At 44.9% G+C, this 71,414-nt stretch overlaps 3 protein-coding genes and 1 long non-coding RNA gene across 8 annotated transcripts; 3 read left to right on the forward strand and 1 right to left on the reverse strand.

The window, feature by feature from the left end:
• Positions 1–15,846: 15,846 nt before the first annotated feature.
• LOC117854412 (uncharacterized) lies at positions 15,847–19,388 on the forward strand. 2 transcript variants are annotated; one of them, XM_034736598.1, is made up of 5 exons: positions 15,847–16,280; positions 16,406–16,497; positions 16,927–17,045; positions 18,887–18,961; positions 19,073–19,388. In XM_034736598.1, exons 1-5 carry the CDS (start codon positions 16,085–16,087, stop codon positions 19,128–19,130), a joined length of 540 nt encoding a protein of 179 aa, XP_034592489.1. In that variant the 5' UTR covers positions 15,847–16,084; the 3' UTR covers positions 19,131–19,388. The 2 variants fall into 2 exon arrangements, with proteins under 2 accessions (XP_034592489.1, XP_034592488.1); XM_034736597.1 differs by having other exon boundaries at positions 15,849–16,280; positions 16,385–16,497.
• A 6,010-nt stretch (positions 19,389–25,398) lies between these two features.
• Positions 25,399–33,201, forward strand: LOC117856986 (uncharacterized). 3 transcript variants are annotated; one of them, XM_034739449.2, is made up of 20 exons: positions 25,399–25,769; positions 26,719–26,871; positions 27,413–27,591; positions 27,833–27,940; positions 28,286–28,456; positions 28,538–29,074; positions 29,153–29,227; positions 29,306–29,434; positions 29,513–29,587; positions 29,666–29,875; positions 30,053–30,205; positions 30,294–30,517; positions 30,636–30,753; positions 30,836–30,974; positions 31,054–31,255; positions 31,332–31,437; positions 31,513–31,653; positions 31,732–31,855; positions 31,960–32,076; positions 32,566–33,201. In XM_034739449.2, the coding sequence occupies exons 1-20, from the start codon at positions 25,544–25,546 to the stop codon at positions 32,928–32,930; spliced, it is 3,552 nt and encodes a 1,183-aa protein (XP_034595340.1). In that variant the 5' UTR covers positions 25,399–25,543; the 3' UTR covers positions 32,931–33,201. The 3 variants fall into 3 exon arrangements, 1 of the variants encoding a protein (XP_034595340.1); XR_011898410.1 differs by having other exon boundaries at positions 25,400–25,769; positions 26,725–26,871; positions 31,732–32,076; positions 32,566–32,704; XR_011898411.1 differs by lacking the exon at positions 25,399–25,769 and adding an exon at positions 26,018–26,187 and having other exon boundaries at positions 31,732–32,076; positions 32,566–32,704.
• A 144-nt stretch (positions 33,202–33,345) lies between these two features.
• On the forward strand, positions 33,346–35,331 carry LOC117856987 (pentatricopeptide repeat-containing protein At5g66500, mitochondrial). The gene has a single exon (XM_034739450.2). The coding sequence runs from the start codon at positions 33,558–33,560 to the stop codon at positions 34,923–34,925; it is 1,368 nt and encodes a 455-aa protein (XP_034595341.1). The 5' UTR covers positions 33,346–33,557; the 3' UTR covers positions 34,926–35,331.
• A 6,198-nt stretch (positions 35,332–41,529) lies between these two features.
• LOC117859002 (uncharacterized) lies at positions 41,530–43,072 on the reverse strand. Of its 2 annotated transcripts, none has more exons than XR_004641081.2 (4): positions 42,896–43,072; positions 42,155–42,272; positions 42,017–42,064; positions 41,530–41,910 (listed from the first exon to the last, which is right to left on the reverse strand). It is a non-coding gene; the product is annotated as an uncharacterized lncRNA (long non-coding RNA). The 2 variants fall into 2 exon arrangements; XR_004641080.2 differs by having other exon boundaries at positions 42,155–42,269; positions 42,896–43,062.
• Between the last annotated feature and the right edge of the window lie 28,342 nt (positions 43,073–71,414).

The following is a 71,414-nucleotide window of genomic DNA, read 5'->3' on the forward strand; positions in this document are numbered from 1 at the left end:
TTCATCCGGTCAGTTCAAAAATGTAGCAACGGACTTTCCCCCTTCATTCGGTCAGTTCAAAAACAGAGCCACAGAGCAAGAAGGCCTATTGCTTATGCTATCACCCGGTCTATTAGAAATCAGGAAAACAAACTTTTCCCTTAGAACAAATGTGTCTTAGAATATAGATAAACATGACAGGTTTTATTACAAACAACACACTCCAAGTACAAACGACACAAATGCATACATAGGCATAGATCCACTGTCGGTACAAGTACAACGACACACTCTAACAAAGGAATGAAGGATACTTAGGCATACATCCACTGTTGGTACAATGATACACTCTAGCGAATGAAGCACGACAACACATAGGCATAGAAGTGGTGCACCAATGACATACTACTACCATCACAGGCTCATGGCAACCCCACGATAGCACGAAATTCAGCAAAATGGCCATCTTGGCTGAGATACTCTTCTAAAGCACGATGCCTCGCCCTAGTATCCCACAGCCACGCAGGTGAAATGGTGATGGTATGCGCATGGAACACGAGGTCACGAATGCTCCATTGCATGTGACCAATCTAGCAAAAAGGGCAGACCCACATATCATGAAGACGAACACGGTTGAGCTCGGACTGCTAAAGCCAAGCCAACATAGACCATTTTAGCTCATGTGATTCATCTGGTTCGATGAGGACTGGTTGTGGAGGTGGCATTTCACCGGGCAGCAGTAGAGGTTGAGACCTGGGCTGCAGGTGAAAAGGTGGTGGTGCCATGAGGCTCAGCTGATCTTGAGGTGCCATTGCCAGCGGTTGAATCGGAGGTGCCATGCGAACAGGGTGCTATTGAGGTGTCGTTGCCAGCGGCTGAAGCGCAGGTGCTATCAGAGCTGGCTGCTAATGAGGTGTGATGGGGGTAGGCTGCTCCCGCTTCTCTGACTCCTCCAAGTTCCATGCACCATCTCTTCCATGTCCGGCCATTCTCCACTACATACACAAATGAGGAACAAAGGCACCATACGCTTACAATGCTGACCATATCAATACCATGCATATATAGTAAATGACATAGACAAGAAAATGAGCTCGCGTACCTTCAATCGAACAATGAAAGAGGTGAACCGATGAGTGTAGGCATTGCCTTGCAAGTACGTTGTGCACCCGCCTATTTATTGAGCACTACGGCAGGCACGCGAGCTCGGTGTGGCAGGCCAAAGTTGCAATGAAAAATGTGAGATGCTCAGAATACATTTAGGCCTAAGCCTGCCACAAATCTAGGTTGGAATCTTTAGTGTTGCACATCAGTTACATGTGTGCACGACGGGTGTCACGGGATGAGCCCAACGTGTGCATGTGTACATTTTAGTGGGTTGTTCGGCATACAACACAAGACATTCCTACGAGACAAGTATGATGCAGTTTTCTTTTGCTAGTAAGATGGGTTTAATTAAATAGCATTATTAGTGGTAACGATTTCATCCGGTCTATTCAAAAACTAAATAATGGAATTTTCCCTTGTCGAACCTAGCAGAACTGTTGTGAGACCAAGAAGGTCTATTGCTTGCGCTATCATCTGATCTATTCAAATGCCTAACAACAGACTTTCCCCCTTGTTGAATTTTACACAACTGTTGTAAGACCAAGGAGGCCTATTTATTCAGCTTTCATCCGGTCAGTTCAAAAGTAGCAACGGACGTTCCCTCTTCATCGGTAAAGATATCTTGGGCAATGACAATGTACCAATCACAAATGCAACAATTTGTGTTAGAACATAGATAAACATGACCATTCTTATTATCAACACCACATTCATAGGCTACAACATACATAGTCATATAGATCCACTATCGGTACAAGTTCAATGACACACTCTAACAAAGAAATCTAGCATACATAGGTATACATCCACTATGGGTACAATGATACACTCTAACGAATGAAGCACGACAACACATAGGCATACAAAGTGGTGCACCGACATACTAATACCATCATGGGCTCATGGCAACCCCGCGGCAGCACAAAATTCAGCAAAACGGCTATCCTGGTGTAGATACTCTTCTAAAGTACGATGCCTTACCCTAGTATCCCACAGCCATGCAGGTGAAATAGCAATGGTATGCGCATGGAACTAGAGGTCATGAATGGTCCTTTGCTTGTGACCTATGTGGCAAAAAGGTCAGACCCACATAGAACAATGCAAGATGGTGAAATGATGAGTCAAGGCGTCGCCTATTTATAGAGCACTACGGCGGGCACGCGAGCTCGAAGTGGCCGACTAAAGTTGCAATGAAAAATGTCAGATGCTCAGAATATATTCAGACCTAAGCTTGCCACGAATGTTGGTAGGAATCTTCAGTTTTGCACATGGATTACATGTGTGCATGATGGGTGTCACGGGATAAGCCCGATGTGTGCAGGTGTACATTTCGTTGGACTATCCAGCATACAACACAAGACATTCATGCGAAACAGTTAAATGAAAGAAAGACGTTGCCACCGTTCATCTGAAGAAAGAGAATAATTGTTGTCATGTTGCACAAATCGATAAGGTCAGATAGTCCTTATGTAGTCAAACGCACGGTGTAGGATGTCATGACTAGTCCAACTCATCTATTGTGCGTGGTTGAAAAGGTCTACCTAGGGTATGGATTCGCACTAGATGATTCTTGCATGCTAGCAGAGCCTGAAAAATATGAACTAGTCGATGCGACTAGGCCTAGGCGGAATATGGCGGACCAAATACTGCCAAAGGGTGGGAATCAAGACTAGTAATGGGCGTTCATGACCGCCACTGTAGGGACGTGTTGATTTAAGACTGGTAACAGACGTTCACGAATGGCCATTTCAGAACGACACACTCCATGTCGGCGTCAAGAATCATGGGTTGAGACTACCGGCTTAGTAAATTTGTTTTCTTTGCGCGTTAGACTCGAATGGTTGTACGGGAGGACACAAGGGTTTAGATTGGTTTGGGCAGGAATAGCCCTACGTCCAGTGTGAGTGGCTGCTCGTGTTACTCGTACCAAGTTTGCAGTAGGGGCTACAAACGGGCAAGAGAGGGAAGCTGGTTCCCAGGTCCCTGTGGGTGTTTTTTGGTGCTCAAAGTGTCTTGAGCGCTAGGGTTCTACAAGAGCTTTTGCGTGCGTTCGGTGTTGTTCTGTTGTTTTTAGGGCCTTCCCTCGGCCCCCCTGGTCCCCCTTTTATAGTGTAAGGAGGACATAGGGGTTACAAAATGAGCCAGGAGTAAGAAAAGTAAAAAGGTAAAAAGGTAAAACAAGAGAGCAGGAGGAGCTACTGGAGACGCTGTCTTCCTCTCTTGTCTCTGCGTCTTGTTGGTACTGCTACTGGGAAAGGGCGGTCGTCTTCCTTCTTGTCTCTGCGTCTTGTTGGTACTGCTACTGGGAAATGGCGGTTGCCGTTGGGTCCCATCGATGATTCGGTGGTCGAGCACTGTAGCTGAGCACATGAGTCGCATATGGCGGCTGACCACTGTAGCCGCGCAAGTTGGTGGTGATGACCGGTCACTATAGCCGTGTAAGTGGCAGGAGGCGGCCGACCACTGTAGTCATATGTTCTGAGAGGGCGGTGCGGTTGATGTGCACTTCTTGCCAGGCTGCACAGGAAACCAGGCGGTTTGCCCTCCTTCGTTAGACGGTATGGGCGATGAGTGCCCTATGACAGGTGTCACAAAGGGATAAGGCGGTGCAGTCGTAGTCCTGTGCTGTCGTGGCAGCAATGCGCAGACCATCATTCCGACAGGTCATGTCAAAGAATGCGGGCGCCTCTCCATGTGTTAGAACCGTATCCTGAAGCGTGCGCGTCCCACCGGTTATGTTTTGGCGAGATCCGGGGGACCCACAAGACCTGTGCCCCCGTTTGATGGCCTGCACATGCCTTCGGGCGAGGTGGAGTCTTGCTTCGAGGGATCGGGCGTGTCCAACCCCTTGCGCCCGGGGTCGGGCGAGGTGGAATCTTGCTTCGAGGGGTCGGGCGTGTCCGACCCCTTGCGCCCGGGGTCGAGCAAGGTGGAATCTTGCTTCGAGGGGTCGGGCACGTCCGACCCTTGCGCCTGGGGTTGGGCGAGGTGGAGCGAGGTACCTCCAGGGTGTGTTTGGTCAGTGGGGATTAAGGGTGCCAGGGTGGGCCCTAGCCCTTACGACCGTTGATTAGCGAGCGTAAGGAGGTCATTAATATTTCTTCCCGACACTCCGACCTATAAGAGGCAGTGTATCCACGATCGATCATTGTCATTTGCAATTATGGCATTACACACTACCATGTTCCCTGTGTTGCAAGTCGACTTCTCAGTGATGAGGACACCACAAGTACATCTACACCAGCAGCACCTCAGGCGCCTCCAGTTGCTCCTCCACCTCAGGCGCCTACAGTTGATCATCCAGTTGGGCCAATCACTCGGGCACGTGCGAGAGAATTAAACTTCATCATGATGTTAAGGAACGAAGGCCCATCGGGATAAGAAGATGGCCCAACAAGGCAGCCCAGGTGGGGCGCCTAGGGTTGGGCGCGCGTGACCCCTTCGGACTCCAGGGGCTGCGCCCCCTTTATTTAGTCCGAGTCCTTTTTGTTTACGACTTGAGTTTTGTTTTACATCTAGCTTTAGCTACTCTTGAACACGCGCAAATACGCGCTGTCCTTGTGTGATTCAGAACTCCACCTTCGAGTGATATTTAGATTGCTCACCTCTTTTTCTTGTTCGTTCTTCGATTGCGGGCAGGAATCGATCTTCGTGATCAGGCTGATCTCGCACCGGCGAGGTTGGTAACCATCGGGAGTTGGTTCAGCGATTGCATTGGCGCTTCGGGTTCGCTCGTCGTAGTCGGATCGTGAGGGTCTACTTCCACCATGTCGAATTTATCTCCACTCACCGAAAGATCGGGCACTCCGACTCTATCAAGTGGTATCAGCTTTCCAGGTTGATCGGTGAGTTTTACCGAGTCTTTGTTGAATTTGTGTGCCTACTCGTTCAATTGTTGCTGGTTACTTGTGTTTAATCTCTTGTTTCTCGTTTTCCCTCTAACCCTAGTTTTCGCCGCCGCCGCCGTTCCGCTGCTCGCCAACCCTACCACACCGCGCACACCGCCCCCCCTCGCGACAACCGCGCCGCGCCATCCCACCCCTCCGATCGCCCCTCCCCTGTCCACAAAAAAACAGGGTAGAAAGCAATCACAAAAAAAAAGGGAAGTGCAAAAAAAAAGGAAAGAAGAAAAAAAAACAGGGAGAAGGAAGGTGCTCCGGCTTACTCTAGAGAGAGAGAGAGAGAGAGAGAATCTTTTTTTTACCGGAATACCCCTGTACTTTCGGAAAAAGTGTGTGCCACAATTTGCTGTTTGAGATCCTCTGTGTTCATATTATCATTTTTGGGGCACCCTCTGTGAAAAAAAAACAAAAAAAACAAAAGAGGTGCGCCCTCTCCACCTTTGCCTCTGTTCTTTCGATTTCCCTTGTTACCAGCAACTCTTGTTACGTGTTTGGCACTATAATTCAACTTTGCATTATTGTTTGATTGTGCTAATCCGTCATTTGAGTGCAGCCTTCCCAGAACTCCACATAGTTCTACGACGAGCATATTTTGTTTCTCCAGGCAATCGCTCCTCCAATCTTTCGCGAGTTCCACCGGTTGGTTGCAGTTCGCCCCTGTGTGCGTGGTAAGAACGGATAAGAATTTGATAACAGCACTAGTGTGAGCGCCTTGTGAGCCGTTACACCCCTGTTTTCTCATCGTTTTTGTTCTTGTATTTGCGCTAACCATGGCAGATGATGTCGACGCGGGGGCTAACCAGCTGCAGGGCATACGGGCGCAAGTTGAAGGGCTTGTCACCGACATTCGGACGATTCATGAACGGCTGGACTCGACGATCTCCTCGACGACCGAGCGGTGTGATCAGCTCGACCTTGCACAGACGGCCGCTAAGGCCATACTCGACTCAGTTGTGGCAAGACTCGATGCATTGCACACAAAAGTCGCAGAGTTGCAGCAGGGTTATGGTGGTGACTCGGACCAGGACGATGGCGACCGCTGAGGCCGTGCCCGCCGCGTGCCACGCCGTCCCGGTGGTAATGATTCCTTTGCCAAAATTAAATTTAAAATTCCACCTTTTAATGGCAAATATGATCCTGCTGCATATCTTGATTGGGAATTAGAAGTTGAACAGAAATTTTCATGCCATGATATTCTTGCTAATTCTCAAGTTAAAGCTGCTATTAGTGAATTTACTGATTTTGCTTTAATTTGGTGGCGTGAATATAAACACAAACATCCCAATACCATTCCAACCACTTGGGAGCAATTAAAAACTGCTATGCGCCACAGATTTGTGCCTTCTTATTATGCTCGCGATTTGCTTAATAAAATGCAACGTTTTCAGCAAGGTTCCAAATCTGTTGAGGAATATTTCCAGGAATTACAAATAGGCATGATTCGTTGTGGGTTATTGGAGGAAAACGACGCTACTATGGCACGTTTTCGTGGTGGTTTGAACCGCGAAATTCAGGATATACTTGATTATAAGGACTACACAGATATGACAACATTATTTGAATATGCTTGCAAAGCTGAACATGAAGTGCAGGGACGCCGCTCGAAGACATATTCTAACTCTTTTGCAGGACGAAGCTCGACATCCAACTCCGCACCCGCTCTCCCTGTGCCACCCACGCCCACCACTACACCGCGCGAGCGAACGGCCAAACCTGCCAGCGCTGCCCCTTCCACAGGCGCCGCCCCTCCCATCGGCCATACACGGGATATTCAATGTCATCGTTGCAAAGGATTTGGCCATGTGATTCGGGACTATCCGAACAAGCACACTTTGCTTCTTCGTGACGATGGTGAGTACTCTTCCGCTAGTGATTCTGAAGATACTCAACATGCGATGCTTGCCACTGACCATGCAGCTATGGAGGTACATGTCAACCCGGGCGACGCTGATAGGTATGAAAGTCTTGTTGTGCAGCGTGTTCTTAGTACATAGGTCGCCCCGTCTGAGAAGAATCAGCGACACACTCTTTTCCATACCAAGGGCGTTGTGCAGGAGCGGTCGATTCGCATCATCATCGACAGCGGCAGCTGCAACAATTTGGCGAGTATCACGCTGGTTGAAAAGTTGTCTTTACCCACTCGTAAGCATCCACATCCATATCACATTCAATGGCTTAATGATGGTGGGAAAATTAGAATTACTCGATCAGTCCGTGTTCCTTTCTCCATGGGTGCTTATTCTGATTTTGTCGATTGTGATGTTATTCCCATGGAAGCATGCTCTCTGTTACTTGGGCGACCTTGGCAATATGATACTGATAGCTTGCATCATGGTCGTTCAAATCACTATTCTTTCATGTTTAAGGGTCAGAAAATAATTATACATCCAATGACACCTGAACAAATTCTTAAAGATGATCTTGCTAGAGCTGCTAAAACTGCTAAACAACTTGAACCATCGACATCTATTAATTCTGAAATCAAGTTGAATGCTCATGTTTTGCTTGCCACACGTGCTGATTTTGATGAGTTACGCGATGCTCCTTTGCCATGCTATGCCCTTATATGCTCTAGTGTGCTCGTTTCACTTGATGATGCACCATCTTTGGATATTCCCCCTGCGGTTGCTAACATTTTGTAGGAGTACGCTGATGTCTTTCCAAAAGATTTGCCACCAGGACTCCCACCACTTCGTGGTATTGAGCACCAGATCGACCTCATTCCCGGCGCACAGCTTCCGAACCGCGCACCGTACCGTACAAATCCGGATGAGACGAAGGAAATCCAGCGCCAGGTACAGGCGTTGCTTGACAAGGGTTATATTCGTGAGTCTCTTAGCCCTTGCTCCGTTCCCGTGTTACTTGTTCCAAAGAAAGATGGCTCATGGCGTATGTGTGTAGACTGTCGTGCTATTAATAACATTACCATTCGCTACCGATACCCTATACCACGCCTTGATGATATGCTAGATGAGCTTAGTGGTGCCATTGTTTTCACTAAGATTGATTTGCGTAGTGGCTACCATCAGATTCGCATGAAATTAGGTGATGAATGGAAAACGGCTTTTAAAACGAAATTTGGGTTATATGAATGGTTGGTTATGCCGTTTGGTTTGACAAATGCTCCCAGCACATTTATGCGTTTGATGAATGAAGTTCTGAGGCCCTTCATAGGATTGTTTGTAGTTGTCTATTTTGATGATATCCTCATTTACAGCAAGTCTATGGAAGAGCATTTCGAACATTTGCGTGCTGTTTTTGATGCATTGCGTGCGGCCCATTTATTTGCTAACCTCGAAAAATGCATGTTTTGCACACAACGTGTCTCGTTTCTTGGCTATGTTGTTACTCCACAGGGCATTGAGGTGGATAGCAGCAAGATTGATGCCATTCGGGAGTGGCCTACACCGACGACGGTCACACAAATTTGAAGCTTTCTTGGCCTTGCAGGTTTCTACCGCCGGTTTGTTCGTGATTTTAGCTCCATTGCAGCGCCTCTACATGAGCTTACAAAGAAGGATGTTCCCTTTGCTTGGAGTGATTCACAAGAGGTTGCGTTCAGCACCTTGAAAGATAAGTTAACCAATGCTCCTCTCTTGCAGTTGCCTGATTTTACTAAAGTGTTTGAGCTTGAATGCGATGCTAGCGGTATTGGGCTAGGTGCTGTTTTGTTACAAGAAGGAAAACCTGTTGCTTACTTTAGCGAGAAATTAAGTGGTGCTAGCTTGAATTATTCTACTTATGATAAGGAGCTTTATGCTTTAGTGCGCACTTTGCATACTTGGCAGCACTACCTTTGGCATCGCGAGTTTATAATTCATTCTGATCATGAGGCTTTAAAACATATTCGTACCCAAACAAACCTGAACCGTCGTCATGCTAAATGGGTAGAATTCATTGAGTCTTTCCCTTACATTATTAAACACAAGAGCGGGAAGGAAAACATCATTGCTGATGCTTTGTCTTGTCGCTATACCATGCTGTCACACTTAGATTTTAAAATCTTTGGCTTGCAAACTGTGAAGGATCAATATGTGGATGATGCTGATTTTAAAGATGCTTTCGCCCACTGTATTCATGGCAAACCATGGGGCAAATTTCACATACAGGACGGGTTCCTGTTTCACGCTAACAAGCTGTGTGTTCCAGCTAGCTCGGTTCGTCGTTTGTTGTTACAGGAAGCGCATGGAGGCGGTCTCATGGGGCACTTTGGCGTCTACAAGACGCATGAAGTGCTGGCTGCCCACTTCTTTTGGCCCCGGATGCGCGCTGATGTTGAGCGTCTTGTTGCACGCTGCACTACTTGCCAGAAAGCTAAGTCACGATTGAACAACCATGGTTTGTACATGCCTTTGCCTGTTCCTACTTCCCCTTGGCTTGATATTTCTATGGACTTTGTTTTGGGATTGCCTAGAACTAAGAAGGGGAGGGACAGTATTTTTGTGGTTGTTGATCGTTTCTCCAAAATGGCTCATTTTATACCTTGTCATAAGACTGATGATGCTAGCAATGTTGCTGAATTGTTCTTTCGCGAGATTATTCGTTTGCATGGTATTCCAAATACAATAGTCTCTGATCGTGATGCTAAGTTTCTCAGTCATTTTTGGAGATCACTGTGGAATAAAATGGGAACTAAATTGCTGTTTAGCACCACTTGTCACCCTCAGACTGATGGACAAACTGAGGTGGTTAATCGAACCTTGTCCACTATGCTTAGGGCTATTTTAGATAAACACTTGAAACGTTGGGAGGATTGCTTGCCTCATGTTGAGTTTGCTTATAATCATGCAACGCATTCTTCTACAAAGATGTGTCCTTTTCAAGTTGTTTATGGTTATATTCCTCGGGCGCCTATTGATTTGTTTGCACTTGATGCCGAGGACGCACCACACATAGATGCCGCTGCACATGTTGATCAAATGATTAGCTTGCATGAGCAAACTCAACAAAACATTGCTGCTGCTAATGCTAAATATCAGGTTGCGGGTAGTAAAGGGAGAAAACATGTTACTTTTGCACCGGGTGATCTGGTTTGGTTGCATTTGAGAAAGGATCGTTTTCCTACTTTACGTCGTTCTAAATTGATGCCACGTGCTGCTGGTCCTTTTAAAGTGCTAACCAAGATTAATGATAATGCTTATATCCTTGACCTGCCTGCGGAGTTTGGTGTTTCCACGAGTTTTAATGTTGCAGATTTGAAACCTTATGTGGGCGAAGATGAGGAGTTGCCGTCGAGGACGACTTCAGTTCAAGAAGGGGAGGATGATGAGGACACCACAAGTACATCTACACCAGCAGCACCTCAGGCGCCTCCAGTTGCTCCTCCACCTCAGGCGCCTACAGTTGATCATCCAGTTGGGCCAATCACTCGGGCCCGTGCGAGAGAATTAAACTTCATCATGGTGTTAAGGAACGAAGGCCCATCGGGATAAGAAGATGGCCCAACAAGGCATCCCAGGTGGGGCGCCTAGGGTTGGGCGCACGTGACCCCTTCGGACTCCAGGGGCTGCGCCCCCTTTATTTAGTCCGAGTCCTTTTTGTTTACGACTTGAGTTTTGTTTTACATCTAGCTTTAGCTACTCTTGAACACGCGCAAATACGCGTTGTCCTTGTGTGATTCAGAACTCCACCTTCGAGTGATATTTAGATTGCTCACCTCTTTTTCTTGTTCGTTCTTCGATTGCGGGCAGGAATCGATCTTCGTGATCAGGCTGATCTCGCACCGGCGAGGTTGGTAACCATCGGGAGTTGGTTCAGCGATTGCATTGGCGCTTCGGGTTCGCTCGTTGTAGTTGGATCGTGAGGGTCTACTTCCACCAAGTCGAATTTATCTCCACTCAGCGAAAGATCGGGCACTCCGACTCTATCACTCAGTCTCAAGCATGGAAGCAAAAGTAGAAGGAACTATTGAGTAGTACAAGGAATCCAATACATTCATGATCAGAGGCCGTCAATGGAGGATACATTGCTACCCTATGGGTATTCATGATCCGTGGTACCCACTAGCAGGACCAAAAGCAATTTCCATCATTCTCATTCTGATGAACAGCACGCAAAAGATAGGTGTCTTGTTGCTATGAATACACATGCTCACATATATGCTCCAATGGTCAACCTTGTGAATGCTTGCACGTAGGTACGAGTCTTGTTCCGTGCGATAGCAGGAGACGCAACAGATTATGATGATATGTTTTGAGTTCAAGATTAAAGGAACTTGAATTCAGGAATAGGAATCTAGAACATGGCTTTAACTGCCTCATGGGGCATCATGAGATTTAGCGTGTGTGGGACCATTCCGGTTGCGTAAACATATCCTACACTATTACAGTACTGGAGGACAACTGCATTGAAGTTCCACCTCCATCAGTAGGTCGAAGCATATGTACAACAATTGCAGCCCAAGCCCCTGTGGACGTCGTCTTCGACATAGGCAGCCGGGTGATTCGAGCAAGATGGGTCGATGTGGCGGCACTATCTCGTGTGATGGAGGCATTGCTCAATGGCAGCAAAGTGCTAGCTTCTCGCTGCTGAACAAATACGCCTGCGAAGGAACACTCCCAGAGGAAGTTGATTTATGGGACACCCGTGTCAACGTCTAGCCCGTGTTACTCTCACTTGCTGACATGTACTACGTCAAATGGTTGAAGCTGCACTGTGCGTCAAAGATGTGGGACATAGCGTGTGAGAAAATTGTGACCATATTTCTACAATGGGCATTTGAGACTAACTACACCCAATTGCAGGAGAAGTGCATGTCTCTCATAGCGCTAATCTCGTCGGACGTGTGTTACCACCATCCCGAAGTTATCAAGAGGATCCGCGTGCTTGCTTTAAAGAACGTCGAGTAGAGATTAGGAGGCCACCGCCAGGGTCCGCTATAGTTTTAATGTATTATTTAAGTGTATTTTATCATGTAAACAGTTGAAACAGTACATTAATTTGTTGCACTAGTCGGATCATCTTGCAGACATGAATCTACCAAGGAGGATAATCCGTGGAGTGCTCATCAATGCCATGATGCCACGGACTGTCACAGACTCCCTTTTGGAACCGCTCGTCTGTGTAAGGTCACTAACGCTTGGGTCCGAGTCCCAAGCGGTCCAACTTGCCAGTGACCCAGGTCTCATGGCAGTTTCCAAAGAGTTTCGTCTCCCGGTACCGAGCACAAAGGTAGGATCTAAAATTTTGAATTCCTCACTCCTCCTCCGGGTCCTCCCCCGTTATATATAAATAAAATAAGGGATCCTAGCCTCCCACATCCCACCTGGTAATTTCAAAATCAGTCCGCTCTCCTCTTCCCACCGAATAGCCCTAGTAGATCTGCGGCCGCGGCAGCAAGCACGACCTCGGTAGCGCCATCAAGCTGGATAGGTGGCAGGCTACCTCGGCTATGAGCGGCGGGCTTCCTCGGCAACGAGCTTGAAGCTACGAGATGGTTCAAGGCCGTCACTCCATCAGCTTCCCCGAGGCTGCCACCGGCGGCTGCCATGCTCGACTACGTGCGAAGAAGATCGAGGAAGCGGCGCATGCCCGGGCTGCTCCATCGAGGCAGCATTCGGCACCTCCTTCTTTTCATGTTCGTCAGGTCAGTGGTCTCCTCCCTGTATTGCTAAATTCAATTATTAGATTGCTTGCCCATGCTCTTTGGCTTTCAATATTGTAGTTGCATGCTTTGGTGAATGTGGATCTGATGTACCTTATTGCGAGAGTTGGTGAAAAATTATTGCTCCACCAGATCCCCTTTATCTTTCACCTTTTCCAATTATTATTTTTGTGCCAAGTCAAATTATTTATGTGGTTTGTAGAACTTAATAGATAAAATTATTAGATTGCTTCCCCATACTCTTTGGCTTTCACTATTATAGTTAGATTGGGGAATGTGGATCTGTTGTACCCTATTGGTAGAGTTGGTGAAAAATTACTGCTCCAGCAGATCCCCTTTATCTTTCATCTTTTCGAATAATTATTTTTGTAGAACTTAATAGATGAAATGGTTTCAGTTTGTTGATCTCAACCATACCCACATGTTCTTATGCTTGGTTATTTGTCCTTTCTTAATTTGTACTTAAACAAATGCATCAACTAAAGTTTGACTATATCCTGTTTCAGCCAGCCAAAGGGTCAACATCTATAGTCGTTGAATAGGGTAACAAACTAAACACATGATGATTATTGATGTTCCTTATTTCCTTAGTTTAAATCAATTACAAGATCACAATCTAATTTTGGATATACTATTGTTAGATGGAAGTTCTCAAATCAATGCTACTTCTTGATAAAAAAAATCTGATGAGGCAGCGGAGTACTCAAGAAGCTCTATCAAATCCTTATGCAGTAGTGTTGATGGGAGCAAGTTGACGCCAACAAACCGGATGAGGTACAACTTCGAAAACGGTTTGTTGCTTACCAAGAAGAGTTAGCTACCTTGAAGAAGATAGAAGAATCAGAATCAACTCTCAAATTGTAGTCAGACGGGATTGAGAAATTTAAGAAAGTAACACAAGATAGTGAAGCACCCCTTTATCGACTGCTAACCTATACAAGAGGTTAAGATCAATGCTCTACTGTCTCTTAAGATTATGACCTAGATGCAGCTATGTTAATCTCTATTCTTTGTGAGACAGTTATCTTGTAATAGTTTGTGATATGTGATGAATAATATGGTAGTGGTTGTCTCGATGGGGAACAATAATTTGTTTTCTTGTGTACATAAATATGTGTGTTCTATTTATTATTTTGTCAACTGGATCGAATTGAAATGAAATCAATTAGCCCGATTGGTTAAATTTATGTTTACTTTAAATGGGCTTAACCCACACATAATTGGGTCAAAAGTCAATTTCATTCATAAATCGGGACTAAAAGGGCCGCAAATAATTTGCACAACTTTTGGGCTTGATCCAACAACAAATAGGCCTACCGGAATCAATTTTGGACTATTTGAATAACATTAGCCTATCAAAACAAATTTGGGCTCAACCCAATAACAAATGGACCTACCGGAATCAAATTTGGACTATCTGAACAACATTGGCACGTGGGAACAATTTTGGGCTCGACCCAATAACAAATGGACCAAATTTATTTTATGACGAAATAATTTTTCACAATTATCATGCCACATCGGATGCCACATTAGATTCTATCTATCGTGGCAAAATAGTAGGAACCAATTTATGATGTTTTTGTTTGACGATTCGTAGCCATCATAATCTTAGTGATGCAGCAAAATAAGGAACGTCATTAGTCGCGGTTTATGACGCTCGACTAATGACAAAGGATTTTCATCACTCCCGCATTATAAATCACGGTTTATGGCGAAAAAATACGTTTATGATACTTTTTTGTTCGGTTGGAAAATTTCTTTTAAGTGATTGGATTTGTCAGATAGCATGGATTAGCAATCCATTTTGTTGGCGATTGAAGGATTGGAGGGAGCATGTTGTCGGCTACTACTGTTGATTTGTGCTGCAAGGGAGGACCGGAGGACGAAGCCAAGAGGGGAGAACGGCGCAGGTGGAGCGATTGTGTAAACACCGTGAGATACAAAGCGATGGCATTGGCAAATAAGGGATAAAAAGAGTAAATTACATCCATCATACAATAACTTGTTAGATGGGTGCAAATTGGTCCAACAACTTGTAAAATACTCTATTTAGTACAATAACTTGATTGGTGGATGTAGGTTGATCCAACAATTTAATACAATAACTTAGCAAATTGGTGTACCTACAATCCAATGTTGCAAAAAAACGTATTAAAGAAAGTGGATGAACATGTGAATTTTTTTTCTTAACTTGTGTCAATAAGAGTTGTTTATCTTGACCAAATTATTGCTTCTCGGCTGTGTACATAACTTATTTTTTTCATTAGTTAAATTGAATAATATTTTAGAATTACACCATTGGCACTATTGAAAGACGACAATCCATAAAGGAGATCCTATGATCTTAGATTTTTTTCTGCGCTTCTGCTCATATATTCAACAACTGTATACAAACATGTTTGTATCCCCTTTTTTACCTCATTTTCCCTATCTAAACAAGTACATGAGATTTTAAAAAATATTTATGTCAAATACCTAAAAAGTATTGTTAGTATGTATTAGCATATTGGGTTTTTAGCTAAGCAATGCATATAATTGAAGATATAAAAACAATGAGGGTGAACTTATCAATATTGAATTTGTAATTAAATATTCCTAATCAAAATTAAATCAATGTATAAAAAATTAATATGAATACATATAATATTAATTTCGTAAAGAACCGAAGGTTCTAATTTTCGCCAAATACGTTGCCATGTGACGCGAATACCTAATGCTAAATAATTTATTCCGGTATGAATGTACTCTGACTAGGGATTAACAAATATGTTGCTCGTTATAATATTTGGACTGGGATGCACCAATTGTCAAGCTATTACACTAAATTAAGTATTTTACAAATTGTTGATCAATATAATTTGCACACAGTTGTTAAGTTATTATAGATTGAGAATTTTACAAATTGTTGAATCAATATGCACCCATCTAACAACAAGTTGTATGGTGGGTGTAGTTTATTTGGATAAAAATTATAATCGATGACCGATGTTTTAATTTTCAATGCTATGGTATGGAAGGGATGAGTATAATATAATTAATAATGGGAATTTTGAATAGACCGACGGACGAGAGCGCAGAGGCGGCACGGAAAACAGCCGGTCTCGTGATCACAACGATGTCACTATTTTATCTTTTGTTATGAAGTAACAATGACGCTGTCATTGTTTCGGATGATTTCTCAAGTCATCTCCTAGGAGGATACGTGAAGCCTTTGGCATACACAAACAATGGTGTTATACTTATCCATTTCCTGGCGTGTCGCTGTCGTCGATCCCCAAAAGTTTGCTCCTCCGCTGGCCGCGTAGCCAGGTGGGTGACCTCGCCAACTTGGCCCTGCGCATCCGCCAAGTTCCAGAAGCCACGCCAGTACCGCAGTACGTCACCGATCGAGGCACCGACAGCCTTGCAGCAGCAGATTTAAGGCAGCCCGAGACCGGTGAGAAGCTAGATCGATCGAGCATTCTGGTAGGTGGAAGAGGGATACACGAAGATGGCCGCGCCGGCGCCGCAGCAGGGGCAGGGGCAGAAGGTGATGGTCGCGGTGGACGAGAGCGAGTGCAGCCGCCACGCGCTCGAGTGGGCGCTCCGGAACCTAGCGCCCACGCTGGCGCCCCCGCTGCTGCTGCTCACCGTGCAGCCGCTCGCCCCACTCGGATACGTCTCCGCCGCCTCCTTCGGCGCCCCTCGTACGTACTGATTGCTTAACGATGCCAGCCTCAATTCCTGTCATTTCCTTGCTCACTTCCTCTCGATTTGGGTTGACTGGGATGATACGGTTGATGTGTGCCAGTGGGCACTGTTCCTCCTGTAGCTCCGGAGCTCATCAAGTCGATGCAGGAGCAGCAGAGGGAGCTCACGCAGGCGCTCCTCGACAAGGCCAAGGCCATCTGCGCGGAGCATGGGGTATGTAGCTGCAAATCTGGTCGTCGCACAGATGTGCGATGTTTGATCTGTTTTAGAATTTTCAGAGCAGAGCAGGTTATAGCTAGAATCAGGTGTTCCTTGGTTAGAGGGACTCAGGTTGCAACTTTATATCCCAAAAATTGCCCACTGGAAAGGTACATGCGACCGCATTCCAGTCCTCAGTGGAAACAAACAATTGTAGTTATGCCTTAGGAAAATATACTTAACCTGCACAATGGGGATAAACTTGAAAGAGTATTGGATGAGCAGACTGTAAATATTGACCTTATTCCACGGCAGCACAGTTGTGTTCCAGACATAACGAATGCTGTCATTTGTTTGCAAGAATCAGCAAAGTAATAGAACTTAATTGCTACAATTGTGTAGTTAGCATTACCATTACCAATGTACTCCTGTTTGAATTTGCAGGTTACTGTAGAGACGGTTGTTGAGGTAGGAGATCCCAAGGAGATGATATGTGAAGCAGCTGAGAAAAAAAATGTCGATCTGCTAGTCCTTGGAAGCCACAGTCGTGGGCCTATACAAAGGTATGGTTTAAGATCTTTCAATTTGTAGCTTTGTGTTTATTTTCTGATTGTCAACACAAAATAATCTTTAGTTATATTTATGTGTGACCTTACTTCTCCTTATATGAATAATATAATCAAAATAGTTGCATTGATACTATTCGCTGATGATACTTTTCTAGTAAGTTCATATGTATATGCCTTCAAATGCCAGAGCACAATGAATAATTCTTTTACTGAGTAACCTAAGATTAATCTTATTGCTGCATTGTTTGGATTTCAGAATAGTTTCTGTTTATATGCAAAACATTTTCAGTACTCAGTTCCCATTGAATAAAAAAATTGCATGTGAAAGATAATAATTAAAAGGATCCCGTTTAGATGAAGCAATAGTAACTAAACTGATTCTGGTGGCACATAATATATGGCGCTGACCTGGTTGGCCAATTGAGTTCTAAATCCGTATCCTCATTAGTTAACTGGTAGTTCTGTTCTTCCATTAAAGAAAGAACATATAAATTCCCATATTACATTTTTTTAACCAACATAGCTTACATGTTGTTGCGATGCTTTTCATGAAGTGCTTGTATGGATCAGATTACCTGTAATTGCCTTAGTAAAGAAATAACGATATTGTCTCACAGACATTTTTGTTTAGTTATCTGCCATCAATTTTCAGAATTTAGAGTCAGGCTTCCTGCAAGTACATAACATGACGTCCTTTTTCTTTTTCCCTTGAACACCTAGGTTCTGTAGAATGTTCGCAAAAAAAAGGTTCTGCAGAATTTGCATTGTTTTTTTTCTCAAGCAATTTGCATTGTTTCTGACCATTTTATTTAGTTATTTATCTTCCATCAATTTTCAGACTTTTAGTATCAAGCTTCCTGCAAGCACAACACATGACATACCTTTTTTCCCCTTGGAACACCTAGGTTCTGTAGAATTTGCATTGTCAAACTGATATTTACATGGTACCTTGGTTGAACAAACCACTGAAAAATGGTTGAACTGGTGCGGGCAATTTTGGATTTTTCTGATTTTAGGGGCTAGCTCAGGGTCCAAATGACTCATTTGCAAACGAGGGCCCAAATAACACATCCTTGGAGTCGAGTTTTGACAGATTTGATGTGTTGCTCTCATCAGAAAAGAGCAGACCATTAATCAATTTGCATTGTCATCTGAAAATTGCATATTCATCTAAAAAGAGGCAAGAGCCATATTCCAGCTCTGGCTTACTTACTAGACACCCTTTTCACCCCATTTTACGCCTTGCAAACAGTTCTTTAAACATTGCATGAGACAAGTATTTTTGTTAATGGGCACTACTTTGTTTTGACTACATATTGATATAGTACCCAAACTTTTCTCTGCCCAAACTTTTCTCTGCATTCTGCAATCATTCTTGCTTTAGATTTTTGGGCAGTTTGTTATGGTGACAGTTAAAATTAGCAAACCATTTCCTACCTCATGGTTAATTTCTACTCCCTCCGTCCCAAAAATATAGCTACGTTTAGTTTTTTCAAAAGTCAAATATTTTTAACTTTGACTAACATTATTTTTATGTTATTAGTATATATGATAAATCTACTAACATTATTTTTATGTTATTAGTCCATATGATTATTTCTCCATTCGCAGTTTAACTTTGAAAAAGTCTAAATGTAGCTATATTCTGGGACGGAGGGAGTAGCAAGTTCTCCTGAATAACGATCTCCCAAAAAGACTCCTAAACACAGTTATAACCTAAAAAGAATATTGTGTTTCTGTGTTTCATGGATCGGGTGGTATGTGGAATCCATCAACAATGATGCTGATTACTTGGCCATCATTGATCTGACAATTTTCTTGTATCGTCACTACAGGTTGTTTCTTGGGAGCGTTAGTAACTACTGTGTGCATCATTGCAAGTGTCCAGTGCTTGTTGTGAAGAACCAAGGGTGAGGATTCATGAATAAATCAACTTCCCATGTTGCCCTAATTATGTTAGGGTATTATCAACATATTATATACAATAACGGGCGATAATGATAATGCAAATATTACTTTAGGCAAACACAGATGGCAAATAAAGCGACTTGCTCCTGTACATTGAGTGTGGTGGATTGATGCATGTCTTGCTTCTGCACTAGCACATGCATTGCTGTCTCGCAAAATTGTAAATAAATAAGTATTCCTCCATTCTAAATTGCAGCTCATTTTGTTTTTTTCTAAATATATAGATTTTGCTTCTACTTAGATATAGATCATGTCTAGATACATAGTAAAATTTATAGATCATGTCTAGATACATAGCAAAATTATGTATCTAGAAAAGTTGAAACTGCCTATAATTTGAAATGGAGGGATTACTGAACTTTGTGCGCATTTATGGTTGATGCTCGCTCGTCTGTTAGATATCTTTGCCTTATTAGAACACACTGCTGATGCGGACGCTTGCATACTCATTATGTAAAATATATGTACACGATCTTATCTCTATGATCATCTACGTGAGACCATACATATCCGAGCGCGTCAGAGATTAGACTTGAGATTGGCCAAGTCAAGGTAGGGTGGTCCTAAAGTCATTTTTTCTTAAAGGGAGTAATTATTTTTCCGACTAAAAGAAAAAACAGATACTCCGATTGGGCTGGCCGCAACCTCAGATTTTGTGAGCCGATATCCTAAGCGCAATTTTGGAGACGTGAAATGGTTGAACAATCGTAACATGGTACTCCCTCCGTTTTAAATTGTAAATCATTATAATTGTAAATCATTATACCTCCATTTTAAATTGTAAATTATTATATCTTTTTTAAAGTTCATAAATATTATTATGGATCTAACATATGCATAGCAAAAACTAGTAAATCATTATATTATTATGGATCTAACCTACACTATATCTATGTGCATAGTAAAAACTATGCACATAGAAAAATCAAAACGACCTATAATTTGGAACAAATCAAAATGAAACGGAGGGAGTGTATGCTATATGTATGCTCTTTGCTATTGCTCAATATATCCCGATTGACACTAACCATTTGCGATAGACGACTCATCTTGTTTCGCTATGAATGAAGTTGCAGAGATCATCCAGAATCTTGCTCTACCAGTGTCAAACTCTACGAAGTAAAAGTAGAAAAAGAAAGAGATACCGTGGGGCGAGAGTCCATATGTATCCATTCTAGTTGCAATTAGAAAATTGACACGATCATTAGATCTAGTTCTACATTAGGACACCCAGAAAAGGAGATTAGGGGACTTAAGCTCTTGGTTTATACCTTCACTCGAGGAAGCCATTGTGCTCAAGATGAAGTTCACTGGCCTGCTTGAAGCAGGCGTGAGGAAGAAGCTCGGAGTGGACTAAGAATTGACGTAGAGTTGACTGGCGTCGTCTCTGCGAGGGCGTCGGCTCGAAGTGAAGAGGCGGCGGTCTTCTCGCCGCTTCAGCGTTCTTTACAGATCGGATTAATAGATGGATTTGAGGATCTTTTACAGTGCACAATACTATCAGGGGTAGTGTAGAGTCTAGAGTATTTTTTGGTATGGGTAAATTGTAATTAGCACAAAATATATTATTGGGATGTTTTTTTCCCACACACCGCACCATTTTCCCGCACGCCGCCTCCCGTTTTTTCCCACACGCCGTGCTGTAAAAGGGTTGCTGCCACCGCCGGCTGCACACCGCACGCCGCCTCCCGTCGCTCGGGCGCCGCCACCACTGCCTCCAGATTTTCCAAGCCGCTGCCGCCGCCGCTGGCCGCATGCCGCACACTGTCTCTCGTCCGCTGCCACCACCGCCTCCAGATTTTCCAGGCTGCCGCCACCGGCCGCATGTCGCACGCCACCTCCCGTCATTCAGGCGCCGCCTCCGGATTTTCCAGGCCGCCGCCGGCGGCTCCTCACCATTTTTCCGCACCACGCACGCACGCCGCCTCCCATTGCTTAGCCTATAACATCCCTAGTTTTGGTTTAGTCCTTAAAGAGTCCAATTGGAGTATTGAAGGATCAAGTAGCATCTAAGTTTCAAACTTATTATTGTTTGAGCACGATCACATTTAAACACTCAAAGAAGTGTCACATTAGAGGCTAAATTGATCAGATCAAGTCGAACCCAAAGACTAAGTGGTAGAAATACTCACCTAGATTTGTTTTTGTGGTAAAAATACCAAAAACCCAAAGGACCAGGTTGAAATCTAATCAAGCACTTGAATGGACCAAAATGCCCTTAAAAAGGCTTAAATTGGGGGCAATTCATAAATTCAGATTTTGTTAAATAACTCAAAGTTTTGCCAATACAAAATTTGTATAACTTTTCAAAACACACAACTTTGCTTATTTGAGCTTTTGCTATTTTGTAGTGGAACCCTTTCAAAAATCGAGTCAAGGATCAGCTCAATTTCAAACTTATTTGAGCTTTTGCTATTTTGCAATGGAACCCTTTCAAAAATCGAGTCAAGAATCAGCTCAATTTCAAACTCAATTCAAATTTCTCTAAGTCCTGAAAAACAATTGTTTCTCCCTACTTTGTCTATGGTTATCTTCAAATCCAAGATAGTTTTGAACCCAAACCCTTTCTAAGAGTTGGAGTCTAAAGTATGAACAATAACTTCTACATTTGGAATTTCTCAACTTTAGTTTGAACGTTTGGAGAAAATTCGGAAGGCGTTGATCACGTCGTGGTCCTCAACGAAGGGGACCGAGTTCTTCTTCTCGGAGAACCGACGGATATAGCCTTGCAACATCTCGTTCTTTTGCTGGCGGATCTGACCTAGGAGCCTTTTGCTTCCAAGCCTTTCCCAGGTGCTGATGTTGTTGCCGGTGAACAACAGATAGAGTTGTTCCCAGTCGTCGATGGCATCACGCAGGAGCCTTGCCAACCAGTTGCGGCAGTCTTTGGTGAGCATGATGGGTAGGTAATTAGCCATCATGTCGGTGTTACCCCTTGCCGCTTTGACAATAGTAGAGTATGTCTGGAGCCATTGGGCGGGATCAGACTTCCCGTCATATTTGTCGACGTCGGAAAGCTTGAAACCACGCGGCCATGTGAGTTGGCGAAGTCTCTTGGTGAGAGAGAGAGGAATCCATCGTATGACGGAGCCCTTCCCCAACCTTTACGGGAATGACCGACTGGTCTTTCTCCAGAGGTGTAGCCATCACATGCGGAGTCCGAGTAGTCGGATTCCTCATAGTCGCTCTCCAACTCAGGTTCGGGTGTCTTGCCACGGCGTCCGCCCTACTAGGGAGGTCCGTGCTCTCGGTCGTACTACTCCCTGTGCTGAATCTCCTCATCCTCTCAGTGGGAGACACGAATGTTGATTGTGTGCCTTACATCGCATCCTCGGTAGATCTGATCGCGGAGGTCTTTGTCTCGCCGTGAACCAGAGCGTTGCGTCTTGGAAGTTCCACCACGCTTCTGTCGAACCGGTGGAGATGGGTCCATACGGTTGATCAAGGTCGCAGCAGTCTAGACCATCGCTTGCACTCGAGCCCATCCTAGAGGGTTGGGAAGAAGTTTTGCGAGCTCTTCATTGGTAGTGACAAGGTTCTCCTTTGGAGTCATGTAAACCTTGTGACCACCGTACTCCATGGTGAACTCCTGCTCGAGGTTACGGGGGCGAAGGGTGCGTTGCTTGCTGCCTCGCGACCTTCTCCTCCTATCTCGGTGGGACTCAGCATGGTCTCCATCGCCGTTGGCATTCTCAGCAGCGTTGAGGATCTGTTGTCGCCTAACAGTGTTCTTCTGAATGCATTGTGCCTTGGCCTACTCCATTTCCCCTCCACAGTTCATTCATCATTAGAGACCGGTGCCACTGGAGCGACGACGTAAACGAAACCTGAGGGCGAGTTGTTTTCAGAGTCATTAGTAGATTCAACGAAAGTTTTCGTCTGGTCTTCATCTTCTGCCTCTGGCTCTAGACCCATCGCAAATTGTGTCCAAGAGCACCCCTCCGATAGCTGATCTGGGTCGGTGGTGCAATCCGTCTCCATGCCTTCCTCCAGGATTGGAAACAGGGAGTCGCTGGCTGGCGGATGCCTATTGATAATAGCCACGATCTGCGGCTCGTCCTTATCCGACTGGTCATTGACCGAGTCAAAGAAGTTCAATCTCGCCATAGCTTCCCGCATCGCCTCCTGGAAGGTGGTGGCGGCGCTCCTCAGTCCGTAACGGATACGGATCTGACGGGTCAAACCAGTTGGCGCCCCTCCGAGAGTAGACTCGCAGAGGGTTATGCACTCGGCCAGTTGAGATGCGATCCGATCCATAGCTTGGACAAGATTGTCAGTGGAGAGAGCCACGGAGGCTCCGTCCTTTCCTACTGTAGGGTACAGCAGATTGTCGACCGGAACTCATGGGTTCCTAGTTTGCTGCAGCCTACCGAGAAATACTCGGTTAGCCTGGGCCTGGTTACCAATCAGATTGGATCTGTTAACCAGATCCAAGTCACCCATGACCGGTACCGTAGCCCGATCGGAGGTTTTGATCTTCTCGACCGAGGGACTGGGGATGATGCAAGGCACCTCCCTGATGAGAAGTTGGTCTCCGAGAGGGACCGAGTGGTTGGTCGCACAATCGCTAGCGGCGGAGGCAGCATGATGTCCCTAGAAGGGAATTGCTACTCCCATCGCTGTGAAGATGATGCAGCTCTTGAGGATCTTGATAGTGTCCATCAAGCTTGCCAACTGACATGGCGAACCCCTACCTAGCGTGACAACTGTCGGGGGAATAGTCTGGCAGTCTACCATGAGGTAGACTAAGGTGGTAGATTGTATGGAGGGGATTGCCGCACCTAGAGCTAGATGGATGAACACAAGGACACAAGGGACTTTACCAGGTTCGGACCACCAGATTAGTGCAATACCCTACGTCCTGTGCTCGGGGTTGTATTCTTAGAGTGCAGCGTATCGAATATGGCTTGGGTTTTTTAGGAGGTCCCTTATATAGTTCGGGGGGCAGGATTACAAATCTGATTCGATTTAATCCTAGTTGGTTACAAGGAAATCTGCTACCTTTCAGTATTAAACATGTCTATTTATAACTATATCTCTTGATGCCGATCCGTCATCTTGATCCGTATGCTTATCCCGAGTCCCCCTCGCATGAGCCGCGATACCCCCTTTGGAGAGTGGCTAGGCCATCCGAGTAGTACCCGGGGTTATATCCCCCACAAACATTATCAATCCCCTTTGACTCATACAAATATGTGGAAGGTTTATGTTGAACCCCTCGACACATCATATAAATATGTGGAAGGTTTACGTAGAACATGGTTGGTATAAATAGTCGTAACAAAATAATATATTGTGGAAACATCCACTTTTAACCAACTCAACGTGTGTATGAAACTAAGCATACACTTTATTTATTTACGAGAAATTGGTGATCAAACAATCTGCCAAGGCAGCTCGCTTACCAAGCAGCGATGTCGACGGTCAACCCCACACGACCATAAAATCGGATCGGATTTAGATGGAATTGAACTCGGATAGAACTTTTACCACATTTTTACTCGAATACGAATTCGAATTCGGATGTTGTCGAATGCGAATGCAAAATGAATAACTTGAATTCGGATCAGATATCCACTTAATTTGGGTCCCTTTATTAATAGTTTTGAAAGAACAAAATCAACATTAAACATACAATTATATGTATGAATCAAATGTAACACATTTAGAAAAAGATTATTCATTATTTTTTATAAAACTATTATAATAAATTAATATATATTAATAATTAAAATAAAAAGTTTATAAAAATATTTAAAAATAATAAAATAAACTATTTGAAGTAATTTAAACCAAAAAATATATTAGTTTAAAAAATAAATCATAATAATATATTTATTGTTTGATTTAGAGAAGTGATTATACTATACGAATACAGATATTATCAGATATCCATCCACATCCACATTTATTAGAAAATGAATTCGAATGTATTCACTTAAGGTTCTACATTCTAAAATATTAGAAACGAATGCATATATGAATATCCATATATGATACTTTAACGGATATGAATTCGAATTATTTGGATATTCGTTAAATTCGGATTATTCGGATATACGCGTCCTAGTTTCTGCCCTCGTATACGGGAGCGCTGCAGCTATCCTGCCAAGCAGAGATGTCAATGGTCAGCCCCGCACGCCCGTAATCGCACGTACCGGAGCGCTGCAGCTCTGGTCAGCTCCATTCCAATTTCCAGACGCCCTCTCTGCCTCCATGCTGGAGCAGGATCTGATGTGGATGGAGCAGGACCTGTTCCAGTGACGACGCAGCCCTTCTGGTGCCACGCGCAGGCCACATGGCATCCGAATCAGCCGTTGGCGCGCGCCTCGATCCCCTCCGTCCGTTCCCTCCCCGACGCTTCTCCCTGCCACATCACCCCTCTCCTCCCACCTTCCTCCCCACCGGCCTCGAGTCGCCCGCGCGAGATCTGCCTTCCGCCGCGGGCCCGCGGCCACATGCCACACAACGACGCCCGACGAGCTCCCCCGCGATCGAGGTAGGCCCGCCGGAACCCGAGGAGGATGGAGGTGGCGGGCGGCGGCGCGGCGGACGAGCGGTGGGCGTCGCTGTGCAACTGCGTGGTGAACTTCCTGCTGGAGGAGCGGTACCACCTCACGGCGTTCGAACTGCTGCAGGAGCTGCAGGAGGACGGACGCCACGCGCACGCGCTCCGCCTCCGCGCCTTCTTCTCCGACCCGGCGCTTTTCCCGCCCGACCTCGTCGCGCGCGCATCCTCCGCGCCGCCCGGTACGTTCCACGCACCCCATTTCCCCGTCTCGCACCGCGCTTCGCCTCACGCTGTGACGCTCCCACTCTGGTCCGGCGGCTCGCTGGCTGGATCTCGCAGGATCGTGCCCGCCAGTGCTGCCTCCTTTGTAATTGGGCCCTTCTGTCTCTCGGACGTGCGTGCCCATCCAGCTCCGTTTCTCCGTAATCTGATTTGAAATCAAACTCTGTTCCACTCTGTCCTTTTCCTTGGCGTCGGTGTTACATTGGTGATTGTACAGCTCTGTTCAGTTGGTGTATGCATTTTGGCGCTCAACTGGCATTTTTGACGGACTTTTGGTTGGCGTCCACGGCTGTTATCTGGAGTGCTGTATGTATTCGTACTAACTACTTCTATCATATGGAGAAGTACAAAAAATGAAGCTTCAAGTGAACAAAGGTTGCTGAAAGAAACCATTGGGGGCAGATATTTATGTCAAAATTCTAACTTTTATGATGGTTTCTTTAATGTTTTTTTTCCTTTTTAAACCGATTTACATTCATTCAATTGCCAACAGCGATGGGGTCATGCCATCTGTAGAGTAGCAGCACATATACCTTTTATTGTGTGAGCTCTGATGACCGGCCGATCCTACTTAGTAGGAGGTATGGAAAAGGAGAAAACGCCACATAAATGTATGGGGCATGTGTTTTTGAGTGGCGTTTTGTCAGTTGGATAAAATCCAGCGGCGTTTGACCATGACTTACAAATGTAGGCTCTATTCATGCTTTTAGAGTCTTTCATTTCATAACATAACCAGTTGCTGAGAAATTAGATAAGTGCAACTAGTCGCTTGACCAGGCTCATTTAACTATCCTACTCGGCTTAGTTATTAAGCTTTTTGGTCAGTCCAGGCACCTAAATATTTTCTTGGTTATCAGCTTTATTACAGAAGCATTGAGATGATTCAATATATGTTTTTGTTGACAGGTGCAGATCCACAGAGTTTGTTAGAAGAGAAAATAGCAGCACAAGAAAAACTTGCACTTGCAGAGTATGATCTGCGACTAGCCAAAGAAGACCTTTCACAGTTGAAGCTTGAGTTACAAAAGCAAAAAGAATCATCTCCTGAAGATTCAAATGGTTTGTGACCTTGAAATTATGGACAATGTTATACACAGCATTACAGTATGATGTACCTTTTTATGCTGCAGTGCTGAACGAAAACAACCAGTTTTGGTCTCAGTTTTTGGATTAAGATTTCCTTTCTTTTTTGCGCCTTTACATTGCTTTGAGTGGAATATGACACATCTGCACAAGAATAGACTTTGCTTGCTGCATGGAAATTTGGAATTTATATGGTTCAGAATACAATGAAAAGATATTGAAGGCTTGCAATTTATGCGCCTTGTGCTTAAGGCGTCTGTTTGAGTGCTGTCAATAAACAAAACTAAACTGGGCAGGCTGTACCAGCTTTGGTCACTGTGCCAATAACTGTACTCAAGTCATATATGATATTGTATCAGAAGACCCCCAATATATTTTTTGTTATAAAGAAAGTATATATTCCACCTTATAAGATGTGCTTATATCCATTTGTGTTACTGAGGTTCATAAGCAGATAAGTGATAGCTTTGTCTAGAACCACAGTTTGCTTGACATGATTCATATATTTGGCATACAGGGCTCCTTTTGGGTGATTCTACACGTGAAGGATCCATTAGCCAACAGGATAAACGGGAAGTGAAAATTTCAGCATTAGGCCCTCTAAAGGATAATGAACGAAAAGATCTTAACTGTGCTGTAAAAGAATACTTGCTTTTGGCAGGGTATCGACTTGCAGCCATGACATTCATTGAGGAGGTCTGTATTATCTATGTAGTACCTTTTCCCTTGTACTGTTGTAACTTATGTTAATGTTTACCAGCTTGTGATTTTTTCCCCTTAAATATTTCTTGGATGTTGATATTTAGTGGGTAACGACACTATTTTGATGTGGCCAATTATAATAGTTTTATGTATATTGGCGGTCGAAGTTAATATTTCTGATCAGAAGGATTATTTCCTTATCCATGATTTGTACTCTCAATCATCTTAATTGCAGGTTCCTGATCAAGACCTTGATGTTTGGCCAAACAGTTCAGCTTGTGTTCCTGATGCCCTTCGTCGTTACTACTATCAGTACCTTTCATCTACTGCAGAGGCTGCAGAGGTAATTATCGACATCAATGTTGAAACTTGTGTCGAACTACAGATTGATGCATTACAGTGTCATATATAGCCGCGCATAGATATAAGTAATGCATTAGAAATTTCTCTTTCCTGTATCAACCCCCTGCTATTTGTAGGAAACATTGATGCCTTATTGATTTTGAAGAATCTATCAACAGAAAACTTTACCATTGGTTACGTCGGGGCCAGAACAAAGTTCATGGCATAGTTCTGTTCAACCTTTTTCATTATCACTTCAAAAGTTCAAGTTTCACTTTATCTTGCGCTTTCACTTGGAAGCATAGAGCTTCTAAACTGTTTCTTTCAATTTTGTAACGTATTGCAGGAAAAAATATCCATACTTCGGGAAAATGAAACATTACTTAAGGACAATGAGCGACTCAATGCTGAAAAGGACTCTTTGACCAAGAGCAGGGAAGCGGCTAATAGTCAGGTTGCTGCTTTGAGGAAATCTTTGGAAGCTGCGCACAAGGAGATAAAAGAGAAGGAAAAAATGGTAATATTCTCTTGGAAATCATGATCCAATGATCAATAGTTTTATGTTCTCTGAACTTTCCTAACCTTCATTTGATTAAAGGTTCAAGACTTAAGGCAGTCACTGGATGTCCAGAGGAAAGAGCTGAACGACTGCAGAGCTGAAATTACAGCCCTTAAGATGTATATTGAAGGGGCTCAATCAAACAAGCAATTGTTTGTTGGAAATAGTGATGATCTGGAGTCGCATTCCATCGCTAACTCTATGGGAGAAGCAGCAACATTGAATAATAAAGATGGAGACTCAAAAGGATCTGAATCCATAACAAATAAGCTAGGATCGGCAGTCAATCTAACTGAGGATACACAGAAAGATCACCAAGTGATAGAAAATAGTGCTGAAGGTCCCTCAGTTTCAGAAGCTCCAGTTTCTTGCTCATCTCATGAGAATGGAGGCTATGGTACTTCAGAAGAAGATAAATCTATGTCGAATATCTCATCAGAAAATGTAACTCTTAATAGTAGTCTGCATGGAGCTTCCATGATTGGTAAAATCCAGGAGAGTTCAGATGGCATATCTGTGTATTTATCTACTGAGAAACTAGAGAGCCCAAGCAAACAAAAATCTTCAGATAAGATGGTTAGTGTCCTAGTAATTCTGCTTTGTCTATAAAGTACGCTTGTTTACTTCTATTGATACTCCTTACTTTTCCTGTAGGCTCTGGAGACTATAAAGATAGTTTCAGATGCACTTCCAAAGATTGTACCATATGTGCTCATAAACCATCGTGAGGTTTATTTGTAACCTTTGTAGCTTGCATCCATATCCATTTAAGTACAACTAATGTTACATAATTCTACATGGTTACAGGAACTTCTTCCATTGATCATATGTGCTATAGAAAAGCATCCAGATAGCGATGTACGGGATTCCTTGACTCATACATTATTCAACCTGATAAAACGGCCTGATGGACAACAAAGACGCATCATAATGGATGTATGCTGCTATGAATGTAAATTGTAGCATCATATTTTTTTCATATTTATATCTGTTTTCCTTGTCATATGGCTGCAGGCTTGTGTTGAGTTAGCTAAGAGTGTTGGTGAGATGAGGACAGAAACTGAGCTACTTCCTCAATGTTGGGAACAGGTATTTTACATTTTTGTGATAGGTCTTCTAGCTTTCTTTAGCGCATGATCTTACATTTATTAATCTATTGGTGTTTAGATAAATCATCAATATGAGGAACGCAGATTGCTTGTTGCTCAATCGTGTGGAGAACTTGCTGTGTATGTTCGCCCAGAGATTCGAGATTCCCTCATTTTATCTATTGTGCAACAACTTGTCGAAGATGCTGCAACAGTTGTAAGGGAAGCTGCAACACATAACCTGGCATTGCTTCTTCCTCTGTTTCCAAACCTGGACAAGTATTACAAGGTCAGCCTCACTTATATAAGTACAAATTTGATTTCACAAGATTAGCTAAATTTAAGCTATGGACAAGGATAGGATATTTTGTTTAGTTCAGAATTGAGAACTTGGAGAGTTACACATAACTGAATGTAATATTATTGCTCATAAGTCCACTGGTTCCCTTTGCTTTTTTATTTGTAGGTTGAGGAACTAATGTTCCAATTGGTCTGTGACCCCTCTGGGGCGGTTGTGGAAGTCGCACTCAAGGAGCTTGTTCCTGCTGTAGTAAGATGGGGAGGTAAACTGGATCAGATATCAAGAGTGCTATTGGCTCATATCCTGGCATCTGCTCAGGTATGCTTTCTCGTGAATATTGAGAACTTTCTATTTTCTATTAATGATGCGTGTCCTTATAGTCCTTACAACCTGTTATGTTTTTCAGCGGTGTCCACCTATTTCGGGGGTTGAAGGTACAATAGACTCTCATCTTCGTGTTTTAGGAGAACAAGAGCGCTGGAACATTGATGTCCTCCTTCGAATGTTGACTGAGTTGCTACCATTTATTCATCAGAAAGCTATAGAGACTTGCCCCTTTGCACCAGTTGATCCAACAGGCTCTACACCAGAAAACTTCTTCTCAGCATCCTGCCTAAAACTGTATTCAACGTAAGTTCTTCATTTTGATCTTATCTTTTAATTACTCTAAACAAGAAGTATCAGATAGACTTTGCGAACAATAAAAAACGTCTTTCACTGAGTCATCGCATCTTGGGGAACTTGACAGAGGTGACTCTGAGTGGTCAGCATTTGAGTGGATGCACACTGATTGCCTGCCTGATTTAATCAAGCTTGCCTGCTTGTTGCCTGTGAAAGAGGATAACTTAAGAACCATTATCACGAAGGTAAAATCTAGCAACCACACCTCCCATACAAATTGGACTATCATCAGGTTTAGTTCTGATCAATCATTTCTGGATAATTTAGTACCTTTTGGAAGTATCTGGGTGCTACGGTAAAGATTATTTGGAGCACATCATGCTACCGGTATTTCTTGTAGCAGCTGGCGATATTGATAGTGGTGATTTTACCTATTTTCCTCTGTCAATCCAGCCAAAAGTTCGTGGTAAGACCACATCTACTTATTAGATGAGGCAGTTTGATATAGTTGCATTTTTCATTCCTTTGTATTGATTGTATTACAGGCTTGCGTCCGAAAACTTCAACTGCTGAAAAACTTGCGATCATGTGTGTGTTCCCATTGTTGTTGTCTGGTATTTTGGGTTCTCCTTCCAGCCGTCAACAGTTAGAAGAATATCTGAGAAAAGTACTTATCCAAAACACCAAGGATGGTTCATTTTCTATGCATCATACTACAGAGATTATTAATGCAGTTCGGTTTCTTTGGTGAGTAATTAGAGTAATTGAAAACATGTTGCTGCACATGATTTGTTTTCATGGATCTGACTTCTTATGATTGTAGCTTATTTGTGGAGCACCATGGAGTTATCTTCAATATTTTGTGGGAGATGGTTGTGAGTTCAGATACCAGCCTGAAAATAAATGCTGCAGCTCTACTGAAAGCACTTGTAAGTTTTCTGTACATGAATGATTCAATGATCTTCAATGTTGTTTATGATATTCTTATTTGCTTTAACACACAGGTACCCTACATTGATGTGAAAGTTGCATCTACTCATATTTTGCCAGCACTTATTACTCTTGGCTCTGATCAAAACTTGACAGTAAAATATGCTAGTATAGATGCATTTGGAGCTGTTGCTCAGCACTTCAAAAATGACATGGTAAAGAATGATTCTTATTTTCTTCCTTTAAATTTTACATACTTTGTGTATTTCCTTTTGTCCTTAACTCTTTGACAGGTTGTTGACAAGATACGCATTCAAATGGATGCTTTCCTTGAAGATGGATCGCATGAAGCTACTATTTCTGTTATTCGTGCACTTGCAGTGGCTGTGCCTCATTCAACAGATAGGCTACGTGAATATATCCTGCTCTTTGAATTCCATGTTTACATTTTGACTTAAATTTTGCACATCTTTTGCTTGCCTTTTGTCCATTTGCCTTTTGTTTTCTTTGACATGACATACATCTTTTAACCAAGATATTTAAGCTGACGAGCATCACACCTTCCGGCGATGATATTGAACGGCGTCGTGAAAGAGCAAATGTATACTGTGAAGCGCTGCGGGCTCTAGATGCTACAGGTTGGTCTGACCTGAGTATAGCATTCCTTCCCCTTAATATACATGCCACAACTGCCTTTCAAGTCTGCCTGGATCTTTATCGTTGGCATTGTTAATTCCAAGGTTTAGATATTCTTTGAGGGCTAGAAACCAGAACCTGCTTGGTTCCACAGTTTTCATCCCAGATTACACATAACTCCGAAAGAACTCTTACTATGGAAAACTGGGTCGGTTTCTGGCACCAAAAGTAGTTGTTTTGTCTCAAATTTCAATTATCATTTTTTTTAGTATTGGACGACTGCATTTTGGAAAACTGAACCCTGCGGTTTCCCAACCTCTGCTAGTACCTTATTTGTATAGTTCAATAATATTTTGAACATATCTTCCCATCATTCACAAACTAAAAAACGCTGTTAGAAACTATGCTATGCTTGGTTTCATTTGTACGGACTAAAATATGCCATCCTCAATTTATGTTTACTGTATCTTTTTTGTCCTTGGTCGTTGCAGATCTTCCAGCAACAAGTGTACGCGATCTGCTTCTGCCATCAATACAGAACTTGTTAAAAGATCCTGATGCTCTAGACCCTGCACACAAGGAGGCATTAGAAATCATAGGCCGTGAACAGTCGGGTGGTACACTGGAAAGCCTCAGCAAGGTAATGGGGGCGCATCTTGGGATCGCATCCTCCGTCAGCAGTTTCTTTGGTGAGAGCAGCCTCCTTGGGAAGAAAGAAGGTGGCGAGCAACATGACCCTGCTACCACCGCTGCCCCTGATCCCAATCCGCAGGCTCAGCCGGAGAGCACTAGGTTTGGTCGTATAATGAGGGGCGGCTTCGGAGATATTTTGCGAGGGCAAAGCAAGGGACAGTGATGCACCGGGTTTTAAAATGATCAGTTACATACATAGCAATCAATACCACATTCTTTGTTCGTTGTTGTAGTAAGGTTACGGAGGAATGGAATTTCCATGCCGAGAGAAAAGTAATGTGACGTTACTGCAGTAATCTAGCACCAAAATTCCTGTATAGAAGGAAAGATATAGCATTTTGCACGTATTCAATTAGCTGCATATTTCTAGGACTCTAGTTGCTGTATCTTTGTTCCATTTGTTCATATCAATAAAAGATAAAAACTCCACGGTATCAGACACTGTCAATCTTTCCTGAATTTGGATGCTATGGTCAGCTGACGTCATGTAATTCCAGCGGTTGTTTTGTAAGCAAAATATGATCTGGTTCGACAATAAAAATGTCTATCGGGCACAATAATTGTATGAAACGCAAATAATTGTCGATCTAAACTACAATGATCACAATGTACATGGACGGAAAATAAAATGGAAACATAAATATGATAGAATCATAGACGCATATGAAGAAAAAGATGTCTATCGGGCCTAGATGGGCTGCCTTGTTTGCAAGACCTAATTCGTTCCGTGAGGCTCTGCTGCTCTGTTTCACTGTTTGTGTGGGATGCCGGCCGGACTCGTTCGCTCAAAATGGCGAGTGCTCCGCGGCCGCCGCCGGCGTCTAGCCTGCTTCGTATCCTCTCCTCTCACCCCTCCCTCTCCACCGCCATCCATGCCATCCTACTCAAGTCCTCCTCCCTCTCCAAACCCATCCCGATCCCGGCCACTGCCCTCCTCACAGCCTACGCAAACGCGGGGCTCCCAGGCGCCGCGTCCCGCATGTTCGACGAAATGCCGCGGCGGGATACCGTCGCATGGAACGCACTCCTCGCCTGCCTCGTCCGACACGCGCGCCCCGCCGCTGCCGCCGCCGCGTTCCGTGGCATGGCCACCTCCGGGTTCCCGCCCACGGCCGCCACCCTCTGCACCATGCTCAAGGCTTGCTCCGCGTCACGCGCCTTCCGCCCTGGCCGGCAGCTCCACGCGCGGAGCGTCATCTCGTGCCACGGCGACGTCATCATGGATACGGCCCTTGTTGATCTCTACATGAGCTGTGGTCTCGTAGAGGATGCCTTGAGGGTGTTTATGCTCACGAAGTACCCAAAGGATGCCGCACTGTACAACGCTGTTCTTTCAGGCTGCGTGGAGAATGGCTGGTTTAGGGAGGCTTTCTCGATGCTGAGGTGGACTGAGCTCAATGGAATTTCGCTGACTTGTGCTCTCACGGCCTGCTCAGCGACAGCAAACTTGGCTTATGGTATGCAGGTGCATTGCAAGGTTCTTCGTTGTGGGTTTGATTCTGACACCATAATATGCAATGCGCTTATTGACATGTATTCAAAATGTGGGAGGACAATGGGTGCACGGATAGTGTTTGACCGGATGGCTGGCAGAAATGTGGTTTCCTGGTCAAGTATGATTGATTCTTATAGTCACCATGGGTATGGTGTGGGTGCTTTAGATTTGTTTAAGATGATGGAGAAAGCCACACCAATGGTCTTGCCAAACGCTATTACATTTCTGGCAGTTCTGTCAGCCTGTGGACACTCTGGTCTTGTGGATGAAGGTCAGTCCATGCTACATTTGATGAAAAGCAAGTACGGCATTGATCCACAACCAGAGCACTATGCATGTTTAATAGACATGCTAGGTCGTGCAGGACGTATTGACGAGGTGTGGGATCTATATTGTAGATTAACTGCAAGACGAAATAAGTGTCCAATTGCCATCTATGTCGCTACGTTGAATGCATGCAGAGCGAACATGGATGTCGTAAGAGGAAAGAAGGTAGCCATGCACATGCTGGAGGTTGACCCACAAAATCCTGGGATTCATGTGTTGATATCAAACTTTCATTCTGCTATTCGACAATGGTTTGAATCAGATGAATCACGGAGGGTTATGGTGGAAAAGGGTCTCAGGAAAGAAGCAGCTAGCAGTCATGTCTCTGTTGGCTAAAAACTGATTTTGTATAAATCTTGAAAGCAGCTGCCACTGAAAGTGTGGCAAAGCTTGGAAACTATGGTGGCCGACCAAATTGGCCCTTAGTCCAAGTAAATGCCACAGATTGGTATATCAAGAGTTTAGGGACAATTTTTCTACCTTATTAATGCCAAATGGTGCAGCTGCATCTACCATACTTGTGTTAACAGAAATATGCCACTGTAATCATAATATTCATTTGTGCATATTGTCACATTTCTTGCCATGCTCACTGTTGTGAGGTTTGGCATGATTATTAGGTTCCCCCTTTTTTTCTTGTCTTACTATTGTCTAAGTCAAGGATGAACTGCGGAAGAATATACTTCTTGTATAAACAATACTTGAGAATGGATTTGAAGACTCTGTTGATTCATCTTTTTAACCTGATATGTGTTATGGCTCCCAAACTCTCATATTGCCAGTTTCACCACATCTGATCCTTTTCTTGGATTACGGTTCAGTAAACAAATGAAATTACATATCAACTGCTTTACTTTTTTTATTGCTAGGGATAGCTTAGCCATGTGATGAGTTCTTTATGTTGTTTTCATTGCAAAATGATGGATCTCCTTCCAGTTCCGAGTATGGGAATTTAAAGACACGAAAAATCTCCATTCTATGTAGCATCTGGGAGATATACATAATATTTTCAGGAACAAGAAAATCAGGATAATTTCTCTCTATTCACCACCATTTCGAGTCTTTGACTTATGTTAGTTTCTTTTTCTTCTTTAGTGCAATAGCTATAGCTTGATATAGAATCCATTTCTCAAAGTAATGAAAATCATTTCTAAAAAAAAGTAATGAAAACCATAATCTTATAGGAAATGGTTCGAAAGACACTATTCCATCTTTTATGTTTAGGTATCATGACTTCTCTTTTATTTTGAACTCTTTTCCCTAATAGATCTTTGAATAACTACTCCCTCTATCCCAAAATACTACTCGTTTTGGCTTTTCCATATACATATATCTTGTTATGTATCTAGACATAAGTATATATTTAGGTACATATCAAAAGCTATGCATCTAGAAAATTCAAAATGAATAGTAATTTGGAACGGAGGGAGTATAATCTTCTGCTTGGGCCATAATAAAATCCTATTCCAAACAACGTCACGAGCAGATTTTCCTGTTTTGCTAGCGAGTATGTTATCTACTAACGGAATAAGGAGCTTTGCTATTATAGTGGATTTTCAAGTTAGCATCATCTACACTCTATTTGGTTTATATTTTTTAATATATATTGCTGCATCGTGGACAATAATAATATTGAGGAATTTCCTTATTTACCACCGAGAAAACTTGTAATCCCCCGTATGCCATCCCCTTGTGAAATGAGACTAAGGCCTCCTACTTGGCTTTCTTGATCAACAACAAAACAAGAGCACAGTTCCCCTTTTTTCCAGAAAAAAAGGAGCTGAAAATTTGAGATAGGCTTATTTCTAATCACTCAAACTTTATTGAATGTTGTCGAAATGTTGCATTGGAAAGTAAGAGAATGCTTTTATAAGGACATGCTAGTTTAGTTTGTAAGAATCCACAGATTGACTGAATCCAGGAACAACAAAGCTGCACAAGTCCGCAAAGCTCAACATACTTCTGGTTTGTGGAGCTTTTTACTGAACATGTGCCTATGTGCTTGTCCATAAGGTATGACCTTGGTGTGTACAAGGGTCCTTAAACTTTTTAAGTGGGACTTGCTTCCATTATTGATCTCATGATGTTTCTCAAGATCCGAACTCCTAAGGTATCATTAAAAAGAAACACCCCCAAGGTATCATTGTTTTACTTCTTTCCACCAAGATAACATCTTACTGAAAACTTTTTTTGGAACGAACGGGCACGAGGCGGTGCCTATTTCATTGATAGAGTAGGAAAAAACAGAGGGAGACCCGACAGATCGGGAAGGAAAAGAAATACAAAAGGAAGGCAAAAAGGCCAAAATGGGACTACTCGCGTGATAGAAGAATCGCTAGATCTTTGGCCCCTGCCAAAAGCCAAGCCGAGGTCTCATCTTTGATTTTCATCATTAGGGTTGTCGGTGATGTTTCGTGGCGATTGAAAATACGTGCGTTCCGCTCCTTCCAGACTTCCCACATGATTAGGAGGGCGAGGCTTCGTAAAGCCTTGCGAGGCGAGTCCGGTGTTGTGGTGATAGCTGTCCACCACTCCAGAGCGTTGGATGAAGGTCGCCATTCAGTTGGTCGTAGGTTAGGCTGCGCTAGCCATATCGCCGTTTGATCCCAGATTTTCCGTGTGTATCTGCACTCAGCTAAAAGGTGGTGTCCGGTCTCCATAGTGGATCGGCACAGGACGCAAGTTGCGTTGTGTGGCCAGCCCCGCTTGGCCAATCGATCAGCTGACCAGATTCGGTTCTGTGTAATTAGCCACGCGAAAAATTTGCACTTTGGTGGTGCCCAAGATTTCCAGATGGTTGATATGTGCGGTGTTTCGGTGCAGTCCAGGAATTGTGCTTTATATGCCGAGGCCGTTGTATATATTCCTGATTCTGTCAGCTTCCAAGTGATAATTACATCTTACTGAAAACTGATCCTACTGTTCTGTAGTAATGCAAAAACAAAAGTGTCAGATATTACTGCTACTGCTTTAGTTTGTTTTGTGTTTGATTTTGGACTCCAGATGCCTTTAGATTCATTTTTATAGGAAGCCTAGTTGGCTACTAAATAGGTGTGGTCCATGGCGGCCCTACATCTTTTCATAGAAGGTATGTAGCATCAGTGTGGCGATCTTCTGCTTTAACAATCATGTCATGCTGATTCTGGACATTTCGTACTTCCCGCGCCTAAATGGGGTTCCATCTCCATGTGCGTTTGCTGCTCCCTGTTGAAATGTCATCTTCACTGTGACATAATCTCAATATTTAAACATCATTCAGCTGTGTTATTTTATTTGCACCATCGAACCCTATATTTATTGCTGAATATTTCCACAGGGCATCGCATCTACATGTACTGTAGCTTCTGTATTGCGGACATTATTCATTATTCTGAAGGAAATTAGTGGTGAAACTGAGCTATATTAACCTCAGGATGAATGGTCATATCCTTTCTTTGGTCCAATATATGATAAGCTAAAGTGGTGCCAGCTGGAAAGAAACCCAATTGCATTCATATGATTCGATTTGATGATACGTAGATATGAAACCAAACCTTCAAGTGCAATCACTCAAAGCTCACTGCGCCAACAGGATATATTGACAGAAGATCATTCGTGGACTCAGTCGGTGTGATCCAAGTGCACAGTTACCCTGTTTGGTTCTTCCTTAAACGGCTTTGTTTGTAAGCCATTGGTATTACTCAAGTGACCAATCTCGTCCTTGCCAAAGCTATGATATCACCCTCCAATTATTGATATATACTTGAGTTTTCACATATATGAACTGATGAAAGCCATACACTACCATTTGGTCCCTTGCAGATTGGCGATACATGAATGGGACATGGTCCTTTGCCCCCACATGTTGCTGCTGCTTTGCCAACTGACTGCTGGACTGTTGAAACTTTGTTGTTGCAGAGACTTGGGTAGGTCCCCACTCCTGCTACACACAGTTCCCACAATGTCTGATTCCTCTCTGATGTTTCTTGGCACCAGAAGCCACCCTTTTGCACTATGGAACTTTTCCGAATAAAGCAATCTGATGGTAGTTTTCTTCATGGAAAATCCTCTAGTTTACCTGAAGGTACAAGGAAATTAAAATTTGCAGCGACATGATGAATTCTGATGGGTGTTTAAGTGTTTGAGGCACTTTCATGATGTTGCATACCATTTATTATTTCAACTTTTCAAGTACTACCAATAGATGATAATTTAGCCTTACTGTCTCTGATAGTATGTCTGTGCCCCCCAACTCCCCAATCATTTATGCCTTGCCCTCATGGGCCCTCCATTAATAGAAGGTGTTTATGCACTCCAGCTTGTTTGGTACATGTGCACTGAATATATCCGATTTTATATATCACATCAGGAAAGTTCAGAAGCCTAGTCTTTGCCGGTTGCCGCCTCGTCCATCTCCATCTTCTTATCCAGTAATCGCAATTTCCTCCTAGCTTTTAACTTAACAATGATATTCCTTCGGTGCCAAGGCATTATGTTTACATATTCATCATTTTCTTCTCCAGGTTAAGACTGCATATGAGCATTTGTCCTTTTGCTTGCAAGGTACATCGCAAATATTTCCAGTACCAAACATCTACATTTCTTTCACCATTCGAGAGGCTAAAATGTTGCTTCTTGTTGCATGTTGGACACCACCACACTGCTCCCATGGGGGGCTCATGTTGATAATGTTGCTTTCGCGCCAGGTGGTACTGGCTGTTACCTGATGATATGTCATCTTGATTTTAGACTCAGGTGGCTTATAATCAGATGGCTCCTTGTGAATAATCATCTGAAGGGACTCCTCACAGAGAATTTGGAGGCTGTCAGGTTCCTAAACTACTTGAAAGATCATCGAATCACCCATGGTAGATATTGTGTACCAAAGGATAACGGACATCTAGATAGATGAACGTCCCAGCTCCTGAGTCCTTGGAGAGGTCTCTGCTTTCACCTAGAGTAGTTCAGAATAGCTGGCTCGGTAGGTCTGCAAGGGTCAATGCCAGTCATGCAGACCATAAATGCAATTATATACTCCCTCCGTTCCAAATTGTAGGTCGTTTTGACTTTCAAGATGCATCTAGATATAGTGTATGTCTAAATGCATAATAATATAATAAACCTTAAAAAATCAAAACGACCTACAATTTGTGATGGAGGGAGTATCATTTAGAGTTAGACATCCTAGAGTAGTTCAGCATAGCTTGCCCGCTAGGAGAGTCCTAAAGACCATAATTGCAATTATCATTCTTAGTGTCATCGCTATTATATAGTGTTAGGTGGTCGTTATTAGTTAAAACACAATTAGGAATCATGGACACAGGTAACCAACATATAGAAAAAGTTGTACAAGATTTAACAAGGTATAAAACAAGTAATATTTCTAGCTTCCTGCCATAATAGATTTGTTATTATGTGTCTGCCTTGCCAAAAGAAAAAAAAAAACTCACATCCTCTTATTTTCCCTAGGCATCTTTGTAACACATGCATGCTATTGGAATTACAGGAATTTCATAAGAATCAATTCAGTTCCTACATGGCTTTAAGAAAAAAAAGTACATCGTATAGTCAAATGGTCTTAGGTTACTTCTTGTCTCAACGAGTATGAATTTGACCATAATGGGTGCCTCCGAGAATAACCAAACGAAACGTGACAGGCAGACTAGGGGCGTTATGGGGACTTTCTTTCCGTTGAAATAGGCGTTATGCAGTATTGGAGATGCCACACATGGTACGATTAAGGGATTTCTTTTCCGTGTTACTAGTAGAGTGCACGTGCAGCACGCATGTGTCTTTAAAAATCCTGTAAATAAAAAATGTTTGTTTAAAAAAAATGTTTTCAAAAATCTATTAAAGACAGTGTTGATACCTAAATTGCTTTTTGACCTTTTGGATAACTCTCGTCATCAATTACATTGGTACTTATGAAATATCACTGGAATGGAAAGCTCTATTCGAAGCTCCAAGTGCAAGCAGTAACTTAATTTCAGTTTTATGCCTCTCCCTTTCCCTCTCCTACAGTTTTATGAACAACTCTATCATTCTCTCTCCATCTCCATCTCCATCTCCATCTCCCTCTCCCTCACTGGCCAAAGGCAGAAAAAATCATGATACTTGAGATAAACCTCCAAAACAAACTATACCATATGCTACATCCAAACATATATTTTAGACTGAATTTTACCGAGGTGATCGATAAAACACCCAAGAATTAGAACAAGAAAAAGATATCTGTACCTCCACTCAACAAAATTATTTGCAACCACGCTATATTTCAGTTACCAATTAGTGGAAAAAAATCTGTGACTTGCTACTATGCTAGAATGCTATTCTTCTAAACCAAAAACCGATAATTAACCAATCTAAAAACCTGAGAGATTTCAATGAAGAAAAAACTAAATCTGTGCCAAAGGTCACCCAAAGATGCTAACCCAAACTAGATGGAGTAAAAAGATGTCGTTGCTAACTAAATTAAGATATATGGCCAAGTGTTAGGAAGAGATCAACCTTTAGATTCAGCCAAAGGCTATGTGCATAAGGAAATGATGCCCACTCAAAGGTAACTGTTTGATAGATTCGAATATGCACTATGCAAATTTAAACAGAGCAATAAATTGTGATGGTTCATCATGCTAATTTTCAAAACATACGGTGCCAGGTTGGGGTTCTTATGGTGTCTTAAAGCAATGTCAATGAATTTGATAGCTTAGGACATCTGATCCAGTATGGTTTTATATGCTGACCTATCTACTTGAGGTCTTTGACCTTGTGAGTTTGATCTGCACCTGCTTGAAAGAGAACATCATATGGTGCTCACAAATAAGATGCTTCAGAAATAATCATGATGGTCTTCAGATTCTTGACAAAATTATTCATGTGTACAGATAAGTAATGACCAGGGATACATCAGAAGTACATAATTGTCATGAAAAAGTTGTTTTCAGCTTGAAGCAACATGTCGTATGAGCTAATTCCAATTACAATGCATTACACGAAATTAATTTTCCATTGTTGGACATATTACATGTGGTCTCTGATGTCCCATACTCCTTGTGCAGCAGACAAATGGAGTTTTAAAAGAAAGTCATATAGAAAAAGTCTTATCAGATATCCCAGATCCTCATGCTGCCATGGACAGTTACACATGCCTCCTGTGTCCCTGATCCTAGTACAGATCGATGCACTTAGCATCCCCACAATCGAACATGATAGGAAAATGGAAGAAGCACAATCAGGTTTCTTTCCTAGGGAAAGAATAGAAAATTATGTAAAACACAGAAAAACATGGCAGAAGAGTGCACGCTTCACAGTTTCCCTTATGATTAGCTCCATATATCATCATCTGTGTTGGCATTCACAGGATATATCATCATTTGTATGCTGCATTGCAAGCTGTTTAGCTTAAAGAATTTTTCTCTCTTGAAGTATGTTAACCAAGACATACATACCATTTCTTGGTAAGCAGGATGAAAGAGAGAAAAAAATAGTGATGATCTCTGCACAGGAAAACAAGGCCTCTTTAATTTCCTCCATAAAAGGCAGTGAAATGCTTTAGCAACAATGTAAAGGTTATAGCTTATACTTACTGAGTAGCAGCAGTTTTTCTGACATGCTTGCATTGTTCTGAAAACCTGCAAGCTTTCCATCGAAACTGAAATTATGAGAGTGTTGATAACCTGATTCTTGATATTCCATTTCCATCTGCTAAAGAATTTTTTAACAAGCTGCTTTCAACAGTTATATCTGAAGGTAAAGGAAATCCAAACTTTGGCAAGATAGAATCAACAAGGGAGCTCCTGTTTAAAGGCAGTTTACATTTTAAACTTCAAATCCTCACATCTACCAGAAAGTCAATTAGCTGATCTGAATGTAGGGTACCAAGTCAGAGATGCAAGCAAACACTAACAATCTTCGTCTCACAATGACAGCTTAAGAGATCCAAATAATTCTGAATTCATTGGTAATTGGTATTTTGCAAAGTGCAACTTCAATAAGAAGCATACATGTCGCATTGAGAATGAAAACTAAATGATCGGATCTCTAAAAAAGACCATAGGGTTAAAGTAGGGACTATAACAAGAGGGTACGGGATGTAGCAAAAGGGTATTCCCATCCTAGATAATTTATTTCAAATAACTGGATGTTGATCAATACTGATAGGAGCGGAACAACTACAGACCTAGATCAGGAAGTCCTGCCGGAATTTACATGACTGTAGGTCACCAATTTCATCATATTCATGCGTGATGATCAAACTTCGCAACGAACTCGATTGAATTATCTTACAGGAATGAAAACTGCAGGATGGCATGAGTGTGTTTCCTTACCTGCAAAAGTTGGAATCAACCGAAGGCCGGCAGTTCTCTATTCCACGCAGAGGCGATCCGCGAGGTAAAGGTCGGGGATGAGCACGAAGAGGACATCGGGGATAAGCATGGCTACACAGTGTAGGTGTTTAGATCCGACAACCTATTGAGAAGGTACCCGAGGTAGTATTTTATGCGTGGGGCTTGCTAAGATCAGGAACTCGAAGATGAACTCGAACACACGATTTAGACAGGTTCGGACCACTTATGTCGTGAAATACCCTACGTCCTGTGTGTTGGTTAAATTGTATTGATTGAAGTTGTTTGGAGGAGTCCTTGCCTCGTCTTGTATTACTGTTGCTGGGGTAAGGTCGGTTATTTTATAAGAGTATTAGTCGGATTCGACTAGAGGTTCCACTCTAGTTGCTACGAGTAGTTTTCTAATCCTCGACTAGTTCTTATCCTTCACGTAGACCATATCGTCCTGCGTCGTAGTCTTCATGTCTGACACCTCTCAGTATACAACCCCGTATCTAGGATTGTCCAAGCCTCCCGGTGGGCTCATAAATGTATGGCCGACAAGCTCCCGAGTACATTTTAGTGAAATGCAGCAGTCCTGAGTACTTCTGTAGACGTCTCTAACTAGTTTGTGGTGTGCTTCTTTGAGTACTCCATCGGATTGGATCTTTGAATGCGCTCGAGTACTGCCATGCGGCTAGAAGGTGCTCAAGCCTCATTTGACTTAGTCTTGAATCTTGAATCTTGAATTTTAGATGGAAGTACGATGAAAATCGCACTTCATATGGAGTAGCCCCCAAGCCTTAGGTTGAATCGAAGAATCAGGCTGAGGTTCAATCTTTTAATTTCACATCTTTTTTTCCTTTAAAATCCAAAAAAAACTTTTTGTCCAATGGGCACGTGGCACACAGCCCCCGAGCCGTTACACGACTAGTTTGGGGTATAAGGGTCAACCTTTGGTCAACATGACCATTCGACTTCAGTAACCTTATCTTTTCCAAAAAAATTGGAAATTGTTCCAGCAAAAACTGAGAGTTTTTTAAAAATGGAATATTCCCCGTAATTTTCATCTCTTGGTTAACTGTGCCACGGTTCTAAATAATGGAGGGACTCATCCCTTTCCATTTCACCCAAGCCATTGCGCCCATTCATCTCCTGCACTGTAGCCCTAGCGCCACCACTTGCCATTCTCGAGCTCAAGTGCCCTCCTCCTCCACTGCCTAGCCCCGTGCTTATGCGCAAGAAGATCTGTGTGGCAGTGGCACTGAAGAAAGCATCGTCTAGCAAGGAGGCAGAGACAAAGAAGCACAAGACCACCAAGAAGGAGAAAGAGCTCCAGCTGCCGACACCGAAGTACGGCAAGACGGATCAGACGGTGTCGGCTAGGCACCCCTGGGCCCACTAGAAGACTTACGGACCCACTCAAGGGAACCTACCCGAAATCTAATTGGACATGAAGCTACCCGGCAGGGCACGTAGACTTCATTTAATCGGACATGAAGACTACCCTGCAGGACGCGTAGACTTCATTTACTCCCCGAAAACTAGTCGGGTCAGAAGGAAACTGCTCTACCGAGTTCGAGTAGGACTCTGTAAAATGTACTCGACTAGGAATTGTACAATCCGCACTGTAACCCTACTCCCCCGACTATATAAGGGCGGGCAGGGACCCCCTCCAAAACAGAGAACACAACTCGATCCAAGTTCAATACAAAACAACATACAGGACGTAGGGTATTATGCAATCTAGCGACCTGAACCTGTCTAAATCGTGTTCCTTGCGTCACCCTGGACTCCTTGATTCTCGACGACACCCACCACATAAAAGACCACCTAGGGTACCCTCTAGGCGGGTTGCCGGTCTAAAACATCGATAGTTGGCGCGCTAGGTAGAGGAAGTCGCCGAGTTTCTCCGCGCGAGATCGATGGCACCAGTCGTCATCAAGCCTGTTTTTTCCTTTAAGGCGGGCGCAACCTTCGTCTTTGGCTTCTGGCTTTGCATCGCTTAAGGCACTGGATCTTTTCAACACCACATCATCGGCAACCAGGAAAAGAAGCACGTCGACGAGAATTTTTCTTCAAACAGAGGATCTCGCCAAGAAAATTCAAAATTTCAACGTCAACGACAACGAGATCGACTATGGTTCGGACTCGACCTCGACTCGGACTAGCCCACACAGGCTGACGCCCAAGTTATCCCGCAAGTCGATTTCAACTCGAAGTCGATTCCCGCACGGACTCCGCAACACGGCCATGGTCCACCAAGGTTTTCTCACTCGAATCCAATCTGAACCCGAGTCAGTCAAGGACTGCGACTACGACTCGGACTACATCCAAGAGATCCCTTTATTAGGCCCAGCTCAAGGCTTAGTAATTACTTCAACCCCACATGAAAGATTCGTTTATTGGCCTGAAATGAAGCCATCTTTCACAGCCCAAGATCACGAGTCACGCCTCGTCGCTCACATAGACAACCTCCCGTATCAGGAAGGCATCCCGCTTACTTCAACATACGAAGAAGGAAGAACTATGGAGATTGCAACATCAAGCTCTGGAAGCTACTACCCGGACAGAGAAATCTTTATCATCACATCACAAAACAACGATGCGGGCGCTAGCCTCCAGAGAACTCCTCGACGAGTTACACAACTCGATGACATCTCATAAGACGAATCATCAGCTAACGCCCCACAAGATGAAACTTCTAAACAAAGAAATCAAAGAAGAGCACGCAATGCTTCTTGAGCAGATCGTCGCCGACTACTAGCTACAAACATTCCTATCATAAACCTCGAAAGAGCATTCAACGCAGTGCAAGCTCGAGAGCACAACACTCCACTTGCAGCAATTGCCTCAATCAATCTCATATCATTTCTTATACCTCATGACAGAGACAACGAGTTAGCACCACAACTCGCAGAACGAGGCAACAGGTTAATAGCACAATTTGCAGAGCAAGCTTACAAATTACTCTACAAAGAATCTCCAATCCCATCTGTTCCTCGCAACTCGGCCCATCAAAATGGCAGCAGAGACATCACAGTCCACGGTGGCCATTGCGAGGCCCCAAGAAAAAGTAACGAAGTAGTCAACCAGCCAAAGCAACATAGTCAAAGGCAAAACAGAGAGGAATGCGAGATCCCAAGGCAAAATAAGGATGCAGGAGAAGCTACCTGCACTAACTCTACAAAGAGCCCTCATCACTACAGAGCTGATCGCAAAGCTTCAATTTTTATTGACCTAAGAGAGGTCATCAATAATAACCGTTGCCGCGAACGCGAAGTCGATGACTATAACCATTTCCCCGCCTTCACCACACGAGTAATGAGGACCAAACTACCCAAAAAGTTCAAGCCAATAGGGATCACCAAGTATGATGGCAAGCAAGATCCAATCCAATGGCTACGGTGCTACTCACTAGCAGTTCAAGCAGCCGGGAGCAATGATGATACAAAGGTCATTCACTTCCCCATATGCATGGAACCTACACCGTTAACATGGCTTGAGTCACTCAAGCCCAGATCCATCGACTCCTGGGAAGACTTGACAAAGGCTTTTACCAACAATTACTCGGGCTCCATGTCTCATCTAGGCAACAAAGTTGATTTAAGTCAAGTCAAACAGGAAGAAAGTGAAACACTACGCGACTATCTACGACGTTTCTTTGAAAAGAAAGCTACAATAGTTGACATTTCAAAAACAGACGTCATTGAGTGCTTTCAAAATGGCCTTTATGATCATTGAACATACCAGGACTTTGGCAGGCGTCGACCAGCCACCATCAAAGATCTCAAAATCATGGTACAACAATGGGCAGATGAAGAAGATAAAGAACATGAAAGATTTGGCTCTCATCACAACCGTGGTCGTGACAACAACAACACTCATGAGCAAGACAGAAGCTGAAACAATGATACTAGAAACAACTACCCGGGTAATCAGAATTGCAAGCGCAAACCTGATAACACTGTTGCAACTATGACCAACTCAGGCAAAAAAGGGTCACACAAATGCCATGATGGGCCCTCCTTCACTGAGTTACTCAAGAAACAATGCCCATGGCATCCGAACAGCAAACACTCAATGATAGATTGCTACAGCATGCGCCAAGTAATGCAAGAATTACCTGCACCACCCCATCCCGAAGTCTTTGCTCAAAAGAAGGACAAGGGTAAGGGCAAAGTCAACAAAGATGACGAAGGTGAAGGCGAGTTCCAGACTGCCTCTAAAACAGTCAACATCATTTTTGGTGGAATCCCGGGTACCACATCCAAGCGGTCTAATAAGTTAGTACTCAAAGAGATTATGGCTATCCAGCCAGTAGCTCCCACACCAGTCAAATGGTCTGAGGTACCCTTAACTTTCAGCAGAAAGGACCAATGGACAAGTTTCTCAGAACCAGGACATTGCCCTCTAGTACTCGACCCTATCATTGCAGGCTCAAGACTGACCAAGGTACTCATCGATGGTGGAAGCGGACTCAACATCATTTTTGCCAAAACACTAAGGAAAATGTGCCTCGACATCACTAACATGCTCACTCCAACAGACTCCTTCTATGGGATTGTCCCAGGAAATGCGGCTATACCACTAGGACAAGTCATCCTACCAGTCACTTTCGGCACCAAGGAACATTACCGAACCGAGTACATCAGGTTCGAGGTCGCCGACTTTGAAACTTCTTACCACGCCATACTCGGCAGGCCAGCCCTGGCCAAATTCATGGCCATACCACATTACGTGTACCTGGTACTCAAGATGCCGGGACCTAAGGGCGAGTTGACACTACGGGGAGACCTAAGGCGAATACGAGTGCAACACAGAAGCTGTAGAAATTGCAACGACTTCTCAAGCACCCAGCCCCATGCAACAAGTCTTCTCGGCTTCAAAGAAACTCAGCCCCACAGAACTCGAGATCCCAGAAAACAAGTTAGGATCAACGAAAGTAAAACCAGCAAGCGAAAAGGACTTCAAAACTGTCGATCTCCAGACTGGTGACTCATAAAAAACTGCCCTGATTGGAACAGGGCTAGACCCTAAATAGAAAAATGCGCTCGTCAGCTTTCTTGGGCTAACCACGACATCTTCGCTTTGAAGCCAGCTGACATGCCCGGTGTGCCCAAGGAGCTGATTGACCATTCACTAAACGTCGACCCCAAAGCCACCCCAAAAACACAAAGACTACGAAGGTTCGCCCAAGATAGAAGATATGCAATCAAAAAAGAACTAGCCAAACTACTCGCAGCAGGGTTCATCAAAGAAGTTTTACATCCTGATTGGCTAGCCAACCCAGTACTCGTGCGCAAGAAAAATAATGAGTGGAGGATGTGCGTCGACTACACATATCTCAACAAACATTGCCCAAAGGACCCCTTTGGACTACCTAGAATTGACCAAGTAGTCGACTCCACAGTTGGGTGTGCTTTACTTTGCTTTCTCGACTGCTATTCAGGTTATCATCAAATAGCCCTCAAAGAAGAGGATCAAGCCAAAACAGCTTTCATCACCCCGTTTGGTGCATTTTGCTACAAAACAATATCTTTTGGACTAAAAAGTGCAGGGGCAACGTATCAACGCGCCATATAGATGTGTTTCGAGAAACAACTACACCGCAACGTAGAAGCTTATGTAGACGACGTTGTCGTCAAAATAAGAAATCCGGATGATCTAGTCACAAAATTAGAAGAAACCTTTGCAAGTCTTCGAGCATTTCGGTGGAAACTTAACCCTACCAAATGTGTTTTCGGTGTACGTTCCGGAAAATTACTCGGATTCATTATTAGCCACCGTGGCATCGAGGCCAATCCAGAGAAAATATCTGCCATCACAAATATGCAAGCTCCAGCTGGCATCAAGGATGTGCAGAAGCTCACAGGCTACATGACAGTACTTAATTGATTCATCTCAAGACTTGGAGAACATGGATTACCCTTCTTCAAGCTACTCAAAAGACAGGAAAAGTTTCAGTGGACAGAGGAAGCAGACAGAGCCTTGACACAGCTCAAGGACTTTTTGTCAAAACAACCAATCCTCACGGCTCCATCTCTAGATGAAGACTTGCTCCTGTACATAGCTGCCACTACTCATGTCATCAGCACAACAATAGTAGTCGAAAGGTCTGAACCAGGCCATGTCTACAAAGTCCAGAGACCCATCTACTTCGCCAGTGAAGTACTTTCGGACTCCAAAACCCAGTACCCACCGGTACAGAAGCTACTCTACGCAATCCTACTTACTTCACAAAAGCTGCGACATTACTTTCAAGAACACACCATATCCGTCATCACCGACTTCCCACTGGGCGAAATCCTTCACAACAGGGATGCAATGGGTAGGATCTCCAAATGGGTGGTAGAACTCGGAGCTCTATCTCTAGACTTCAAACCCATAACAGCTATCAAATCCCAAGCTCTGGTTGATTCCATGGCAGAGTGGAGGGAAAACCATGTACGAATACCAGTCGAAAGGCCAGAATATTGGGTTATGTACTTTGACGATTCCCTCAAGCTTGAAGGCACTGGCGCAGGAGTGCTCCTAATTTCTCCAAAGGGTGAACAACTAAAATACATTCTCCAGATCTTTTGGGAAGTTTCAAATAATGAAGCCGAGTACGAAGCACTACTACATGGTCTTTGTCTCGCAATCTCACTCAGAATCAAACGACTACTGGTATATGGTGACTCACTAGTCGTCATTAACCAAGTCAATGATGACTGGGATCGCAACAAGGAAAACATGGACGCCTACTACAAGGAAGTCTGCAAGCTAGAAAACAAGTTATCAGTCCTAGAGTTCCACCATGTCATCCGCAACAACAATGTAGCTGCTGATGTGTTATCAAAATGGGCTCAACACGTGCAGAAGTTCCAGGAGGGATTTTTGTACACGAGCTTCGCAAGACCTCCATACCAGAACAATTTACTCCAGCAACTACCACAACAAAACCTCCAGAACCCAGCCGAGAGATCATGATGATCGAAGTCGACTGGAGATCACCATTCATCGACTACATTAAGGAACAATAGCTACCATCTGACAAAAACCAATCCGAACAAGTCTCACGATGAGGAAAGAGCTATGTTCTAGTTGGAGACAAGCTCTACAGAAGGAGCGCATCTTCTGGAATACTCATGAAATGTGTCACCCGAGAAGAAGGCCAAGAAATCATGGATGAAATACACAAAGGAATTTGTGGTAATCACGCCTCTTCACGAACAATTGTAGGCAAAGCTTTCAAAGCAGTCTTCTATTAGCCTATGGCACTTGCCGACGCGAAACAGCTAGTTCGCAGATGCCAAGGCTGCCAATTCTTTGCCAAGCAACAGCATACCCCCGCCTACAAGCTCATCACAATACCTCCAACATGGCCTTTCGCATGCTGGGGGCTTGACATGATACGCCCACTCCCAACTGCGCTAGGAGGGTTCAATCGAGTACTCGTAGCCATCAACAAATTCACCAAGTAGATTGAGGTCAAACCTGTCACTTGTCCCAAAGCTGACCAAGTCCTCGACTTCCTTGATGAGATTGTGCATCGATATGGCTTCCTCAACAGGATCATCACTGATTTGGGATCTAACTTCAACAATCACGACTTCCGGGAATACTACGAGAATAACGGAATTGACGTATGATACGTCTCCGTCGCTCACCCAAGGGCCAATGGCCAAGTCGAACATGCCAATGGCATGTTACTCGAAGCTCTCAAGAAAAGGTTGCACGACATTGGCAACACGAAAGGAGGCAAGTGGCTCAATGAACTACCCAATGTTCTTTGGGGTCTGCATACTCAACCATGCAAGCCTACTGGGCACTCTCCCTACTTCCTCGTATATGGGTCAGAGGCCATCCTCCCTGCAGACATCATGTGGCAGTCTCCCGCAGTTGAACAGTATGACGAAGGAGTATCAGAAGAAACAAGACGCCTAGACCTTGATAGTCTGAAAGAAACAAGATGTGCATCAATGGTTCAGTCAGCCAGATATCTTGATGGACTACGATGCTATCATGATCGTAATGTCAAAGAACGTTCTTTCAACGTGGGTGACATGGTCCTTAAACGCACCCAAGACACATCAGGATTGCACAAACTCAACTCACCATAAGAAGATCCTTACGTCATATCCAAGGTCACAGAGCGTGGATCATACCGGCTATAGGAACTCTCAGGCAAAGAAATACAAAACTCTTGGAATATAGAGCATTTGTGTCACTACTACCCATAGCAGACTGCAGGGTATGTACCCGGGTATTCACTCACAGTTTATTAAACAATAAAGTTCTCGGGCAAACACTTTGCCTCCGTTCGGCTATTCACAGCCACTCTAGATCTACAGCTCTGCGAGCCCCAACGCTTCGCTTTTGACTTGATTCCATCAAGTCTCTTCGAGTCATCACAACTCGTCGGCTATTCATAGCCACTCGAGCTCTATAGCTCTGCGAACCCTAGCGCTCCACTTTTGACTTGATTCCATCAAGTCTCTTTAAGTTATCACAACTTGTCGGCTATTCATAGCCACTCGAGCTCTATAGCTCTACGAGCCCCAGCGCCCCACCTTTTGACTTGATTCCATCAAGTCTCTTCAAGTTATCAGAACTCGTCGACTATTCACAAGCCACTTGAGCTCTACAGCTCTGCGAGCCCCAACGCTTCGCTCTCGACTTGATTCCATCAAGTATCTTTGGGTTATCACAACTCGTCGAGCCATTTGAAGCTTTTCAGCTGAGTTCCAATACTCTCACCTCTACAAGACAAACGGCTTCAGCAAGCCACGACTATTGCGTTAGTCATTTTTACCCTTCAAAAAAAAGCACAAGACTCGCAATTATCAGACAAGGAGTACTCAAGTTTACTTCATAATTGCATCCTTTGCATTAACAAAGCTCCACAGAGTTACATTCGACTATTCAATGAAGCTAGGGTATACAAAATACAACACAATGGCACAACGACTACAAGCAGTTGCCTACTGGCAGTCAGAATAGAAGTCCTAGGCTTTTACTATATCACAAGGATACACAGGCCTGGTGACTTCTCGACTACCAAGGTGCAAGCAGTGTCAAAAGGCAGGACCTGCACACGAGGAAGCTACGCAATACGCAGCCATAACCTGGTCCTCTTCCCTGACAACACCAGGAATTCCTTCACCGCCGCTCCCTTGACGGCGACAAAGATCAGGAAGAAAAGTACCAAGAAGATGAAGTGCACTACCCGAGCTGCTCCCTGGACAGCTTCAGTGCACAGATCCACACTGTATGCAACACCTCCACCTCTAATCAGAGAGCCGGATAAAGACCGCGGCGCTCATCACCCATCACCCGCGAGTTCCAGCGCGGACTGAGCTGGATCAGGACTTGCAAGATGAGGCACGCGACAAACCCTCCTATGAGGATTCTTCTAGCATCGCGGCTATCCCTACGAGTGCAGGAGTCTGTGGAGGGAAGGTGGCTCTAATTTATGAGGAATCTTCTAGCACCGGGGCACTCTTTGGAAGGTCTCTACTATCAAACAAAAGTAACCTAAAGCAAGCCATCACCATACTGAAGGGCACGATCCTGGTCGAGTACCCAGGGGCTTATTTATAGCTGAAGGGCCACAGCCGCCAACTACTTAGAGTTACCGCTTGCTTGTGACGATCAGCTTGAGACACTGACAAACGACGGATAGACACTTTAACTACATGCTCGTGACCGCACCGAGCATAGAAGACAAAAATGAACAGTTCACCCGTGCATCGCCCCAAGTACAAAGCAATAAAAGTCACAGTACCTTCAACAACAACTCCAATAATTGAAGAGCATACCGGATACTACGACTACTCAATTACTCGGATTTGTTTTCCCAACTACAAAGCCAATCAAATGAAGATCATCGATCACAGAACTCAAATAAACAAGATTTACAAGGCAAATTGTTTAAGTACACCAACGAGTACTCGACAATAAATATCACTCAAGTTCAAAAGATCAGGGTTCCTCCAAAGATACAAACTCAGACATCTTTGCCGCAATCGGCTCAGCCTCCTTAAGATACTGCACATAGGCATCCTTTGTGCAGTTCTAGGCAACTCCATCACCAGCCGCCGACAAGTCTGCCCTCGAGTAATACGGCTTGACCACTGCAAGGACTTGCTTGCAGACAGTCTTAAATAGTCTAGCAACTCTACCCGGGGTAGCTCTTAGTCTCTCGACCAGCAAGCGAGGCTCAGCATCATCTTCAAGTGGAGCACTGGCGTTGACTACATCCTGAGCAGCAGCAGTCAAATCCTGAAGATCTCCTTCTAGCCGTTCAATAGTTCTACCATGGCTTTTGCAGGACACCATAGCCAACGCCAGCATCACTCCATTCCGATTCTTCCTATCTTTCTCACACTCATAGGCCGCTTGAGTTTCAGCCAACACTTTCCTAAGATGGGCAGCCTCGTCAGCTACCCAATTTTGAGCATTTCTCCAATCAAGCAATTGACTACTCGTAGCGGCCTCTTTGCTTTTAAGCTCTGCGCCAAAAACATCATAGATCAGAATTTACAACTACAATCAAACATACTCAAGAACTATGAGTACTCACCTTGATATCTCTAGTTCAGAGATCAATAACGACTCTCCAATCATTACTGGAGGACTTCATGATCATTCCTTTCAATTGCAAAAGACTTGGCAGCCTCCTCATGAACTCTCAGGGAATCTGCAAGGTGGTGACACTCTTGCTCCAGTTGCGCTACCCGCTGCAGGGCTTCACTGCGCTCTTGAAGAGCTCAAGTGTTTCTCTGAGCCTTGTCATACAGATCCTTCAACACAAAACAAGTCGTCAAGACTTGTCAAAACACAAAAAGATAGAAAATGAGTTATGACGCACCTCAAAGCTTTTGATAACTCTCCTAATCTCCGACTCTGGTGGCAATTCGAATACTGGACCACTAGTACTCTTGGCAACTTCAAGCTCCAGCTCTCTACCCACAACAAACTCTGAAGACAAACCATGATCAGCCACTAGAAACAAGAGAGTACCCCTTCCAAAAAACATCTACGTACTTGTTGTGCCGACTTCACGCACTTTTGTTGCAACAACTAGAGACAAAGCTTTAGCACCAGTTGTACTCACAGTGGACGCAACTTCAGTCGTTGAAGGCGGCACACCTGAAAAACTCTCGGGGACTGACGGGCCCACTACTGAGCGGATAACCTCCTGAAGCATGGATATAGTAGCACCTAGACAACTTGCGTCGTCAATCTCAGGTGCATCATCCATAGTCAAGTCGACCATGGGCCTAGAGAGTATAGCTGGCGGATTAGCCTCCGTCCCCACCTCCAAAGGAATAATGTCTTCTGCATCCCTGGATCACCCAAGTCGCAAGATCATAATCTGACTACAGAGTACAAAATCATCAAGAGGAAATATTACACAAACCCTTACTGAGATGATCGCGGTGGCAAACGAACACGCTTCTTCTTGGCTACCACCGGCTGGATACTCGGCACCACTGGGGCTGCGGGAGGAAGGTCCTCCACTCCGTCACCAAGACCTGACAAAACCAAGGTTGAGACTACGTACGCACGACTACCAGAATAGATTGCATACTCACCATCGGCAACATTGTCAAACAACAAAGCGTCAGCAGCCATCCCTGGTGTCTTCAGAGCATCTGCCATCAGAAGTTGTGGCCTCATCACCTAGTGACTTGATAGCCTGCTCGGGGGCTACCAACTCGGGGGCTATTGGTGCAGAAGCTACCTGCTCAGCGGCAGTTGATCCCGAGTTCAAAGGCGGCACCTCCATAGGCGGCTCTTCTAAGCCATGATGCTAGTAGTTGCGTCTCTAGCAAGCATAACTACTTCATCAAAAGTAGCCTCATCATCACCAAAGGTCAACTCGGCAGCCTTTTCAACACACAGACTAACATCGTCAGTATTCTGCAAATAATACGATTGTCAACGAAAAACTCAAAAAAAAAATACTCGAAGGCAACGTGCAACTAGCACCTTGGAACCCTGCGATCCCCCAGGGGTCAAACTCAAAGAAGTTGTAATATGTTGAGCAGCATCTTTCTTCCACACTACTCGGTGTTTCTTGGCAGGAGGAGAAGGAGCATCTTTAGTATCAACCACAACAATCTCCTCACCATCAGATGACGAGGGCAAGAAACCAAGAAGCACCTAGGACTGCAAACCACAAGACAACAATTGTTACTCAGAAAGTATTACTACACCTTCGACTACCCAAAGTAAGCAAAGGAAAGAAGAAAATACCTCTGTTGGTCCATACCAACCATCAAACTAACGAAGGACTCCTGGGAGTACTGGCACCCCTTGATAGTTCCTGAATAACTTACCCAACAACGCCTCCACATCGTCATCGGATATGTCTTCAGGGGACATATGCGATGGGTCATCAAAACCCGAGTACTCGAAGCCCGAATGAGCACATTGCTGCAAGGGTTGAACTCTCCGCTTGAGGAAACTAGAAGCCACATTGATCCCAGTTAAACCCAATGATCTTAACTCGGCAATCTGCATCAATAGGTCAGTGATCTCAGGGGTATCCTCGGGTTCGGTCACCCAGTTATCCGTATGCTTTGGAGCATGGCCGGTGACTACCGGCAAGATAGGATCATGATTGCCAATATAAAACCACATTTTCTTCCAGTCACCATGAGAATCGAGTGGATCATACTCAACATAAGCACTAGAGTTTCTCAGCTGAAACCTAGCCCCTCCAAAAACTTTTGTTCTAGTCGCACTGGGTTGCGGCTTACAGCGAAATAATTTTCTAAAAAGGTCAAGACTAGGCAAAACACCCAAGTACACTTCACAGAAGTGTACAAAGACAGCCATGTGTAGCACAACATTCGGATTCAAATGGACTAACTGAAGGTTATAGTACCCGAGAATACCTCTGAAGAAGTCAGAAGTAGGCACCGCTAGTCCTCTCTCGACAAAATGAGCAAGCATGACCGTCTCCTTGGGGTGCTTTTCAAACTGCCACGCATTCCCGTATGTGGGCCTCCATTCAAGCTCAACCCTTGGTTGAAGAAGCTTTGCATCAACCAAACCGTGGACCGCCAGCTCCTTCATCATGGAATGCTGCCAGGTGATCCCAGGAGGTGGTGCAGTTTGATTCGTTGGGCCACTCTTAGGCGCCGATAACATGGGCTCCTTGCTCTTCTTGGATCTGGATCTTAACTTACTGGTGGTTGCGACCTAACCCTGGATCTTCTCGGGTTTCTTTCCCATCTTCTTGATGCGCATCAATTGATCTTGAGAAAAAAAGGAGGAAGGAAAGGACTATAGCAGATCTCTCTCCTAAGGAATAGGCAAGAGTAACAATGGCGGCGACGGTGCAAGGAGGAGCAAGCGGTGCTGAGGTCGCAAGAAAGGGGTGCAAATTACAGATATATTAAAACAAGCGTATCGCTAATTAGCACTGGGCCCCCCTATTGTATCCACAAAATCTTCGGATTCCACTCGTTAATCAAGCAACGGTCAGATATGACTCAGATTTACCACCATAATGACCAACGGCTACTCTGACCAAAAGATTGATCCCTTCACCGACTAAAAAGTAGTCGTCCAAGTGCTCCGGGGCTGCGTATAAAGTTTTCTTTTTCCAAAGATTAAGGCAACTCAAAGCAAAATTACAAGATTGACCCTCAGCCTGATTCTTCGATTCAACCTAAGGCTCGGGGGCTACTCCATATGGAGTGCGGTTGTCATCGCACTACCATACCAAAAAAGGAGTCTCAAGGCAAAGACTACTCGAAGCAAACATCGGGCACTAATAAGAGTACCTTTCAGTCACGCGACAGCACTAGTACTCGAAGGTTGGCCGCATCAAGAAATACTCAAGGAGCACCAGGAGGAACTCGGGCGACATCCTCAAGTACTCAGAGCTGTTTCTCTCGACTACAAAGTACTCGGGGCCTGTCGGCTAGGCACCCCTAGGCCCACCAGAAGACTTACAGACCACTCAAGGGAACATACCCAAAACCTAATCGGACATGAAGACCACCCTGTAGGGCGTGTAGACTTCATTTATTCCCCGAAGACTAGTCGGGTCAGAAGGAAACTACTCTACCAAGTTTGAGTACGACTTTGTAAAACGTACTCGACTAGGACTTGTACAATCTGCCCTGTAACCCTGCTCCCCCGACTATATAAGGGCGGATAGGGACCCCCTCCAAAATAGAGAACACAACTCGATACAAGTTCAATACAAAACAACACACAGGACGTAGGGTATTACGTGATCTAGCGGCCCGAACCTATCTAAATTGTATTCCTTGCATCACCATCAACTCCTTGATTCTCGATGACACCCACCGCATAAAAGATCACCTAGGGTACCCTCTAGGCGGGTTGCTAGTCTAAAACACTGTCGAATCAGGCTTGCACTTGGAAGAAATCAGTGATGAAGGAGGCAGATATCCAGGCACTAGTGGATGCTGATCTCCTCCAGGAGTAGGAGTTAGCCTACTGGAGGGAGGCCCACGACAATTCGTGGCCCATAGAGAGCTTCAACAATGAGATAGTCATATTTGCGCACTTCTTTGAGCACGGGCTGGCTCTCCCATTGTCTAACTTTTTTTGGGGCCTATTGAGGTACCACAACCTGGAGTTAGTCCACCTCAACCCCAATTATATTTTGCACATTGTGATCTTTGTGCATCTCTGCAAAGATTTTCTTGACATTCAGCCACACTTCCAGTTGATTTGAAAGTTTTTTAGAGTTATGCCCCACCCTAGATTGGAACATACCGAAGTAGTCGGGGGGGGGGGGGAGGGGTGTTGGTGTTTTAGACCGGCAACCCGCCTAGGGAGTACCCGAGGTGGTCTTTTGTGTGATGGGTGTCATCGAGAATCAAGGAGTCGATGGTGATGTAAGGAACACGATTTAGATAGGTTCGGGCCACTAGATCACGTAATACCCTATGTCCTGTGTGTTGGCTGTATTGAACTTGTGTCGAGTTGCACTTGTTGTTTGGAGGGGGTCCCTGCTTGCCCTTATATAGTCGGGGGAGCAGGGTTACAGGGCAGGAGTCCTAGTCAAGTACATTACGTAGTCCTACTCTAACTCAGTAGAGTAGTTTCCTTTTGACCCGGCTAGTCTTCGGGGAGTCCATGAAGCCTACGCGCCCTACATACTAATCTTCATATTCGAGTAGGTTTCAGGTACGTTCCCTTGAGCGGGTCCGCACAAGTCTTCTGGTGGGACCGAGGGTGCCCAGCCGACAAGCCCCCGAGTACTTTGTAGTCGAGATGAGCAGTTTCGTGTACTTGAAGAATGTCGCCCGAGTCTCCTGGTGCTCCTCGAGTACTTCTTGCTGCAGCCAACTTTCCAGTACTGGAGCTGTCCGTGACTAGAAGGTACTCTTAGCAGTTCCCGATGTTTGCTTCGAGTAACTTTTGTCTTGACACTTTTTATATGGTAGTGTGATGAAAATCGCACTCCCTATGGAGTAGCCCCCAAGACTTAGGTTGAATCGAAGAATCAGGCTGAGGGTCAAACTTGTAATTTCACTTTGACTTATCTTAGTCTTCAGAAAAAGAAAACTTTACACAACGGGTATGGTATACGCAGCCCTCGAGCACTTGGGCGACTACTTGTAGTCGGTGAAGGGATCAATGTTTCGGTCAGAGTAGCCGTTGGACACTATCTGGTGGTAAACCTGCGCCGTATCTGACCATTGCTTGATTAACGGGTGGATCCCGAAAATGTTGCTGATATAATAGGGGGGCCCAGCGCTAATTCTTAGCACGCCTGTTTTAGCAGATCTGCAATTTGGACCCTTTTGCAACCCTAATGCCGCTACTTCTGTTTGCGCCGCCGCTGCCATTGTTGCCTCGCCCAAGCTTTGAAGAGAAATCGCTGCGGCCTTTTTCACCCCCTTTTTTCCTCAAGATTAGTTGATGCGCACCAAGAAGATGGGCAAGAAGCCTGAGAAGATCCAGGGGGAGGCCACAACCACCAGCAAGAGGAGAACCAGATCCAAGAAGGGCAAAGAGCCTGAGTTGTCGGCACCCAAGTGTGGCCCGACGAACCAGACTGCACCGCCACCTCTTGGAGCCACCTGGCAACATTTTGTGATAAAGGAGCTGGCGGTTCAAGCCTTGGTTGATGCGAAGCTGCTCCAACCAAAGGTGGAGCTTGAGTGGAGGCCCACATATGGAAATGCATGGCAATTCGAGGAACACCCCAAGGAGACAGTGATGTTAGCTCACTTTGTCGAGAGAGGCCTGGCGGTGCCTACCTCTAACTTCTTCAGAGGTATTCTCGAGTATTATAATCTTCAGCTAGTCTATTTGAATCTAAATAGTGTGCTGCATATGGCTATCTTTGTACATTTGTGCGAAGGGTACTTGGGTACTCTGCCTACTCTGGACTTGTTTAGGAAGTTGTTTCGGTGTAAGCCACAACTCAGTGTGACTAGGACAGAAGTATTTGGTGGAGCTGGGTTTCAGTTGAGAAACTTGGGTGCGTATCTCAAGTACGACCTGCCTGATTCCCACAACAATTGGAAAACGAGATGGTTTTATATTGGGAACCATGATCCCGTCTTGCTAGTAGTCACCGGCCATGCTCCGAAATATGCGAACAACTGGGTAATGGAGCCTGAGGATACCTGTGAGATTGCCGACTTGTCAGCGCAGATTGCCGAGTTGAAAACATTAGGGTTGACTGGGAACCATGTAGCTGCCAATTTCCTCAAGTGCAGAGTATAGCCCCTGCAGCAGCGTGATCATTGGGGCTTCAAGTACACTGGTTTTGATGACCCGTCACGTATGTTCCTTGAAGGCATATCCGACGACGATGTGGAGGCGTTGTTGGGTAAGTTCTTTGAGAACTATCAAGGAGTGCCAGTACTCCCAGGAGTCCTCTGACACTTCGACGGTTGGGATGGACCAGCAGAGGTATTTTTGCTTCTCTTTGTTCATTTGTGTAGTCGGAAGATGTAGTCGGTTGATTGTGTTGACAAGTAGTACTTCCCAGGTGTTGGCTGGTTTCTTGCCCACGCCTTCCGAGGATAAGGAGGTAGCTGAGGGTAAAACTTAAGATGCATCTTCCGCTCCTCCGGCTAAGAAATGTCAAGTAGTGCGGAAGAAACCCGCTACTCAGCATACTGCAGCTGCTTCGGACTTGACCCCCGATGAGTCGCGAAGTACCATGGTACATAGTCGTGCGTTGTAATTGTTTGAGTACTTTGAGTTTCTTGTTGACTTAGTCATATTATTTGCAGAATATTGATGATATTAGTCTGTGTGTTGAAAAGGCCACCGACTTGACTTTTGGTGAGGATGAGGCTACTTCTGCTGAGGTAGTCATGATTGCTAGAGATGCGGCTGCAAGTGTCAAGGCTGTTAGAGAGCTGCTCTTGGAGGAGGCGCCATCAAACTTAGGGTCAGCAGCCCCCGAGCCAGTAGCCCCCGAGCTGGGAGCCTCCGAGCTAGGAGCCCCCGGGCAGGCTACTAACCCAGTAGGTGATGAGGCCACGACTTCGGTGAATGAGGTCTTAGAGCCGTCGGCTGATGTGGTGGACACTGTGAAGACCCCAGAAGTAGCTGCTAACGCCTCGTTGCCCGAGGATGTTACTGGCGATGAGTACGCGATCTGGTCTGGTAGTCGTGCGTACGTAGTCTCAACCTTGGTTCTTTCAGAACTTAGCGAGAATGTGGAGGACTTTCCTTTTATGGCCCCTGTGGAGCCAGTACCGAGTGACCAGCCGGTGGTAGTCGAAAAGAGGCGTGTTCGTCTGCCACCGCGATCAGCCTGGTAAGGACTTGTGTAGTTTTTTCTTTTGTTTGATGATTTTTGTACTCTGCAGCCGAATGATAATCTTGTGACTTGATCAATTCAGGGAGGCCGAAGACATTATTCCCATCGAGGTGGAGGTGGAGCTTGAGGCTGGTCTGTTGACTTCCGTTCCTGGGCCCGTAGTCGGCTTGAATATGGATGATGCACCTGAGATCGAAGATGCAAGTGTCGTGGGTGCTACCATGACTATGTTGCAGGAGGTCATCCGCTCAGTGGAGGACCTTACAGTCCCCGAGAGTTCTAGAGGTGTGCCGCCTACAATGGCTGAAGTTGCGTCGACTGTGAGTGTGACTGGAGCTAATGCCCTGGCGCTGATTGTTGTGATAGAGTAGGCGAAGCCGGCGCGACAGGTATGTTACTGGAGTAGAGATGCTGTTGAGGGGAAGCTCCCTTATACCCAATAGCTAACCTTGATTTTTGCTCCAGGGTTTGTTGTGAGTAAAATGCCGGATCCTCAAGTTGTCAAGAGCACTGGGGGTCCGGTACTCGAGCTGCCACCAGAGTCGGAGATCAAGAGATCTATCTAGAGCTTTCAGGTGCGTATATAGCTCATTTTCTTCGAGTAATTATATTTTGACAAGTCTTGATGCTTGTGATGCGTTGTTGTAGGATCTGTATGATAACGCCCAGAAAAATACTCGAGCTCTTCAGGAGCGCAGTGAAACCACACAGCGGGTGGTGCAATTGGAGGAAGAGTGTCACCGTTATGGATTCCTTGAGAGTTCATGAGGAGGCCGTAAAGTCTTTTGCGATTGAGAGGAGCGATCACGAAGTCCTCCAGGAGCGATCACGAAGTCCTCCAGGAGCGACTGGAGAATCGCTATAGATCTTTGAATCAGAGATATCAGGGTGAGTACTCGTAGTTGTTGAGTATGTTTAATCGTAGTCATAGATTCTTCTCTAATTTGTGTGTTGCTTGATGCAGAGCTCAAAGGCAAGGAGGCCACTGTGAGTAGCCAACTGCTTGACTGGAGAAATGCTCACGACCGGGTAGCCCATGAGGCTGTCCGCCTTAAGGCATCATTGGCTGAAACTCAGGCGGCTTATGAGCGCGAGAAAGAGAAAAAGCATTAGATGGGAGTGATGCTGGCATTGGCTATGATGTCCTGTAGAGGTCATGCTAGAACTATGGAGAAGCTGTAAGGTGATCTCCAAGAGTTGACTAGTGCTGCTTAGGACGCAGTCAATGCTATTGCTCCACCTAGAGATGATGCTGAGCCTCGCTCGTTGGTCGAGAGACTAAGAGCTGCCCCAGGTAGAGTCGGTGAACTCTGCAAGACTGTCTGCAAGCAAGTCCTCGCAGTTGTCAAGTCGTATTACCTGAGGGCAAACTTGTCAGCGGCTGGAGATGGTATTGCTCGGAACTACACAGAGGATGCCTATGCGCAGTATCTTGAAGAGGCTGAGCCTATTGCAGCGAGGATGACCGAGTTCATATCTTTGGAGGAACCCTAGTCATTTGAACTCATGTTGTATTTTTTGTCGAATACTTGTGGATGTACTCGAACAATTATCTTGCAAATTTTGCTCTGTCGAGCAATTTAAATTCTGACGTGATTGATGATCTTTCCTAAAGAGTTGTCGGTTGACCTCGTAGTCGGGAAAACAAATCCGAGGAATCGAGTAGTTGTAGTATCAGGTGTGGTCTTCGATTATTGGAGTTGCTGATGAGAGTACTGTAGCTATTATTGCCTCGTACTTGAGAGGGTGCACGGGCACACTGTTCACTTTTGTCCGTTGTGCTTAGTGTAGTCACATGCGTGGAGTTAAGTCATCTGTCTAGCCCTTGTCAGCATCTGATGCTATTTGTTACGAGCGAGCAGTAATTGCGAGCAGTTGGCAGTTCCAATCCTTCGACTATAAATGAGCCCCTAGGTACTCGATCAGGATTATGCCCTTTAGTATAGCGATGGCTTGCTTTAGGTTGCTGTTGTTTGATAGTAAAGAGCTTCCAATGAGTGTCTCGGTGCTAGAAGATTCCTCGTAGATTAGTACCACATTCCCTCCACATACTGTCACGCTCGTAGGGATAGCCGCGATGCTAGAAGAATCCTCGTAGGAGGGTTTGCCACGTGCCTCATCTTGCAACTCATGATCCAGCTCAGTTCGTGCTGGAACTTGCAAGTGAAGGATGATGAGCTCCACGGTCTTTATCCGGCTCCCTGATTAGAGGTGGAGGTGTGGCATACGGTAAGGACTTGTACACTGAAGCTATCCAAGGAGCAGCTTCGGGGAGTGCACTTCGTCTTCCTGGTGCTTTTGTTCCTAATCCTGTGTTGGGTACTCTTCCTATCGCTGTTGAGGGAGTAGCGGTGAAGGATTATCTGGTGTTCCGGTTGTCAAGATGAGGAACAAGGGTACAACTGCCTATTGCGCAGCTTCCTCATGTCCAGGTCTCGCCTTTTGACACTGCTTGCACCTTTGTAATTGAGCGGTCACCAGGCTCAATTGTACCCTTGTGATATAGTAGAAGCCTGAGACTTCTGTTGTAACTGCCAGTAGGTAGGTTCTTGCAGTTGTTGTTGTGCAATTATATTGTACTTTGTATATTCCGACTATATTGGATAGTCGATTGTAAGCCTGCAGAGTTTCGTTAATCCAAAAAGTGCAAGTATGAAATGAAGTGAGTTTGAGTACTCCTTGACTGATGGTTGCGACAGTCTTGTACTTTTGAAGAACAAGTGACTAGCACCGTAGTCATGCCTTGTTATCATAAGTCGTGGGTAGAGCGTTGTATCCCAATAAGTGGAATGACTTGAGTCGTGGCTTTTGTGAAGCCACTTAGACTTGTAGAGACGAGTCGGCGAGGGAGCATTTGAAACTCGTAGAGCTGAAGAGCTTGAGTGGCTGTGAATAGGCGACAAGTTGTGATAACTCGAAGAGACTTGATGGAATCAAGTCAAAGGCGGAGTGTTGGGACACACAGAGCTGAAGAGCTCGAGTGGCTGTGAATAGCTGATGAGTTGTGATAACTCGAAGAGACTTGATGGAATCAAGTCAAAGGTGGAGCACTGGGGCTCGCAGAGCTGAAGAGCTCGAGTGGCTATGAATAGCCGATGAGTTGTGATAACTCGAAGAGACTTGATGGAATCAAGTCAAAGGTGGAGCACTGGGGCTCGCGGAGCTAAAGAGCTCGAGTGGCTGTGAATAGTCGATCAGTTGTGATAACTCGAAGAGACTTGATGGAATCAAGTCAAAGGCGGAGCGCTGGGGCTCGTGAAGCTTAAGAGCTTGAGTGGCTGTGAATAGCCGATGAGTTGTGATAAATTGAAGGGACTTGATGGAATCAAGTCAAAGGCGAAGTGCTGGGGCTTGCAGAGCTGAAGAACTTGAGTGGCTGTGAATAGCCGAGCGGAGGCAAAGATAGGTAGTGTTTGCCAAAAAACTTTGTTGTTTAATAAACTGTGGGTAAGGACCCGAGTACATGTCTTGTAATCTGGTACGGGTAGTAGCGACACAGATGCTCTATATTCCAAGAGTTTGGTACTTCTTCGCCTGAGAGTTCCTGTAATCGGTACGATCCAGGCCCTGTGACTTTGGATATGACGTAGAGACCTTCCCATGGCGAGTTGAGTTTTTTGCAGCCCTGATGTGTCTTGAATGCATTTGAGGACCATGTCACCCACATTAAAGGAACGTTCCTTGACATTACGGTCGTGATAGTGTCGTAGCCCATCGAGATATCTGTCTGACTAAACAAGTGTTGCATATCTTGTTTCTTCCAGACTGTCTAGGTCTAGGTGCCTTGTTTCCTCTGATACTCCTTCATCATACTGCTCAACTGCGGGAGATTGCCACATGACGTCTGTAGGGAGGATGGCCTCTGACCCATATACGAGGAAGTAGGGAGAGTACCCACTAGGCTTGCATTGTTGAGTGTGTAGTCCCCAAAGAACATTGGGTAGTTCTTTGAGCCATTTGCCTCCTTTCGTATTGCCGATGGCATGCAGCCTTTTCTTGAGAGCTTCGAGTAGCATGCCGTTGTCATGCTTGACTTGGCCGTTGGCCCTTGGGTGAGCGACAGAGACATATCTTACATCAATTCCGTTGTTCTCGCAGTATTCCCAGAAGTTGTGATTGTTAAAGTTGGATCCCAAATCAGTGATGATCCTGTTGGGGAAGCTGTAGCAATGTACGATCTCATCCAGGAAGTCGAGGACTTGGTCGGCCTTGGGACAAGTGATGGGTTTGACTTCAATCCACTTGGTGAACTTGTCAATAGCTACGTGTACTAGATTGAATCCTCCTGACGCAGTTGGGAGTGGACCAATCATGTCAAGCCCCCAACATGCAAAGGGCCATGTGGGAGGTATTGTGATGAGCTTGTAGGCGGGGACATGTTATTGCTTGGCGAAGAATTAGCAGCCTTGGCATCTACAGACTAGTTGTTTTGCGCCGACCAGTGCCATGGGCCAGTAGAAGCCTGCTCTGAAAGCTTTGCCTATGATCGTTCGTGAAGAGGCATGATTCCCACATATTTCTTTGTGTATTTCTTCCAAGATTTTTTGACCTTCTTCTTGGGTGACACATTTCATGAGTATTCCTAAAGATGCGCTCCTTCTGTAGAGCTTGTCTCTGACTAGAACATAGCTCTTGCCTCGTCGTGAGATTTGTTCAGTTTGGTCCTTGTCGGAGGATAGCTTTTGTTCTTTGATGTAGTTGATGAACGGTAATCTCCAGTCAACTTTGATCATCATGATCTCTCAGTTGGGTTCTGGAGGTTTTGTTCTGGAGGTTAGTACCTCACTGACGAAGTAGGCGGGTCTCTGGACTTTGTAGACGTGGCCTGGTTCAGACCTTTCGACTACTACTGTTGTGCTGACAACATGAGTAGCAGCAGCTATGTATAGGAGCAAGTCGTCATTTGGAGATGGAGCCGTGAGGATTGGTGGTTTTGATAGGAAATCCTTGAGCTGTGTGAAGGCTTTGTCTGCCTCGTCTGTACATTGAAACTTGTCTTGTTGTTTGAGTAGCTTGAAGAAGGAGCAATCCACGTTCTCCAAGTCTTGAGATGAATCGATTGAGGGCTGCCATGTAGCCCGTAAGCTTCTGCACATCCTTGATGCCAGCTGGAGCTTGCATATTTGTGATGGCAGAGATTTTCTCTGGGTTGGCCTCAATGCCATGATGGCTAATGATGAATCCAAGTAATTTTTCTGAGGGTACGTCAAAAACGCATTTTGTAGGGTTGAGTTTCCACCGAAACGCTCGTAGGCTTGCAAAGATTTCTTCTAAGTCTGCGAATAGATCATCTGGATTTCTTATTTGGATGACTACGTCATCTACATAAGATTCTACGTTGTGGTGTAGTTGCTTCTCGAAATACATTTGGATGGCACGTTGATAGGCCGCACCAACATTTTTTAGCCTGAAAGACATTGTTTTGTAGAAAAATGCTCCAAACGGGGTGATGAAAGCTGTTTTGGCTTGATCCTCTTCTTTGAGGGCTATTTGATGATAGCCCGAGTAGTAGTTGAGAAAGCAGAGCAATGCACACCCAGCTGTGGAGCCGACTACTTGGTCAATCCTGGGTAGTCCAAAGGGGTCATTTGGGCAATGCTTGTTGAGGTCTGTGTAGTCGACGTACAGGATCCATTCATTGTTCTTCTTGCGAACGAGTACAAGGTTGGCTAGCCAATCAGGGTGGAAAACCTCCTTGATAAACCCTACTGCGAGTAGTTTGGCTAGCTCTTTTTTGATTGCATCTCTTCTGTCTTCGGCGAACCTTCGTAGTCGTTGTCTTTTTGGGGTAGCTTTGGGGTCGGCATTTAATGAATGCTCGATCAGCTCCTTGGACACACTAGGCATGTCAGCTAGCTTCCAACCGAAGATGCCGTGGTTAGCCCAAAGGAAACTGACGAGCGTGCTTTCCTATTTAGGGTATAGCCCTGTTCCAATCAGGGCTATCTGGGATGAGTCACCAATCTGGAGGTCGATGGGTTTGAAGTTTTTTTCGCTTGCTGGTTTCACCTTAGTCGATCCCGACTTGTTTTCTAGGATTTTGAGTTATGCGGGGCTGAGTTTCTTTGATGCTGTGAAGACTTGTTGCATGGGATTGGGTGGTTGAGAAGTAGCTGCGATTTCGACAACTTCCGTGTTGCACTCGTACGATCGCCTCAAGCTCCACGTAGTGTCAACTCACACTTAGGTCCTGGCATCTTGAGTACCAGGTACATGTAGTGTGGTATAGCCATAAACTTGGCCAGGGCTGGTCTTCCGAGTATGGCATGGTAAGAAGTTTCGAAGTCGGCAACCTCAAACTGGATGTACTCGGTTCGGTAATGTTCCTTAGTGCCAAAAGTGACTGGTAGGACAACTTGTCCTAAAGGTATGGCAGCATTGCGTGGGATAATTCCATAAAATGGTGAGTCCGTTGGAGTAAGCATATCCGTGATGTCGAGGCACATTTTCCTTAGTGTCTTGGTGAAAATGATGTTGAGTCCGCTTCTGCCATCGATGAGTACTTGGTAAGTCTTGAGCCCGCGATGGCAGGATCGAGTACCAGAGGGAATCGGCCTGGTTCTGACAAACTTGTCCATTGGTCCTTTCTGCTGAAAGTTATGGGTACCTCAGACCATTTGAGTGGTGTAGGAGCTGCTGGCTCGATAGCCATAATCTCTCTAAGTACTAGCTTATTGGACCGCTTGGACGTGGTACCCAGGATTCCACCAAAAATGACTTTGACCATCTTAGAGGCAGTTTGGAACTTGCCTTCACCTTTGTCAGCTTCGTCGACCTTGCCTTTGCCCTTGTCCTTCTTCTGACCAATGTCTTCGGGAGGGGGTGGTGCGAGTAATTCTTGCATTACTCGGCGCATGTTGTACCAATCAATCGCTGAGTGTTTGCTGTTTGGATGCCATGGGCATTGCTTCTTGAGTAACTCTGTGAAGGAGGGCCCATCATTGTTTTGTGTGACCCTTTCTTGCCTGAGTTGTATATAGCCGCGACAGTGTTGACAGGTTTGCGCTTGCGGTTATGATTACCCAAGTAGTTGTTTCAAGTGTCATTGTTGCGGTTTCTGTCTTGTTCATGATTGTTGTTGTTGTTGTTGCGGCCGCGATTGCGATGAGAGTTGAATCTCTCACACTCTTTGTCTTCTTCATCTACCCATTGTTGCACCATGATTTTGAGATCTTTGACAGTGGCTAGACGACGCCTGCCAAAGTCTTGGTATGTTCGACGATCATAGAGGTCATTCTGAAAGCACTCGATGACGTCTCCTTCTGAAATGTTGACTATTGTAGCCTTCTTTTCAAACAAACGATGTAGGTAGTCGCGAAGTGTCTCGCTTTCTTTCTGTTTGACTTGGCTCAGGTCAATTTTGTTGCCTGGACGGGACATGGAGCCCGCATAATTATTAGTGAAAGCCCTCATCAAGTCTTCCTAGGAATCGATCGACTTGGGCTTGACTGACTCGAGCCATGTTAACAGCGCGGGTTCCATGCATATGGGGAAGTGAATGACCTTTGTATCATCATTATCCCCAGCTGCTTGAACTGCTAGTGAGTAGCATCGTAGCCATTGGACTAGATCTTGCTTGCCATCGTACTTGGTGATCCCCGTCGGCTTGAACTTCTCGGGTAGTTTAGTCTTCATTACCCGTGTGGTGAAGGCGGGGAAGTGATCATAGTCATTGGCATCGTGTTCACGTTCGCAGTGATGATTTTTATTAAGTACTTCTCTTAGGTCGCTAAAGATTGAGGCTTCGCGATCAGCTCTGCGATGGTGAGGCCTCTTTGCTGACTTGGTGCAGCTAGCCTCTCCTGCATCCCTGTTTCGCCTTGGGGCCTCACGTTCATCTCTACTTTGCCTTTGGCTGTGTTGTCTTGGCTGGTTGACTACTTCGTTACTGTTTCTTGGAGCCTCGTGACTGCCACTGTAGACTGCAACGTCTCTGCTGCCATCCTGGTGGGCCGAGTCCTACTCTAACTCGGTAGAGTAGTTTCCTTTTGACCCGACTAGTCTTCGGGAGTCCATGAAGCCTACGCGCCCTGCAGAGTAGTCTTCATGTCCAAGTAATTTTCGAGTACATTCCCTTGAGCAGGTCCGCACAAGTCTTCTGGTGGGCTCAAGGGTGCCCAACCGACAGGGGGGTAGGAATCTAGTTGCGTGAGCAAGTCAAGGGCCAGTACTTGGAGTACGAACTCGTAGACTCCCACTTTGGATGGAAGCAATGATGGTTTTACACTGGAAACCATGATCCCCATCTTCCGAAGGTCACTAGCCACCGTCCAGTATGTAATAACCGCCAGATCTGAGCTGAGTGCTGTTGACAACTTTGAACTGCCAGATCTGATCGCGAAGATCGCCGCCCTCAAGACAAAAGGTCTAACTGGCATCGGTGTGGCCTTCAGCTTCATGAGGAGGCATGTCCAGCCCCTGCAGCTGCGCTGCACATGGGGTTATGACTACTCGGGTTTCAATAACCCGTCGCGGATGATGTCAGAGGAGTTGTCCCCAGATGAAGTGATGGTGCAACTGAAGTGCTTCTTCAAGCACATCAGGGGCATCCCGATGATTGTGCAAGAACATTGCGCTGCTAATCTGCCAAACCAAGTAAGCACCCATGGCCTGCAGCCCCCGAGTACTAATTTTTGCACCTTGTTAAGTAGCTGACTTGTTTTTTGTTTGTAGGATGAACTTCACTTGTACTGCTCCAACCCTCCTCCACCTAGTTCTGACATCAAGCCTCGTATACAGTCCCTTGTGGCTGTACAGAAGGAAATCAAGGAGGAGGAGGAGCAGGAGGAGTCGACGCATTGGTCCTCCTTCAGCAGCTCTGAGTCAGAGGCTGCTAAAAAGTATATTGTCAAGCCCCATCTTTCCGATAAGGTGGGGTCATCTTCTGGGACATCCAAGTGTGAAGCTAAGGACATCCTTGAAGTTGGATTGGCACCACCCCCGAAGAAGGCATGCACTGTCGCCGTCAAGAGAGCGGTGAAGAACTCATCGACCGATGAAGTCCCACCACAGGTAACAAGATCCTGAGGATCGAGTACCCGTAATTTGTGTACTTTATCACCATGTGTAACTTAGACTTTGACATGGCTGATTTCCATGTAGTCGAGGTAGAGATAGAGGCGAGAATGACTACAACAGTCATGGAGCAGCAGACGCTGCCGGCTATAGAGGAAGTCATCGAGGTGGAGGATGACAACTCTTCTGCCACTAGGGCCGTCCCTATCCCGGCGCCGAGTACTCAACGAGAGGAGATGGCAACTAAGACTAGCAAGGATCCAACTGTGATCCGGCGAGCCGTGCCAAAGAGATCGTCGCCTACTGTTAAGGCACTGCGTATGGGAATCGGACCCTCCATCAAGATAAAGAGGTCCACCAAGTAAGTATCCGTGTACTAATTTTAACTTGATGTCACCGAGTAGTGTGTTGTAACACTTGTCTTGTTCTATGAAATCCGGCAACGTGAAAGCTGAGAGCCCGAGTTTGAAGTCTGGAGCTGATGGCGGTAGCCGCTCGGCCTAGGAAGTCATCCCGGAGTCTGGAGTTCCACCGCTGGAGGAGCCGCCCGCGCCTAAAATTGTTCCAGGTCCAGTACCCCTTGTCGCGGCTCTTATGCACGATGTCTTAGTGTCACTTAACATTTCCATAGTGCCAGCCCCCAAGCTGTTAGAAGCCAAACCCATCGCAGAGAGTACTTCCATGGTGGTGATGGAGTTGCTGGCCCTAATGCTAAACCTCTGAGCTGAGCCGGAGCCAGAGGTTGAGGTGGAGGTGGTGGCTGCGGATGAAGTCGAGGCTGCGCTTGTAGCCCCCGAGCAAGAAGCTGATGTGGAGGCTGTAGGGGCATTACAAGTGCTAGCCATCATCCCACCGTCAGAGGCGGGTCCGTCAACTAGTCCTGAGGTGGCCTCTCTTCTGCCTTAGGAGGCCGGTACAACTAGTCGGGAGCTGGTTCCCCTCGGTGCACCTGATGCTGGGGGCACGAGGAGCGTGATAAAGACTGGATTCCAGGGGTAGACCTTGAGAAGATCCAGTTCATTGCTGACCCTCTTGCTACCATTGAGATGGAAGCTATGGTCATGGAAATGCATCGCCGTGTAGGCAGATTTACAGAGGTAAGTTTCACCTCTACCTTAGGTTTCAACTCAAAATTGGTACTCGTCTGCTCATATGTGTACTTTGCTCTATGTGTCAGAAACTGATTCAGCGCTCCTGCGAGAAGTCAAAATATATCCAAGGATATGGGGACACCATCCTACGGGTCGATGCGCTGGAACAGAAACTAGCCGAGGAGTGGAAGTATTCCTCCCAGCTATTCATGAAGTATGACGGGCAGGCTGCTGCTTACCGGAATCTTATGCAGGAAACTAATGAAGAAAAAGACCAGCTCCGGAAGCTCAACAAAGGCCTGAGGAACTAATGTGAAGGTAAGTTGTTATCCTCTGTTGTCTCTGAGTACTAATTTTGGCCTTGGTGATACTGACTTGTTTTTTTCCTTTGTTCTTGCAGAGCTCACCAAAGAGAATAAGAATCTCCAGGGTCGCATTGTGGACTGGCAGAACTTGTACTACCGAGTCGCAAACCAGAATGACAAGCTGAATGCCATGTATAATGACCTGGAGCACAAGTTGAAAAACGAGAAGAAATTACGAAAGACAGAGAAATCCAACTTGTAGACTTGATGACAAAACTCCGAGTGCAAGAGGCTGAGTTGGCGGCAAAAGATCTTACTCTCAAGGAGCTAACAGAAGCCGCTCA

The sequence above is a fragment of the Setaria viridis genome, chromosome 5, assembly GCF_005286985.2.
Source record: "Setaria viridis chromosome 5, Setaria_viridis_v4.0, whole genome shotgun sequence".
Classification (NCBI taxonomy): domain Eukaryota; kingdom Viridiplantae; phylum Streptophyta; class Magnoliopsida; order Poales; family Poaceae; genus Setaria; species Setaria viridis.

Coding starts and splice junctions, on each gene's coding strand:
- LOC117856987 (XM_034739450.2), top strand. CDS start 33,558: ATGGCGAGTGCTCCGCGGCCGCCGCCGGCGTCTAGCCTGCTTCGTATC.
- LOC117856986 (XM_034739449.2), top strand. CDS start 25,544: ATGGAGGTGGCGGGCGGCGGCGCGGCGGACGAGCGGTGGGCGTCGCTG. Junction 27,941..28,285: donor CTACTGCAGAGGCTGCAGAG/GTAATTATCGAC, acceptor AACGTATTGCAG/GAAAAAATATCCATACTTCG. Junction 29,876..30,052: donor ACCTGGACAAGTATTACAAG/GTCAGCCTCACT, acceptor TTTTATTTGTAG/GTTGAGGAACTAATGTTCCA.
- LOC117854412 (XM_034736597.1), top strand. CDS start 16,085: ATGGCCGCGCCGGCGCCGCAGCAGGGGCAGGGGCAGAAGGTGATGGTC. Junction 16,281..16,384: donor CGCCTCCTTCGGCGCCCCTC/GTACGTACTGAT, acceptor GATGTGTGCCAG/TGGGCACTGTTCCTCCTGTA. Junction 16,498..16,926: donor CCATCTGCGCGGAGCATGGG/GTATGTAGCTGC, acceptor TTGAATTTGCAG/GTTACTGTAGAGACGGTTGT.